The sequence below is a fragment of the Conger conger genome, chromosome 10 (genome assembly GCF_963514075.1).
Source record: "Conger conger chromosome 10, fConCon1.1, whole genome shotgun sequence".
Taxonomy (NCBI): domain Eukaryota; kingdom Metazoa; phylum Chordata; class Actinopteri; order Anguilliformes; family Congridae; genus Conger; species Conger conger.
In genome coordinates this window covers 18859272-18917525 of record NC_083769.1, presented here as the reverse complement: position 1 = coordinate 18917525, position 58254 = coordinate 18859272, and the positions used below count along the sequence as shown (strand labels likewise).

General features: G+C 43.3%; 3 protein-coding genes across 5 annotated transcripts; 1 reads left to right on the top strand and 2 right to left on the bottom strand.

Moving 5' to 3' along the window:
• Positions 1–1065: 1065 nt before the first annotated feature.
• c1qtnf12 (C1q and TNF related 12) lies at positions 1066–25896 on the bottom strand. Its single transcript, XM_061258548.1, has 8 exons — positions 25437–25896; positions 13294–13398; positions 13051–13162; positions 12397–12578; positions 8717–8825; positions 7568–7661; positions 3154–3232; positions 1066–2787 (listed from the first exon to the last, which is right to left on the bottom strand). Exons 1-8 carry the CDS (start codon positions 25605–25607, stop codon positions 2689–2691), a joined length of 951 nt encoding a protein of 316 aa, XP_061114532.1. The 5' UTR covers positions 25608–25896; the 3' UTR covers positions 1066–2688.
• A 3806-nt stretch (positions 25897–29702) lies between these two features.
• LOC133138955 (interferon alpha/beta receptor 2-like) lies at positions 29703–43496 on the bottom strand. Of its 2 annotated transcripts, XR_009709774.1 has the most exons (5): positions 43321–43496; positions 41580–41770; positions 40393–40547; positions 39882–40041; positions 29703–30383 (listed from the first exon to the last, which is right to left on the bottom strand). XR_009709774.1 is itself a non-coding variant. In XM_061258131.1 (3 exons), exons 1-3 carry the CDS (start codon positions 40558–40560, stop codon positions 30277–30279), a joined length of 435 nt encoding a protein of 144 aa, XP_061114115.1. In that variant the 5' UTR covers positions 40561–40596; the 3' UTR covers positions 29703–30276. The 2 variants fall into 2 exon arrangements, 1 of the variants encoding a protein (XP_061114115.1); XM_061258131.1 differs by lacking the exons at positions 41580–41770; positions 43321–43496 and having other exon boundaries at positions 40393–40596.
• On the top strand, positions 43255–52947 carry LOC133138954 (45 kDa calcium-binding protein-like). 2 transcript variants are annotated; one of them, XM_061258129.1, is made up of 7 exons: positions 43255–43661; positions 44132–44479; positions 46658–46794; positions 48662–48775; positions 49637–49795; positions 50129–50304; positions 51186–52947. In XM_061258129.1, exons 2-7 carry the CDS (start codon positions 44172–44174, stop codon positions 51360–51362), a joined length of 1071 nt encoding a protein of 356 aa, XP_061114113.1. In that variant the 5' UTR covers positions 43255–43661; positions 44132–44171; the 3' UTR covers positions 51363–52947. The 2 variants fall into 2 exon arrangements, with proteins under 2 accessions (XP_061114113.1, XP_061114114.1); XM_061258130.1 differs by lacking the exon at positions 43255–43661 and adding an exon at positions 43693–43839.
• The last annotated feature ends 5307 nt before the right edge of the window (positions 52948–58254 follow it).

Here is a 58254-nt window from a genome sequence, read left to right as displayed (position 1 = left end):
TTCCAGACGGACCTAATGTTTTGCTGTCAGGTTGGGTAACACTTTGGTGCCGAACAAAAAGGCTCTATCTTTTCATCCAAGCAGGTCTCATTGTTTGTACTCGTAGAGTGATTTACTTCAATGTCTGCCAACTATTGCCTGCATAAGTGAGCAAGAATAGAAAAAAAAACACACTAACAAAAAATGAGGACTTCAAACTATGGTGGTTTAAATGTCTCATGCGACTAGAAACCCACAAGTCTGGCAGCTGACAGCCAAGGAAATATTGTCTCATTTAAAAGCATTTGTGTGTTTTTTTTTTTTTTCTGCTCTTTTTTTCAAACATCTAACAGTAAATGACACTTAAAAGATTGGGTTTCAGAAATCTCACCCTGGTGTTTGAGGTAACACACCGCAGTCTGCTTGGCTTGCTGCTCCCGTGTACTGAGGTATTCAATGCATTTCACCACACTTTGTCCTCTGCAGATTAGAAATACAGAGAACTTTACTTTCACCCAAAGCTCATTTTCATAATATTGTTACAGGGAAAGAATAACTCTGTTGACCAAAAGTTTACACCAATAAAATAATACTGAATTTATGAGAAAGAAAATAGTCAGCTTTTGAGCTTGTGTGCCACAGCCATGCTTCATGAAATTTCCAGTGCAAATTAAAGATGTTTTTTGAACTTTAAATATAAAAATCCAAATGATGTTATTGTTTGAGGGTGCATTCTGAAATCTTTCAATGAGTAGTATAGTAATATATTCTCAGAGGCTGTACACGTGAGAAGATTCATTCGAATTTTTATAATAAAAAAAAAAAATGTCATGCTTGTACTTCTTCTGTCGAGTGAGTGACCTCTGGTTACAGCCACCATAAGAAAGAGTTACAAGTGAAAATAAATTTAAATGTTATATTTTTCGGAAGCGTAATCAAGTAACATGCACACACAGAAACCCTGGAGGCATAGCATCGCTGTACCTGGAGTGCATTTTATTGGTTTAGACCAAAAACTCCCAAAAAATATACCAATCACTGTAAATCTGCCAAATCTGTAAATATGTCAAATATTCTTTGTCCCACTCAAAAACTGGACCAAATGAAAACATACACCAGATAAATATTTGTGTTTTGAAAGCTTAACAGCAAAAAAAAAAAAAGGCTCGTGAACTGCCAAAAATGCCACTGAACAGCCAAAACTGGCCTCTGAAAAAGAATGAAAATGACTGAATTTCTGTCAATATTTTGATCAAGACAGAACTGATGTATTACAATATGATGCATCATGATTTTTGAAAAGCATATCAAAATCAAATGTAAGAGGTACCATTTTTATTTACTTGTTCCAATCAATTACATTGAGCTTTCCACTGAACTCATATGACCTTATTCATACATACGTAGCACGTTTTAAAGAAAATCTGAAACAAAAATACAGTCCACATGCCATCGATATTAAATTAATGTTAAAATTAGGCTATGTATATTTCGAAATATAAATACAATAAATGTCTTAAGTTGTACTGATAAAATGTATATATCTGAAATATTGAGCATAATTTATCACAACAGAAACAATTTAATTTATAAAACACAAAACATAGTACTGGTGAAAAAATACATATTAACAAAAATGGTCATTTGATCATTAAAAGGCAAGGTAATTCATTTTCACTGTTATTATTTTTCTTTATTTTAGATTGTATATTTAATTTGAAAAAGGTTAGAACTTTCCCTTTCATTGTATTGCCTGTGTTTTTTGGAAATATTGTTCACGCATGTGGTACCATTGAAAAAGACATCAGGCAATGGTATTTTAATTTGGCCACCATTTTGTCTTCCACGGGCAAAAATCACATTCACTTTCAAGTGAAGTCCCACAATATTGCTCCAGGTAGGAAGATCAGAAGATGCATTGAGCAAATCAGATATAAAATTCAGTTTTTAAATATGAACATCTAGTTGTCTTATCACTTTTGATTTGTCAAAACGTATATATACATATACATGCTTCGTGTGCTTAACCAGGTCCATGAGTAATCATGAATATGGACCCTCTTATATGAGGCTGATGCTTATCTGTGGCATTCTCACCAGCATACATATGAACACCAAAGCATGTGCACATAAAAATAGCAATGAATCAACAATCTGAATAAACTTAGAGAATGGAACTTACAAGCCCCAATACTGTTCGAAAAGTTGCATCAAGATATTGACAGCACTGCACACTGACACCCTGCAAGTATACAGTCTCTTTGGGGTTGGTAATATCATACCCTGGGACAATTATAGGGGTCAAACACCACTTTCTGCTGTATTTGTGTTTTAACAGGAAGCCAGTGGAGCTTCTCATTGTGCAAAATGGCTGCAGTTTGTGGTAAAAGGGAGGGGGAGGGGGAAAACAGCAGCTAAGGTGTCTTGTCTCCTGCTCAGACAGCGGGGGAAGTCAGTCAATGAGGTTTTCGGCTTCCTTGGTCCACAGACAGGCAGTGTGCGAGGGGAACGCATTCCTTCCTAAAGTTTATCATCTCCCCTTCGAGGAAGCAGCTGCTGTCTGCCGTGACGCCCGTTTCCTGTGTACCCCCTGCAATGAAGGGTGGCAGGGGGTGTAGAATCCATAGAAACAGAAGCAGACGCCATGCGTGTCAGGTGGCACAGTCCCATGTATGTACAGGAAGTGGGGTGGGGGAAGGGAGGATATGGCTATACGCCCAGCAGCATTCCCATGAAATCGGAACCATTCTGTATGGCGATGGACGCTCCGGCACCATTGTCCACGAATATGGAGGTGTACTGACCGACCTGGAGCGTGCATGGAGGGGGCGGGAGGGTTCAGACAAAACAAAACAGGAAATTAAACATTTGACAGATTTATCATATATCTAAATAAGTAGTATTTATCATACTAGACATACTGTATTCCTTTCATAGAACTCCTAATATAAAGATCTAAAAACAGTACACAACCCCAAAGTTTGCCTTTGTTCGAAATTTGCAAGGTGACATCACTTGTAACACAAGTCTGTTTGCATAAAGAGATGGTACACACAACATACAAGACCATTTCAGTGTACACCTAAGCTCTGAAAGACCATGGTCACTACTGGGGTTTCTGCTGTCTGAATACGGGTCTTTAGAGGTAAAAAATAAACCGTGCAATGAATTTACCTGCAGTTCCAGTAATCCGTGCACATACACAGTGAATATTTTGCTGTTACTTTCCAACCCAACAATCACTTCTAAGGACCTGCAATGAAAACAAGAGAAACAAAAAACAAGCAATTAGGGCTGGTTGTGGCTTGTTTTTGAGTTTTCAGTGTTGGCGATGATCATATTCAGATACATTTTTACAAATCTGCTTGTGAAGAATCAATATTTGTATAATCCGTTTAAAAATTTGTTTTAGAACAGATCTGAAACAGTACTTTCTGTAGTTAACCATGCATATTGGTCATTGTAGTGGATGGCAAGGATTCTACTCATTTTTGTCCTCTGTTACACATACAGTATGTTCCTTGTATCAACAGGTTCATACCCATTGTACTGTACATGTCCAAACAAAGTCTAACCCTGGGTTTACATATTTCAGTATATTGGTTTAGCATGTAATTCAGCCCTAAGTCAGGACTAACCAGAAATATCACCTGAAAGATCCAAGCTTTAGTTGCTGGAATTAGTACTTTGGGATGAAAAGTAAGAGCCCTCAGCAGCTAGGTATGTTTAATAGGCCACATGAGGTCAGCCTCACCACTTTAGCTACAGTAACCACTTCCTCATAGACCTCCCATAGCCGTTCTTCTCTGTTCTATTGCTCTTTGGAGGAGGAAGATATTTGCTCACCCCCCATGCGATGTAATCGTCCCGCATCTGGTTCCTGTTAACGAACACAGCAGCCCACTCTAGTTGTCTGCAGAAAGTCAATGGCACCCAGGTGTGACCTGGCCCATTAAGAGCACCCGTCCTTCACTGGTTTATTAAGTATTTCAAATTTATGACCTTTCGATTGAGTCCAAGACTCGGCTGTTTTGGCAAGCCATGTCCACCAACAAATGCCGGGAAGAGTGACATGGTTAACTTGGAAGGTCACTGTGGGTTTTCCAATGAGCATTTCCACAGTAACTTAAATGGCCTAATTATAATTAACTGAAGACCTTTGATTCTGTCCAGACCATAAGGGTGAGTAATCAGCTTAGCCTTCTGAGTTAATGATAGAGAATTATCTCTGAATAATATATGACATATTCTATTCCTAGAAGGTTAAAAGATGCATCAGTTGAAAGTTTTGATTACCAAACTCATTAAAAACCAAATCAATCCTCCAAAATCCTCCAGAAATGATAAATGTGAAAATGCAGAGACTGTAGATGATGCCACTCTTCATCTCAGAACTAGAGCACCCAGTAGCAACTGTAACACAATTTACATTAATCCAGGAGGAGCCAGGCTTGATTTTACACTGGAAATCTTGCTGTGTGGAAAAATGAAATCAGTGCATTCAGCAAGCACGCTGGGTTTGTAAATATTCATTATCCATTAGCACTACGTGTCCCATAGTGCCGACTGTGGCTGCTAACAATCAGTCACAGCCAGCCCAGTGAAACCATCGCTACATGACAGTAGATCAATAGCAGAGAAACCATGCAGGGAGCCTACAGCTTACGGCGTCGCAAGAAACATGAGCGTAGGGGATATTAAAAATGACCAGAACACCCGACGTCCCTTTCCTGGCAAAGGTCTGACCCAGATCAGGAGACCGCTTCACGGGGTCAAGCACCATCGCCATGGCAACCCGCCCGCTCTGCGACCCGTCAGCGCGGCGACCCGCTCTCCGTTCCCCACTGAGACCGCCGCCTCCCAATCGTGTTTGCCTTCTTTTTAACCACCAGCTCAAGCAAATTCATTTCACATTCTTGACATTTTAAAGTGTGGGAGAGTACGGCTGGCTTGGATCTCAGACAGGAAAGCTAAAATAAATGCTTTTCTTTTTCTGCGGTGTAAATCACTTCTCTTTTTGACCCCAGCTCTTAAGTGTGGAGTCGTTTGAAATACTCTTGCATATGTTGTCTTCAGAGAAATCACAGCTGGCCTGCTTTCACCGCAGATTAAAATGTCAGAACTCCGGATGTCTGGATGTCTATCACAGTTCTATCACATCTACCTACACTCAGTGAGCACTTTATTAGGTATTTATTAGACTTATTTATTAACTCTTCTGCAGCTATAGCCTATCCAATTAAAGGTTTGACGTGGTGTGTGTTCAGAGATGCTCTTCTGCATATCATGTTTGTAATGCATGGTTATTTGTGTTACTGTCACCTTCCTGTCAGCTTCGACCAGTCTGACCCCTCTCATTAACAACATATTTTTGCCTGCAAAACTGCTGCTCACTGGATGTTTTTTGTTTTTTGCACCATTCTTTGAAAACTCTAGACACTGCTGTGTGTGAAAATCCCAGGAGATCAGCAGTTTCTGAGATACTTAAAACACCAACAATCACAGATCACATTTCTTCCCCATTCTGACATTTGGTCTGAAAAACAGCTGAACCTCTTGACCATGTCTGCATGATTCTATGCATTTAGTTGCTGCCACATAATTGGCTGACTAAATATTTGCATTAACAAGTTGGTGTGCAGGTCTTCCTAGTGAAGTGGTCACATGAGTGTACATGCATGAAAGTAATAGTATACTGAGGTATGCTTGAAGTATACCATTTAAGCATACTTCCCATATAATTAAAGCTCTAACAATATTTTTTCTTCTTCACGTGGGTATAGCTGGGTGGGTTTAGGTGTCCCTGTCTTTGTGTGGGGTAATGAGCTGCAGGCCTTTGTGAAATGGATCAGTATTTAAACCGCTTTTGACTTTTACAAGAATTTATGAGCTGTAAAGACATTGTCTGTTATACCTTGTGTGGAAACAGTTTGGCATTTCCTGTGTAAAACTAAGAGCAGGTCTTTAAAAGGAAATATTCTCTCACCCCAGGATTTGTTTCTGTCGCCTCAGTAACCTTTACAGCCCCACCTTTAACCTGTGGGGAGTCACAAGCTACACCAGGGGCACAGGCCAGAGTGGCACAAACCATTTTCAAAATGGGGGGTGGGGGCGGTTATTTGTGGATTCCATTTATACATCGGCTTTGTATTATGTGTCAATTCAACACAACTCTTTGTGGATGTTCGGTTTTATGATTATTTCAATACATTCTTAGTTGCTAAAATAATTGCTAATTGGTTCCACATGACTGTAACTCATGGAGAGGCTGAAAGTATCATTCAATTTCTGAGTATTATCATAAGCAGCTTTTTTTTAAATGCCTGTCTTAGTCAATCACCGATTGACATGACAAAGTAAAGGATATGGGTATAGGGAAATGCTGCAATGCTCTGCTTTCATATTCTAAAGAAATGTGGAAAATTATTTAGGCTTCTGGCTTTCCTACCAAAATTACTGCCATCAGTTAAAATGCTCTTTGTGCGACCATAAAAACAAAACTAACGTAGAATGGAAAATTGTATGATCACTTTAAGGGATATGATTGTTTTCACAGCATTTTTGATACATTTTATTCTGATTATTAATAATTAATCTGTTTGGCAGAGCCCTTGACATTTAGCATTGTTAGCTGTGCTGGCATAAACATCTATTTCATAAATACAATTCATCATTCTTATCCTTTGACCACTGTCAAAACATTCCTTCAAAATGGGTCTATCCATACTATTAAGCCAGCTAACGTACACTCACCAACACCAAGTTAACTCATAATGTTCCGAACAGTGCAAATTTCATGACAAATAAATAAGAAATTACTTCCAGATCAGCATTGGTTTTTGTGTGTGAGTAATTTCCTTACGTTTTCATAAAAACTTGGGTCACGTATGCGATGCGTTTCAGCATACAGTGACATGGTAATGGTGCTCCCCCTCCCTCTGCTAACGAGAGACTACAAACCAAGCAGGCTTATACAGCTTAGCCAAAAGTGTACCTTGTAAAATTGTTCATGCACATACACACATCATTTTATAGCATATTTGCCTGCATAACGTGAATCAGGGTTTCTGCAAGGATAGGTCTAATCTCATCATCCTTTGGCCGGCTCAAGGACCGGGTGTTCTATAACAGCAACCTACACCTTACCACCAAGGCCACAGTGTGTCTGTCCAAACTTCTGTATGGGTGCAGGACATGGACGCTCTATAGCCACCACCTAAAACAACTTGAGTCTTTTCATATAAAATGCCTTCACCACATTTTGAAAGTAACCTATCAGGATTGTGTCCTCACACCTCAAGATCTTAAAGCGGACCAACAGCAGAAGCGAAGCTACCATCGCTCACCACCAGCTCAGATGGCTTGGCCTCACCATCAGAATGCCTCAGGACCGCCTCCCCTGGAGAATCCCATACAGACAATTCAGAGTTGGTCATCACTCTACTGGCGAACAAACGCTACAAAGACCAACTGAAGATCTCCCTCAAGCAGTGAGGACGAGAGACTGCAGATGGAGCTCCCCTCTGGTGTTTTGGGTCTCTGGGAAAAAAGACATACTGTAGTATGACATGCTGTATAAGATACTCACGTGTATCTGTGGCACTGCGACTCGATGCACACCAGAACCCGCACATTGTCCCGGGCCCTTAGAGGACTCTTGCTTTTCTTCACTTCACTATGGTCTGTTGCGAGCACACAGAACCACAATACAAATTAGTCCATTGCGCAAGGAAACACAGCACTCCACAGTTTACCCAGGCTTGCACCTCAGAGTTGCAGTCTGTTTGCCAACATATTCCAAAAAAATTCTGCTAGGTTATTTTGCTAACTCCACTAGCTGAATGGCACAATGCCATTAGCAGTAGTTCCATATTTCAAGCCACTTAATTGTCACATTTTTATTTTGGTTTTAGCCATCACAGTTCACCAAAATGTGTCCCATACAAAGATCTGACCAGTGTCAGAGCTGCCATGTTCATTGCATGACTATTGCTACTACAGTAAGGGCGGTTCCCAGGAGACAAAGACTGTCTTCAGATGTAGGCATGTTACAAAATATAAGATACCATCCAAATGAATGTATATAGTATATAAAATAGTGGTTGATTTAGAGTTAGTCTCACTTCCAGATGCTCTGTCTCTTAAACATGACAGGTAAGGCTCATTTACTGGTGGCATAGGTATACACCATACAAAACGAAACCAAGCAGCTCTCAGAACATATGAAATGCATACATGCAAATACATATTTGTAATACATGTTTTTCATACTGTTCATCCCTCAATGCATACATGGTGTTTGGGTGTGTTTGCCCATTGGAGAAGAGGCATCAAGGCATCAGATTGCTGTCTTTAGAAGCTCAGCTTTACAGAATTTTATCCTCTGGGTTTTACCAACTTGCGCCACAAAAATCATCACTTTTAAATGGCCTTATAAGACACTAAGCAGCTGTGTTTATTTTTTCAATTTTTTGAACTAACCCAAAACCAGTGAATCTGCCACACGCAAACAGTTTAGATTTCCACAGACTCCTATTTACCAAGTGCTGCCATAGCAACGGCACTGGACCATATTAATGATGTCCTAAGAACCATGCCACCTTGTATCTCCTAAATTCAAAAATCCCCTCCTCCTCCCAGTTTTAGAAATAGTTACAAACTTAACATTAAAAGTCACATTTTTGTTTTTTTCAGTATTATCACATCATTGTACATTTTGTGAAAAAAGCTATTTTACCAATATGGACGTTGGCAGAAAACTGGTAGATGCCGGTGACTGGCGCGGTGAATCGGCCGGTGGTCTGGTCCATTCCTGATCCTCGAAGAAAGGCACCCTTAGCTGGAGGCTAAAAATGACAGAATTCTGGTCATACACACTCATTCACTGCTAAGCTGCATTAGATTAAATATAAACAGTTTCGACACTCCATAACAGCCACATCAATTATTTCTTGAGAAAAACAAAGACTTTGAACAGCAGGGTAACATTTAGAAAGTCCTGCCATCCCTCAAGCAATGACAAGCAGTTTCTGTAAAACATTCTCGGTCGATGCCACAGACTCACACCCAAATGACCGCATGTGGTCCATCCAACCTTTCAGACAAACAGATGACAGACAATTTTCCAACCAAAATTATAAACTGTTGTGTGACATTAAATATAAAGCAAAGGGCCCAGTCAACGTTAAAAAGACATAAACAAAACAGCGATGATGAACAATTCTTGAAGTTTAACTCGACAGGAAGATTACAACATCGGAGGGAATGGGATAAAGCCGAACCCGTATGAAGATAAATAAGTTGCATGATTGCACTTTCATAAAAAGCTTCTGTGTTGATTCTGCTCCATCTGGTGTGATTTCTCTGCCATGCCCCCTCTCTCAAAGCAAAAATGCACGACCAAAGGCCAGCGACTGATTTATTGTAAATTAGCGGTCAGGTTGTGTATAAAGCAGCACATGTGGCAGCAGTGTGGTGAAGAGGGGAACCCAGAGGTTCCAGGTTCCAGTCGCAGGTGGGGCAATGCCTTCATGCCCATGAAAAATCTACTTGACCTCAAGTGATCTAATATGTCAAATGTGAGGTATCTACTCAGTAAAAAAGAAATGTATTGTAAATGTAAGCCGAGTCTAATTTAAATGTTTTGAGGTAAATCTTTGAAAGTAAGATGGGTAACACAGTGGCAATTTGTGTTTCGAAAGGCATATTTTAATCTAATTAAAGCTGCTTTGTGTACTTACAAAACAAAATACATACACAGTTCTCTGTTAGACCTGAAAGTATGAATGTATGATATGGAGTTATATCTGTATTGGCCAATACTGACAAGGTCATTGAAAAGCTTAAAACTTATCAGCTTCGATTGGTAACCTAAGATTATGGCCATATGATGACACATACATTTGTTGCACCACTGATGCTGAAACTAAGTGAATGTTCATAGAACTGTCTCTTCTCCCCCTCCCTCCTCCATGACTCCCTATGTCTCACACTGTTGTATACCTTGCTGAACCTTGCTCATGCCAGGTTTGACCAGCTCAAGCTATGTTTTGAAACTGCTGGTGGTTATTTCAAGGTGGTCATAGCCGGATTTTACACCAAGGTAGCCTATGTACTCTTTCACCTACTCTGCTACCCTTGTTGACTTCCTTTCATTCGATTGTGTGAAAGCAATCTTTTCCTTACCTCAAAATTTTTCTTTACCTCAAAATTTGTTGAACATAGAACTGAACCCACCTGGGAGGTAATATCAAGTCTATCAGTACTACATACAGTAAGTAACTCTGATCCTGAAGCTATTTCAGTTCTACCGAGCTCACTGAGGGCCAGATGTTCAGTCTCTGAGGATTTTTGTAGGGCACACAGTGTGTGTGTGTGTGTGTGTGTGTGTGTGTGTGTGTGTGGTGTGTCACATGACCTCTCATTAGTTAAACCCAGCTGTGCAAGGCCATCTGGGGCATGTCGATCATAATTACAGTAGAGCACCAGGGATTAAACACACACATGGATATATACACAAACAAATATATACACAAACATGAACATACACAAACATACAGATACTAGCACACACACACACTCAAACACATACACACAGTCAAACACAAAGATGAACACATTCAAAGATGAATTCACATACTGTAGACACACAAGGCTGAATACATACATGCACTCACCAACATACAAGGAGAAGTTGGGAGAGAAAGGGACTTATAAAACATTAAATTCATAACTGAATGTTCAGTTTTGTTATTTCTCTATTTCCCTTTGTGAAGGGAAAATAACTTTTTTCACTTTTAAACCACAGTAGCATCTGGATACATCTCTGAGAGAGAGATTACAAAATTAGCCAGACCCAATTATGAAATGGAGGTGAATGTGCCAAAAACAGATGGATGACTAAGAGTTTTACAGTAGAACTATGTTTGTCTAGCCTGACCTCAAGGCTGAGGCGGGTGTTTGTGTGAAACCCAGTCTGCTCATTACCGCAAATGATTTACGGCCCTGAGATAGCTCTGTCATCAGGGGTCACTTTCACTCAGTGCCTCAGAAGAACAGGCCAGGAGGGTTTCAGCAGCCCTCTATGTGGTGCTCCTCAGCGGGGGAAAGGAAGATCAACTCCTGGGACTGCTGTATTGAGTTAGCATGAATAAAGTTAGCCTCTGTGCTTCCCCGGCTCAAGGCTAAATCAGCTAACCAACGGATCCAAATGCCGCAAGGGTGCTGTGTTTTTCTGCGAATAGCAAAAGCGGTGGCAGCTTACACCCCTGTTTTAGAAATATTAATAACACTATTACAGTGTCCAATGCTGCAATGCCATGGTCTGGCCATAGAGGGATTTCTAAGGGTGGGGGGGGGCATAGGGGGATTTCTAAGTAAACAAAAATGTTTTTCTTCTCTGAGATACATGGAGCCAGAGAAGACTTTTTTATACAAAAACATGGAGTTACTGTATATGGTATCAGACCGTGGTGTTTGTCAGGAGTCTGGCTTCCAAGGGTTGAATCTATTGGATCAGCCACGGACGTCTTAGGGAAAGCCAAGTCCACATAATACAAAACACATCAAAGTGCAATTTTGGCTCAAGTGTAATATCAAGACAATAAGGGGTCAAGAATAATTCACACATACATACACACAGCACAGTTTTTTTCTTTGGTTAGTTCATATGCAAAACAAAACCCGAAACTCAAAATGGTATGGAATATCACGAAAACTTCACAAAAGTATAAAACAAAATTTTTTGTGTTCTTTTTATATTATATGCATTAATAAATATTACGATAAGCTGGGGCAACATCGTGGATAGCGTTCGTCTTTGGATGAGGGTCAAAACAAGACCTTTTGACAGCAGCACACAGCAGCTTTTTTCATACTGTACCGACGTTGATTGGAGACACATTATCCCATTCTCTGGCTCAAATTGACTTTTATTAAACTTTTGGTTTATGTAAGAGCCTTAGCACCCTATGCTGCCCTCCTCAGAATGTCACAGGACTGATTTGTTCCACTAGAGCATGCGGTTTCTCACTGCCTCTATTTTTACTGCTTTTTACTGAGCATTCCAGCTCAAAGACAGAGCACCTTTTGTGCAGCATGGGGGAAACTGGCGCTAAGTGTTCAGGAGTGGGATGCTTGTGAGGATGGAACTTGTGTAGGAGCCTACTGGGCCCTGCTTTTATTCAGCACTGGTCACTCTCCTGAAAAGAGAATAATATTTTTGACAGGCTTGCAGTCAGACAAGGACTCCTTGCCATTCGTGTCACAATGCGCAGAAGGGTGAAGTGAACGGCCATGTTTGGAAACAGCTCTAGCTTCTCATTTTGATTATTTATCATAGGAATCAGGGTGACCAGGGCTGTTTGCATCACCAGAGTCCTAGCTGATCACATGGAACATAGACGGGAGGAGACTCACGGTCTGAAAGTTCTGCAGCTCCATCAGGGTTTTCTTGTCCACAACGACAGGCCCCTTCAGTCTGCAGTGGAAGGCCTCCTCAATCCTCCGGTAGGAGGTCATGCTCTCCAGAGTGAGGAGAGCAGGGGCCAGGGCGCTGGGATTGGTCTGCTTATCCAATGCTGCTCTCCTCTCTGTTGCCTCTAGTGGAGAGGAGGACACAAAGCACTCAAAACTTCAATGACTCTACCAGAATACAAACCTGTCAACCACTTTACCAGAACACTTAACCCTTCAATCCTTTCCCAGAACACTCAACCCTTCAATCAAATCAAGCAGCATTGTGAAGTAGAGCAGTGATCTGGGTACTGGATTCATGAGCTCAGGGTCTTGGGATTGAATCCTGGTTGTTGTATCTTCAGCTCTATGTGCAGCTGTATAAATGTCCTCCATGCGTAAGCACTGTTTATAATGCCTGATACACCAGATGTACCGCAGTGCACTGTGTGATATACTACATGCAAATGTAGATATTAAATTTGGATATGAAAATAGGGACTCCTACTGTACAATATCTGATGAATTGTCTTCTCTTTACATTCAGTGACTGTAAGTTTTTTATCAAACAATTACTAGTTATGAGGCACTTGATGCTAAAGCGTGATGAAATCTTACCTTTGATCATTTCCTTGAATTCCTGGAGCAGGACCTCTTGGGTAATCTCTGCCCCGGGAGACCCAGGAGGCCCCTGCGGCCCTGGGGGCCCTGGGGGTCCAGGGGGGCCTGGCTAGAGAAACCCCAGCAGCAATCAATGGTGTACAGTATTCAATGACATAAATGAATGCACATAAATTAATGCATTAAAAAGGATTAGCTAAACTGTGAATTTCTACCTAAAAGTTGAATGGTGCCATTTACCAGTGGTCTTTTTCTCTTACGACACTTCCCGGGAAAGTTGCCCACGGGCCTCTTCACAAAATCCATCCATGATCCAAAGGGATCCACTCGTGTGTTCTCTGGAAGCTGCTCAGATACAGAAAACTAATCACATTATGCCTCAGAGGCAGCTGAGACTTACACTATCCCAGAAACATCCTGATTGTCAAAACCTCACACGTAGGATATTGAGGATACTACAGTACATGTTACAGAAGACTCTTCTTCCTAAATTAGTGTTCTAGGAAAGCATATGATAAACTGCGTTTTGAAATTTGAAACTATATATAACTTTCAAGTATAACTTTCCTCTTCATTTTTTAAACATACAAGTTCATGTGTGTCCTTTTAAAGTCCTCTTAAAAATTAAAGAACTGGTTTTCCAAGAAGGTTATTTTAAATACTGTATGTCAAAAATATTGAAGGTATGACAGCAGGCATTTATCTTCACATCTCAACACAGATTATGCAGAAATAGTCCATTATAAAGGCAGACCCATTGTACCCTTGTTTACGTGTGTCTCTATTACAATCAGCCTTTGAGAAAAAGTGCTAATTGAAAGATTCATCAGATATTTGAGTCTGAAGTCATCCGCCCACCCGCCCTCAATGCAAAGTATTGTAACTACGTAACCAAATACAGTGAGTCATAACCCCAGTTTACAAACCATCGCTGGAAAAACTTGCCTAAAGATACTATTAAATGGTGCCAGACACCGTGGCAGGTTACGCTATGTTCCCCCTCTCTGTCTCTCCTTCTCTCCTTCCCTCCCTCCCTCCCTCCACCCATAGAAAGGTAATGGGTTGATTCTGTGTTGCATGCCGTGCATTGCCAAACCCATGCTGTCACTTTTTAATGTCTCCCCGCCCCAAGATTTTTTTCCTCTTTCTCAAAACAGCGTGCTGAAAGATGTTTCTTGATAGTTCTCTGAGGTGCCATGTCAAAACTCATTTGCCCAATGGGGTAATTGGAAAATAAACATGCTTTCGCAAGTAACCGCATGTGAATTTTTTCCATTAACGCCATACATTTCAACTCCCAGAAGTGTGACTGCACTGTGTGAGTGCTAACATTCACCTAACGTCTCACTGGAGTCTGTAAATCACCACCGACCCTGGGTGCAAACTGGGATTTGGAGTTCCAGTTAACATACCCAACTACCTCCAGCCTGGTTAATCCACAAAGTAAAGACTACTTCCCAAAGTGCTTCATTGTTTATATATCTTTCCAGTCTCATCTCCCATTGCTCATCTGTCTTTTACCCTGACTACACAGTGACGTAAGCCTGTCTCTGACAGCACCTCATTGGTCCTTAGCAGCAAAGTCGTAAAATAGCAGTAATCAGTGTTCGTTTAAGAAAAAATTCTTTAGTAATTACAGACATGACATACTGTGATTTTAGGAAAATCACTCTCCGGCATCTGTCCAATCAAATTCATCACTGGGTAGTGAATTTAAGCAAGTATTGTGTTTTTCCATGTCTAAACTATTTTCTTGAATTTCATTGTCTGCCAAACTCAAATTGTTGCGTAAAGTCAGAAAGAATGCAGCACATGCCTACATTTGTAATGGATAGCTAAGGACAACAACACTGTGGTTCGACTTAACAGGGGCCTCAGTATTTTGTCTAGTCTTTCACCATAAGTGAGCAATTTTAATATTTTGAGTAATTGTTGAAGATGCAGTTCAAATGTCACTTAATGTCACAGTATTCATGGTGGTATCAAATTGTTTGTCTGCAGTGTCAACATGCCAATTGAACTAGATCATTTCACTATCACTGTAATATATCTCTTAGACCTGGGTGATATTTTTACTGCCCATAATGTTTAGATAACCTTTCATACATTTGCAGGAACACTGCATTGCTTGCTCACAAATTAGGGAAATAAGCATGTTAAATGTTTTAAATTAACTGCTTATGTACTCAGTAAATTCCGCAGATTGGTTGGACAATTGGCTTGAGTCAAGCCTTCTGGGAAAACACAATTAATGGTATGGCTGTCGAGTAAATACAGGTCAGAAAGTACGATGGTAAAATATGTACTTATGAATCAACCGAATTGTATTGTTTTGCAATTCCACACCCTTCACTTAAAAGTGAAAAGTCATAGGGTGCAAATTCCAACAACCGCAAAAATGGCTTGAATCGTGCCTGGTTCCGTCCCCATACGTCTAGTGACTGCGGTTCAGATACATGCACAGATAGGGTGGAGCCGGGGAGGTGAGCAGACTGAAATGGAATTTGTTTAGGTTTTGGCAGGGACACAAAGCTCACTTATCAGCTAAACTAACATGCCTCTTCCTTTTGCGGAGACTTACCGCTGTCAAAGGCAACAAAGTAACCCCTTGTTTGTCTTCTCAATTTAGCCGGGATAAAGGGACTCTGCGCTTGTGTCTCTAGTATCATTTCTGTTTTTTTCAGTGACTGAAGACACAATAAACAACTTAACTGATGCTCAGTGTCTTTCGTGCTGCATGTCTGTGTGTTTTCGCTTTGCTTGATAAAGCTTCAGGGCAGATAAAGGGCAGACGCGCAGGGTCTGGTCTGAGATATCGTTACTGCACAGCGTAATCCAGTACATCTCATCCACACGCTCCATACGACTTACATGTTTTTCCATATTTTATGGTGCACTGGAATTCCATCTAATCACAGCTCATGTTCTATAGTCCGCTAATTGGATGCAAGTAAACATTTTCTTATGGAACTTTAACTGTGAGAGTTTTGCGTTCCAAACTTAACATCTTGGCTGAAGCCAATGAATATCCACAAACAATTTGCAGTGATTTTGATCGACAACAATCTATGTTTCGTTGGCACAAACCCTGTAACCACAACTTGAAGCAGTCCCTTTTCAGCATTAAAGTGACTGTGAAAGGATAAATACCATATCTTACAAAACTCCCACAAGTATACAAAGTTTATTCCATGGCAGGGCAAATATTGTATATTTTTCCTAGGGGGAAAGACTGATCAACCTGACAGGGTCACCTGTAAAGCTATTTTCCTGTCTTGGGTTTCTATTGGTAGTTGGGCAGGCACAGAGCCAAATTTCGGCTATGCCCCACATCTATGAAAGAATGTGCTAGAAGGGCCTTTTCAGACTGCAACAGTCAACCCCTATGCAGGGCTCATCCTCGTCTTTCACAGTTCGGTCATACCTGTCTTCCCAGGAAATTGCCTACATCCATAAAAAAACCTATGTGCAATGTCTCTGCCAGGAAAGAGGTTATCCTTTGTTATTTTTTCATATTGTTAGTAGCACAGCATTGTAATTAAATGATTAGCAATCTGTCTCAGAGGATTTTCTTCGGCTTGACAGGGTTATGACGGGCTTTGCTCAAACAGTAAATAAAATGCAACAGCAACAATATTTTCCAACCTTTTCAAAGAAATTGCAATGATGAACTACCACACCTAAAAGTACCAAACCAAGGATTAAAATAGAACTTAGCAGGTCACTCATAAATCACATCAAGAATGGGTTCAAGGGAAAAAGAGTAGGCTATACTGATAAACACAAAAAGGTCATCGAAGCCCATTCTGTTTTTGAATAGAAAGTGTGTTTGAGAGGATATGTGTGCATGCGTCTGTGTGTGTGTGTGTGTGGGTGTTTGTGCAAGCGCAAACTCTTGGGTTTTGGATTGACAGTTTTCTGGAGTGGAAAACTGAAATTGGTGACTTCACAGAAAAAGAGTGTGCAAAAGGGGGCCAACTGTTGCTCTAAAATAAAACAGCCCAGCAAAGCTGTCACCATGACGCCCGCTACTTTGGTTCACCTGACAGCACACTGCAACATGCAGTCTGCCAGCCTGTCTGCCCGTTGAATGTCCAATGTGTGATCTACTTCATCACAAATCTCGTACCGCTCTGTCGCTCCAAACTTTCTCCTGTCCTTCGTTTCTTATGCAGGCACACAGGAATCAGTCACACAAATCAATAAACCTGACAAACTGAACAAACAGCTGTAGGTAACAGTGACACTGAATTCTGCAAGAGCTGCAATTTGAAGCAGATGTGAAACACCCACCAGATGACTACTATATTTAGTCTATGGCATTCATTTATGAATAATGTGTTGAATAAGTGGGAGTGGAGCTTCATACCCCACTTATTCATACCCCAGTGGCAGAATGTGGAAAAAAATCAAAAGGAAACTGGGGAAATTGGGGAAGGCGTTCAAAGATGTTAGTCCCCAGTGTCCCCTGTAAAGGCATTCTGGTGCTGGGGGAACAATTTGAACTAAAGGGTAGTGGAAAGAATATGGTTTGAATGTGAGTTCTTGACGTTTTCGACTATGTTCTTATTGTATTCCAATTACGAGACCACAAACTCTTTGCCAAGCTGTTATACAGCATTCTGCATCTGTATGAGACCCTTATATATGTGTTATTACAAGATAATTACTGTGCTACATATAGTGTAACTGTGGTGGTACTGATTATGAAACTTCAGCTGATCAGGATGAAGCCTGAGAACCAGTTTACAACCACGTAATTACAGGGAAGCAGGAAGGATTTATCAAAGGATAATTAACAAATGCTTCTTCAGTGAAATAATGAGCAAATGTCTCCAATAATACTAACAAATGGTAATAAATAATAATAAAAGAAACTGAAATATTCCCCCTTTCTCCCTTTGATTCCCCCAACAAAATTATTAATATGAATATTTGGGTTACTGGTCCTTAAATAAACAATAAATAAACTAAAACCTGCAGGACAATGCCATCATTTGGAGCAACAAATTCTCAAGAGGCTCCAAAGGCTTGGAGTTTCTAGCTCTCATGTTTTTCCTGCCATGAGGTCTAACTGCAAGAAGGTAGGATCATACAAACCAACCGGGTGTGCAGGTTACTGCTTCTCTCAAGACCAAAAGAACGGGTGTAGTCACACCCTGATTGGCCAAGAGGGAAATGCAACAAACTGTTCTCAATGACCAATTTAGAGCCAGTTCAGTCAGCCAGTTCAGTCAGCCAGAGATGCAATTGAATCAAATCCCCCTCCAAAAACCCAGTGGACCTGTTCTCTGCAGCAAACCTGAGGGTTTGAAATCGAGGAAGAAAACTTGAAATAGCAAAAAAGGTGTTGTTTAGCTCCTGTGTAATGAGTGGCCATGAATCTGAATTAGGTGAATTGAGTGTGATCTGGTGTTGTGGAAATTTTCCCCCATTATGTATTTTTTACCTTTGCAGCTAGCCATGCATGGGTGCATGCACCTAAAACAGGGATATTGTGTCCCTGCAGGCAGAACCCCAAGGCCCACTGGTACAGGGACCAACCCTGCCACCCACCCTTTGCCTGCTAAAGTAATGAAAAAGTGTAAAAACATGTCATGTCACCATGGCAACATTTCACATATCCATGTAGAGTGTGTCAACAGTGCAGTTCTGAACAATGCTACAATGTGAACTCACTGTTCCACTCAACAGTTACGTGATTTCAGGGCAAAACATACCCCGAGCTCTGGAAGAAATGACGTGGTTGAAAAAATAACTGTCTGGTATGTCTGAAGAAGAGCAGTCTAAGTGATGATGGTATGTGTCCACCAAGTAGGGCTTTTGAAGGCTCAAACAGAGAAGATTTTTATTTTCAGTTGCAAGCAGGCATTACAGTTCCCCCACCCAAAACATTTTCACTTAAGCTCTTTGTTTTTGCCAAGTCTTTAAAGCTAAAAAGATGAACATTGGCATTTTGACAGGGAACATAGACTTAGTGCCAGAAAGGCCAGCCCCAGAAACAGGCATGCATCATGTTGAGATTTTGATGCACTGGTAACCAATTTATTTTTTACTTGAGCATTGTTGACAAGGTGCTTTATGTGAACATTTTATATGGTATTTTTATGTTTGATGTGAACATTCATTCATTACATTCTTAACCATGTCCATCATGTTGATATCAGAGCTAAAATTTGGCAGAGTTGATCTGGTGTGGCCCCTGAGCCATTCTTAAAGGGATTCATCCAGTCAAGGAATTTGTGGTACCACTGCATACTACAGAATTAAATGTGTTCTGACCTGCATTCATCAATAAGAAAGTGAATGCACAAATATAAATCATAAGAGATGCACAGTGCTGTATATCAAATGCACTAAATCCACAGATCAATATCCTCACAATATTTCAGTATTTCTCTATGAGCTAGGATGCAGCCAGATAATTAGCATTGCTTGAATATTTATGTGTATGTGAAATGTACATTCTTTTCCAGTAAAGACATGCAGCGAGAGTAAGTCATAAACTATTATGAAATCTCTGGAGGATTATCCAGCCTTCCTCTCCTCATAAAAAGTAAAAAAGCTCAGAGAAAGCCAGACCGTCCTATCACACCTGCTTTGTGTACAAATTATAGTCTACAGATTGAGCGGGAGGTACTCTGTGGTAGGTGAGATCCATCGTTAAAAAGGACACCTAGAACTTCTTTCATTTTCAGATCAGGCCACAAGCTCAAAACATGTCTTTCTTGGGTCGAACACAAAAGCACACAATATGCAAGCCACATAGAAACAACATTAAAGGATTAAAACAATATACTGAATTTGAGACATTTTCAAGTGCTAGGTTTCTGAAGTTGTACTTTTCTCAATGCAATCTGGAAGAGCGAACCCAATTTACTGCAATGTGCATGTAAATTTGCCTTCATTTTCATTAATTATAAGGTACAACTGCAGGGAATTTGAACAGTGACGCAGAACTAAGCTAGCTTTCCTGTTAAAGTGCACTGCTATCTTAAATAAACAATAATTTTGAGATAGGTACCAGACATTTAATCTGGATGTGATTAATTCCCCACCCACTGTATTCTCCTTGCATTCAGATGGATTCCCTAGCCCTTTGACTCAATTATTCTGCTCTGCAGTGCAGTCTGAATATCAATCTTCGGGACATATTTTCCGGCCGGTGTCTGCCATGTTGTGAACTGATTCTGCATTTTACGGACGATCCAGATGCCTCTGGTAATTTCGGGAGGAGCGGCATGCCAAAGTGGGCGGAGAACTGCTGCTTGGGGTGTGCCAGTCAAGAGTGAGCAGCTCATTGCAAATTTGGTGAAGCTTATTGCAATTTTCCAGTCAAACAGGTCCACATTTCACCCTTTTGCCACACACCTGCTCAACTCAGGTCTAAGGCACAAGTTTCAGTCATTAAAAATCTTTGTTGATATTATGAAGTTCATGTAAATGGGTCAAATTCAAGTTCAAATAACCAAGGAGACGCAAGGTGTGCGAATCCCAAACCCACATTTTCCACTCGAAAAATAGCTCAGTTCAGTTTAGTTAGCCATATAATTCATATGAATTTAATTGTATGTTATTTTTTATTTTTTCGAGCAATAGTTAATACTGAGTAATTCACTTATGCGATTGGCTCAATAGCCTGTGTTGTAATCTTCCCTGGTTTATTTTGCTTAGTAAATACTTGAAAAATGTCAGTATTTCTTAGTTATAGGACACCATGTGTAAAATATTGAGTTACAGGTTTAATGGGGAATTAAAACTAGCCCATAATAAACGTTTAGGCAATGTTTTATTGAAATTCTGACTGAAGAAATATATATTGGATGGATTACTCATTACTTATGAGATTCGTTTGAAGTCCATTTTTGAAAAAAGTCTGTGGCTGCTGCAAAACATCTGGCTTATCCTCCTCTTCCATTGTTTTCATAGAGACTACGGAAATCAAAAATCTAACCTGCGCAATATCCATAGATTTTATTGGCAATTAAAATAGTTAATTTGATTGGATATGAATGAACCTGGGTGCACCACACTCACTGATAATATAGTGAGCACAATCCAGCCCATTGTCCATCTGCCCATGCACCACGAATCAACTTCGCACGGTGCATTGGCACAGTCACCTGGTGAGGTATGTGATGCACTAGGTGCGCCCTTCATTTGATTTTGGAAAATAGCAAGATTCAGTAGTCACGCCCAGTACGCCACCCACCTCGCCAGGTGACTGCACCAATGTGCCCTGTGAAGTTGATTCCAGAAAATATGGCCCATAGAAACCTATCAAGTATGACCAGCACAGGAAAAGTACTGGACAGCTTCGCTCCAATCCAAATGTCCCTCTGCCTTTGTCCATCGGCCTGGTAACAGGCATGCCTGTGACATCATCCTCCCACCAACACTATCGTCCCCATGCCCTCAGCAAACCCACAAGATGACGCAAAGCTGTCCTGTGTCCTGCAACACCTCAGATGGACAGCTCGGTGTATGGCCCAGTGCTCTAGGCCATTAGTCCTGGGGACTGGGGGGGGGGGAGTGTAATTCATCACTGCCCAGAGATTTAGTGAGACAGCCTTAAACACGGCATGTGGCAGTGCCTATTTTCAAAACAATTTGAAACTGAGAGCTCAAATAGCAATTTTTTTCCATCTTATGTCTGTTATAACCCTGGGGTTCAGTCAAGTAAATGTTATACGTATTTGACCGCATATTCAAACATCACACACAGCATGTCCCAATCCAAACCATCAAGGCCAGAAACTGTTTGAAAAGCCACTGGAAAAGCATACTTATGCAAACGCACTGGTACCAAGCCGAGTAGCATACCCACGTGAAAACTCTCCACCATGCCACATTAAATTAAGCAAATATTTTGTCCTTAAATTTGTTTAAAAAGGAGTGTCACACCTCAGAAGGCAACAGTCTGTAGGGAGAGGGAAGGACCGCTGACCAGCGTAGAGAACACAATGTGGTTTCAGTAAAATCACAAATGAGTTTATCTAATGCGTTTTAAGAGCTTGCTGTTATATCTAATACTCTATATTGATGTCTAATGTAGAGTTGTTTCTGTCGGGGTGGGCACATCCTTTGCCAAACCACACACCTCTGTCTTTCTACTCACTGTCCATGTGAGACTTGTTGCAGGAGTCTCAGTAGATGGATGGAAAAAAAAGCTTGTGTCCTTGCCAAAGCTCAATGAACTCATCATCTTCTGTTTCTGCCATGGAGTTTCCATCGTGCCTTTTGCAGTTCTATTATTGACTGTAAAATAATCTGCTGGAGCAGTACTGTGAGTCCCTCCTACCGGCTTGGCTAATGAAAGCAGACACCAAACACGATTCCGACAAACATTCAGCAGTCCGCTTTCTCGCATAGGTGCTCAAGATGCCAATTATCTGAGACACATAGGCACAATTTAAGATTTTAAGTCTCAAGCCAGCATATGACTTCACTGCACACACACGAAATGAATGAAAGAAATTCAGGTTTTTTTTTTTATAGGGAACCGGCACTGAGCTAACAGATTTTGCAGCGTGGAATGAAGCTCATAGACTGGGAGCAAAGCAGATAACCTTAACTCCTTGAATAAATATTCAGTATATAAATGTTTATAATTTGCACTATGGTGGTTAAAGGCACTATGGTGGCACTAAATTGCACTATGTTGGCCTGATAAAGGCCGCATCTGAGCACAGAAATGTTATAAAGTTACATATATGTAAATGCAATCCTTACCCCTCCATCCTCCCCAACTGTCAAAACGAAATCCCCCTGACCCAACCTAAAGATTAAGCACCGGGTCTTCAGCGGAGGTGACGATATTTGGCAGTGACACTGTGGAATAACACAGGGGCTTCAAAGCCATTATGTCATTACCTTCAGGCTGCAGGCGATGAGAAGAAAAGAAGAAAAGTGTGTATGTGTGTGGGAGGGGGGGGAAGGGGGGTTAATCCTCATCAAAGTGTCCTCTTTCAGGATCCCGGCTAAAAGGCTTTTGTGAAGGGTTCACCCTGCCTGTCGCCCCAGTTTTTTTCGGGGCCACACCGCCCCTATCGGATGTCCCAGACACGGCGGAGACAGGCTTGACCCCTGACTGACAGAATCAATGGGCTGGGAACCACATCGCCCCAAGTCCTAAATTTTCCCAGGAATGACATCATGGCAGGCTGCCTGCTCTGGTTTGTTGTTGAGGGATGGGAAGGCAGCCCCTGAGCATGGGGCAGAGAGGGGGTTGCTTTTTGGATTCTGCTCTGCGCCCCTGGTGGTGGAATGAGCTTACAACAATAATCAACACAGACTGAAAGCACATTCTGAAACTGCATCTTCATCAAACTCTGAACGTTTATTTTCGGCTGAATAACCCTATTTATGCTATATCTAACGCTAATAAAAGTCAAATTCATTTTTAAGCCTTATATTGTCACGCTGTATATTTGAGTAATGACTGTTCTATACAGTTGTGATGATTTGTTTCTGCTGTGAATGAGGAAAACAGTGGCATTGGGTGGGCTATGAGAAAAACAATGGTCAAATCGGAAGTCCAGACATGTATTATTAAGGGGGATGTTCTGGGATTCAATCAACATTGGTCCTTAACCTTTACAAAGTAATATTTGGTAAGGTTTGTAAGTTTGCTAAGTTCAGCCTTTGAAGTTTATGTAGTAAAACACTTCTTGCTTTTAATTGTCAACGTTAAGACCTTAAAAATGTGAATTAGAGTTGACAGTAACTCAAAGTTAAAGACAAATGTCAAATGAAATCAGGCCATACCTCACTCATCAAGTATCAGTTTTTTATTGATTAGCTGGAAATAAAATAAAATGAAATAAAATCTACTAGAGATAGATGAGCCAAATGAGACAAATGTTGAGTCTGTGGTCTATTTTGTTTTTTGAACCAATCTTAAACCACAAATGGTCAAATTCAAAGACTGGTTTTTAAACATAATTACTGGGGCACTTGGGGACACAGCACAATACCTGAAATGAGTGAAATCTTTCTTATAATTTCCAGTCAATTCTCCCGGTATGGAATTCCCATTTAAAATGCCCTGCCAATTCCCATTTGAAACTGCTGATAATGAGTTTCTGGGACTATGGCCGAAGAACAGCCACACAGATCCTTCCCCTTCAACCTGACACCCTCTCATTGGTGGAGGGCACCCGTTGTGGAGGATTAACTGCAGGCTTAATCAGCCAATGGGAATTCACATTCCATACATTCTACAAGCAGTGATCCATTCAACGGCCTGCGAGTTTGAGCCCTCGCCCCGCCCCCCACAGCTTGACCCAGTGACTCCCAGTGTGGTCAACCTCTCCCCACACTGATGCTGTCAGAGAAGGTCAGTGTGAGGATTTCAGACCCCCCAGGGATAAACATGCACACCGCAAACCAGAAACCAAAGAGATTTTCAACTGAAACCTGTTTCCCCCCATATCTCCGCACATCAGATTACAGTGGACAAACACTTCCACATGGCTATGATCCAATGCCAAATTCAAGCTTTTTCTTTTCAAATCCCAGTGCTAAAACTGCCAAGCCACTTAAAATTATGCACTGGCTCTAATTCTTTCATATTGACAAACAGCTCTTTTCATGTAAATGCATCAAAGGACTATAATGTCTATACTGTTTCTGTATTCAATAATGGAATACAAAAAGGACACACTTTTGATAAACTGAATGATACACACAAGTAAATAAAACGGCTCTACAGGGTCCATGAGACTCAACATTCAACCCCTGAAGCAGAAAAACGTGATTCACTGGAGGTCATGATTTAGCAACTGACCACAGCAGGTGCTTCTGAGGAGAACTGACCAGGCAGAGAAATGTGGTGTAGGCTGATGTTGAAGTGATGGCATGTCAGATTAAGTTCAAGAGGAAGTTTACTCTGCGATGTGGGATGCATGATTGTAAAGACCCACTTTAAAGATACTGCTCTAATGAAAAAACCTTACCAACATATCATTATTACTGAGTTCACACACATTTCACACTCTACGGAAGACACCTTACCAACACATCATTATTACTGAGTTCACACACATTTCACACTCTACAGAAGACACCTTACCAACACATAATTATTACTGAGTTCACACACATTTCACACTCTACGGAAGACACCTTACCAACACATAATTATTACGGAGTTCACACACATTTCACACTCTACAGAAGACACCTTACCAACACATCATTATTACTGAGTTCACACACATTTCACACTCTACCGAAGACACCTCACCAAAACATGACTATTACTGAGCGCACACACACATTTCACACATTCCCTCCGAATGAGGACCCTGTGTATGCAGTAGGACAGCAGTGAGGATTGGATGAATTACAGAGAGAGGGAAGGGCGATGGTGGCGCAGTTACCTTGGTGCTCCCGGTGACCTCCTCGCTATTGGAGGCGGTGGTGTTGTGCGCCTCCGTGCGCTGGGGGGGCACCTCCTTCGGCTTCTTCCTCTCCTTCCTGCTGTCCACCTCCTCCAGGAGGCACTGAGTCCAGAACACAGCGACCACCACGGCCAGCGGCCAGGCCCTCATCTTGAACCGTGAGAACGTGCCGGAAAAGTCTTTTAAAAAAGAGGAAAAGGCAAAGCTCCTGGTGTTTCCCGGTGTTGGGTGGACTGGCTGCTCCGCGGTGGGGTCCTGAGCCAGAGTCAGCAGGTTGAGGAGGAGAGATGGGAGCGTCAGAGTGCCCTGTCTGGGTCTTGCTGTTGCTGCTGCCCCTGATAGTGTCCAGACCGGCGGTTTCCCAGACCACTGAACTACAGCCAGCAAGCTGGGCGGTTTACTCAGCTATGAAATGTATCAAACGCAGCAGTCCTGGGGAATGACAGATCGGCACAGATCTGACAGCAAATAAACCCATTAGTGAGATTTTTCACGCTTCCTGCTCCGTGGGGGGGTTGGGGGGGCAGGAGGGAGGGAGAGAGGAAGGGGGAGGGGCCAAGTTTGGAGGAGCTGGTAGTTGGGGGTTGTGGGGTAGGAATAGGGGGTCCCTCTCCTCTCCTTTCTCTCTCACTAACCCTGGTGGCCGGATTCTCCCTGTAGCCGAATTCTCCCCAGTCTCCCTGTAGCCGTTTGGCGTGGCAGTATCAGGCCAAAATGTGCCCAGGTTTTTTGGGGAGCACAGCCCTCCTTCCCTCTCTGTGCAAGTCCTCAGCACGTGGGCGCCTGCAGGAGGAAAAAGAGAAACGTCCCGGGTTCGCCGGGGTGCGGTTAGGAGGGGCAGGGGGTCAGGACTTGGAGGCGGTCCAATTTTCTTAGCCTTTGGCCTTTCCTCTTAATTTCCTCCCGGAGGAAGTTGGTTCCCTGGGGCAGCTTCAAAACAGAACAGCTTCAAAGCAGGCAGAAGTGGAAAGGACAGGTATCTGCCATGCAGGTCTTCCATACACGTTTCTCCTAGCAGCCTCCGCTGGACCCTCGTCACTCCTTATCTGCTGAAGTGTATAACCGTGCCCCGGTCCACTCAAGGGTAGCAATAACAGAGGCACTATGCGCCTCAGAGAGTCGCGTCTGTATTTCTTTGGTGCGGTAGGTCCTTGTTAGTTTGCTCCGTCTCTCACTCTCTCTCTCTCTCTTTCACTTGTGCTCTGTTTAGTTCTGTCTGAGAATGAACTCACAGGCAGACTCTGCAGTTTTATCACCTCAGCTTCTCTCTCTCTCCCTCCCTCCCTCTCTCTCTCTCTTTCTCTCTGCTTTTTCCTGCCTATATTTTTCTCATCGTCAAATTGTCAGCCCAGCTTCTCTGTTTAGCTTTTAAATTGTGAGACAGTTGGGAAGTGCATGTGTGTCCGTGTGTGTGAATGTGCATGTGGGTGTCCATGTGTGTGTGAATGTGAATGTGCACGTGCGTTTGCATGTGTGTATCTGTGCGTGTGCATGAGTGAAAGGGAGCAAGGGAGGTAAAAAAAGGCATGTTTGTGTGCCTACATTATGTTGCCAATTATATATCATTTTAATATAAAGATGGGACAACAGAAGAACTGAAATACCTGTAAGAAAAAAAGACCCCAGGCAGTCTCATGCGTAATCTCTTGTTTGACAAATCGTCAAGGAGAGAATTCAAAACTCCCTTGTGGTTGGGTGAGTATCTGTTGTGATGTCTTAAGAGGTGTTGAAACCTGATGGGCTTTTATCAAACATGAGAAATACCAGACTAAACATTTACTTCATCAATCAAGGAAGACAAATAAATTCAGTAGGTATACACACAAACAAACACACTGTACCAAACCAAAGCAGAGGCAGAATGGTTATATGTAAAATGAACAGACATGAACACAAACAAAAAATGTAGAATATGTAATATGTACACTAAACACAAAGCTAGTTGTTATGGAAGATGTGTAAGTGGAAGTGATTGGTGTCTAGTTATTTAAAGATAACTAGAGCCATGATTCTGTTCATGTGATGTTCCCTTAACACTAATTTGTATCAGATAATTTATTTATTTGAAGTACTCAGTCCAGTAGGCTGCTATATTGAAAAGTGCTGATGTACCTTGAACTTGATGTTTCACATTTCTATGATGAGAGGCTTAATCCCGCCACATTAATTTAACTTCTGATGGGATTTCCTTTAGATTAGATTGCCTTTATTGCATGATTTCATTCACCTTCCTGTTAGAAAGCTTCATTTTCTTTTATTTCCCTGTGCACAGCTGTGCACCGCCGAGCTAATTTTACCTGCATTAATATCTGCCAATGTAGGATGCTTCAGATATCGGATGCAGGGTTGCATGTATTTGACTTGACAACAGAACTGAAATGTTTCATGATTAGGAAACAAATGCATTGCCAAGGCAATTGTAGTAATGAAAACAGACATCAAATTCTGCCAGCCATGACACAAAGGGCAACATTTTATGGGAAATGATTCAACTGGGATCAGAAATATCTTGCATCTTGCTTAATGACAAGAATGCACTTTGTCATTAAGCAAGATGCAAAATATTTCAGGTCCCAGTTGAATTAGTCTGTTGCTTCTGAACTGCTACTGAGTGTAGCAATGGCATCAGGTCAGGTGCAGTCCACCCTGCCTATATTGTTGTCCATAGCAGTGGACGCCATACTCATATGGTGGATCAGCAGATGTGTAGTCCATAGCATTGGACACCCTGCACACATAGTTGGTCAAGGGAATTGTAGTCCATAGCATTGGATACCCTGCACACATAGTTGGTCAAGGGAATTGTAGTCCATAGCAGTGGACGCCCTGCACACAAGGTTGATAAGGGAAGTGTAGTCCATAGCAGTGGACACCCTGCACACATAGTTGGTCAAGGGAAGTGTAGTCCATAGCAGTGAACACCCTGCACACATGGTTGGTCAAGGGAATTGTAGTCCATAGCAATGGACGCCCGCACACACGATTGGTCAAGGGAAGCGTAGTCCAAAGCATTGGCTGTGTGGTCCCCAGGTGTAAAGTGAGTTATCACTGTGGGAGTTTGACTTGATGCACCATGACATCCCCTTGATGAGGCTGGTGGTGATATCCGCTGACAGCACTGAAGAACACATATGGATGGGTCTGCAGAGCTTTGGATTGATACTGCATGCTGATCACATGACATGTATGAATAAACAACAATCTTACGAGTGGATTATGTGCAATAAATGGTGTGTGTGTGTTTGTGTGTGCAAATGCATACGTGCGTGCCTGTGTGCGTGTGTTATTTTCCACATGAATTGTTCAGTTGGGCTAGTTTCGTGTATTTAGTCAGTCAGTGAATTTGTTATTATTAATTAAGTAGAGCTAATTATGTATGGGGGTTTTTTACTTAATATTTTATTAAATAAGCTATAAGCTTTCAAATCCCCCAGAAATTTTATTTCACATTTGTGTAGACAGTGCCATCTAGTGTTAAAAACATCTGAATTGAGAGAGCATTGGTATCTTTACTTGCACCTCCACAAACACTATATTACTCATACTGAAATCTGGCCCTGAAGGCATGAGTGCTGCTGGTTTTCTTCTTCCCCTCTAATCAGTGGCACGTTCAATTGGAAAACGTTTTCCTGCATTTCCGGCTATGTTTTCTCCCAACGGTATGCAATGTTTTGCACTGGTCGTTTGGTGGGTATGTCGAGGGTGTAGCCCGAATTAATAATGACGTAGGCCAATACTTTAAAGCTCTGATTACGCCTTCGCAGACACCATGGGGGGGGCAAACCTGTACCAAAGTAAACACTCAGCCCTTGGCTGCCCAGGAGACTAGCACACCAATTTGAAATATATACAAACAGCAGTCTAAAGATGGAGGAAGTTGATGGAGAGAGGTAAGATATTACACATGTGGAATGCCTGTTTCAGCACTGATACTTAGAAGTGTTGCTTCAGGGAATAACAAGCCAAGATCACCCTCTGCTGGAACCTTCCTTAATTGTTACCAGCAATACAGCAATACATAGGCGATTCTGCATTCCTTCTGCACAGGCCTACTCAATTGTTGGGCACTGGCCAATGTTTATCTTTTAATTTGGTGAAATATTACCAGAAACACAAAATATACAGGTCTTTAGAATCCTTCAGGCAAAAAATATTTGTAAAGAATTATCCCATAGCTAATCATGCTATAAGGTGCTCTATAATGTGTCTGCCCCATTAAAGGCAAATATCCAGATTCATGTGCATTACAAATAAAGTTAATAACATTGAAATAAGATAACTGAATGACTTTCAATTAATGACACCATTACAGGAAGGAAGCTCTTGAAACTGTAACGTTTTTTTAGAGCTGTAACCTTTCCCAATTTTATAGCGTAGGCTTGAGCTCCGTGAAGTTGGCAAATGTTGCTGGCCACAATTGGAGACTTCCGGTTCGTATTTATCAAAATAAAAGTTTGGTGAATAAAATTATTTATGAACTGTAATTTTGTCAATTTTCATTGTTAAATGAATACAGTTGGATATGATTGTGATGTATTTGCAGAGAATATAAAATTGTGCACAAATTTCAATAAAAACTGTTTGCCACCTGTTGTTGCTGTCTGTCAGGTGTGGTATGGGCATGCATTGCCATAGACTGTCAATTGCCAACCAGCTCATTTGCATAGCTCATAACTCAAAAACTATGAATTGTTTCAAAATGAAAGGGGGTATACATTTGTTTGCTGGACCCATATCTTTAATATTCTACAGTCCTTTCTGTGAAATCATGTTCCCAGCAATTGTTCCTGTGTTTCCAGTGTGGGGTGGCCATACGTTGCTATCGACCCCACCATCTGCCGCATCGCCTGTGCCGGGCATCACCGAGACCTGGTCTGGCACTGTGGCATCCACAGTCAGGACGTACGACCGCGCCAGAGATATCCGCTGCACGCAAAGAGGAAGAGAGAGATGCATTGCTGTACGTATTAATGCCCAATATTAATGCTAATGAATGCTAATGAATGCTCATGGAAATTCTCTCTTCTCCCCCTCTCTGACCTGTCCATATCCACCTTTGAATTCCATTCTGTTGCAGTATCCTACCCTACTAACCTTTTTATTGCAGTTATCTATCCCCTGGGAAGCTTCCTTGATGAGCTAGACACCCTTCTCAGCTCCTTCCCTGAGGATGGCACCCCACTGATTCTCCTTGGAGACTTCAACATCCACCTTGAAACCTCCCAGGCTGCTGCCTTCTTACCGCTACTCCACTCCTTCGGCCTCTCCCGGCAACACTCTCCTCCAACCCACAAGGCAGGCAATGTCCTAGACCTTGTCTTTGTGAGGAACTGCTCATGCTCCGATTTCACGGTTACCCCTCTGCATACATCTGATCACCACTTCATCTCATTCTCCCTCCCTCTTCCTCCCCATCCTCCTCCCCCTCCTCCTACCCACACTTCCTCAGCCCGCCATAACCTCCACTCCCTCTCACTCTCTTCCTTTGCCACCACTGTCACCGCTTCACTCTCCCCTCTCGAATCCTTCTCCAAACTCCCCACTGACTCTGCATCTGCCACCCTCCTTTCATCTCTCTCCTCCGCCTTTGACTCTCTCTGTCCCCCCTGCCTCGCGCACCCCCCCCCACTCCTTGGATATCTGACACTCTCTGTACCTCCAGGGCCAGCCTCCGCGCAGCGGAGAGGAAGTGGGGAAAATCCAGAGACCCTGGAACACAAATTCAGAACTCTAACTTCTAACCCCCAGAAACTGTTCTCTATTTTCTCCTCTCTCCTCAACGCACCGCCTCCTCCACCTCAGTCCTCCTTCACTGCTGATGACTTTGCTGATTTTTTCGATGAGAAGGTCACAGACATCCGCAGATCCTTTACAACCACCGCCCCCCTCTCTGTGCCCTTCCCCCCCTCTAGGCCCATCCCTTCCTTTTCCAATTTCTCCCCCCTTACAGACTCTGATGTCTCTCAACTCCTGCTCTCCCACCGCCCTACAACCTGTGCCCTTGACCCTATCCCCTCTTCTCTTCTCCAGACTATCACATCTGACATTCTCCCATTTGTCACCTCCCTTGTCAACTCCTCCCTGTCTTCTGGCTGTTTTCCAGCATCCTCCAAGAGGGCCCACACCACTCCGCTGCTAAAAAAGCCTACTCTGGATCCCTCCATCATCCAGAACTACCGCCCGGTATCTCTTCTTCCTTTTCTTTCTAAAACCATAGAACGAGCCGCTTCTACTCAACTTTCTTCTTTCTTTTCTAACAACAACCTGCTAGACCCCCATCAGTCTGGCTTCAGATCGGGCCACTCGACAAAGACCGTGTCACGTTTCAGGTCTGTCTCGCCATGTTTTATGTTGATTTATGTTTATTTATGTTGTCTTAGTCACGTAGTGTCTTATCATGTATTATGTTGTCTAGGTTCGTCATGTTGTTTAGTTATGTTTCGTTACGATTTATTTTCTTGTCAGGTTTAGTTATGTCTCGTTACGATTTATTTTCTTGTCATGTCTAGTTATGTTTTCGTACGATTATATTCCTGGTTATGTTTAGTGGTTATCGTCTTAGTTTCGCGTTGTGTCATGTTTTGATTTATGTTTATTGTTACGTTAACTGGTCACGGTTTATGCATACACTTTTTCATGTTTTTCCGCAAACCTTGCGTTCCGCCTTTTCTCTCTCTCTCCTTCTGTCATTCACTTCCTAATTGTTTCTATTTGTCTATTTACTAAAACTACTAACGCTAGATCAGGATTGGGTAGAGACTAACAAACTAATCATGTGTTCATGTTACCTTACGTTTCTCGTGCATGTCATTTACTAATTTACTAATGCTAGGGCAGGATAGGTTTATTACTAACGATTACTAATCTCCTTGTTAAACTTGTCATCCATCGCACCTGTTTTCCATTTCCTTGCTACGCTCTAACTAATTGTCTACACCTGTCTACACCTGCATTTATAGCCCAGTCGCGCAACTGTTCACTGCGTAATTGTCTGCCTCTGTTTTCCACGCAACTCTTGAGCATTTACTGTTTTGATTACACGTTACGATCCAAGCCTGTTTACCGACCATAGTCTATTGATTTCTGTTTTGTGACCATCGTTTGTTTTTTGACTACGTCCTCGCCTACCGTTTTTGTACTTTTGCCCCGCTGATTGTTTCATGGTTTCGACTCCCGCTTCGCCCACGACTACGCCTCTGCCCGCCGTCCGCCTGTTCATCTGCCCCGCTGACAGCTCTCCTGCTACCGGACCTTCCTGCACGTCTACCGACTACGAGATTGCCTCTTCCCTCGGCACCGTGCTTTTTGTTTGTTTTATATTTGTTTGGCTGGATCTTCGTGTATGGACTTTGCTTGTGTTTACTACGCTCCTGGGACTCGTCCCGAATAAAGCCCTAACGGGACTTTATTTAACTATTGTTTCTGAGTCGTGCATTTTGGGTCCAACCCCCACGCACCCGTCTCAGAACAATTTCGCCAAAATGGACCCTGCTGACTCTACTGCCATGTTCTTCCAACACGCATCCAGCGACCAGGAGCCATCCCAGAGACTGATTGCTCTGCGCCAAGGACGGAAGACCGCGGCAGACCACTCCATCGACTTCCGCACCCTCGCGGCGGCTACTAGCTGGAACGATGCGGCGTTGGCAAATCTCTTCCTGGCCAGCCTGAGTGAGACGCTCCAGGACGAGTTGGCGCGACTGGACCCCATCACCCAGTTCGACCAGCTCGTGCGCACCACGATCCGCCTGGACAACCGTGCCAGACAACGTCGGTCGGAGAGACCGATCCTTCCTGGCAACCATTACCCCAGGCAGGGGCCAAGTCCTCGACTGGAGGAGCAGCAGTCTGAGGGATCCGAACCCATGGACCTGTCCCGGGCCGGTACAAGGATCTCTACCGAGGAACGAGCACGCCGCAGAACCACTGGTTCGTGCTTCTACTGTGGGAGGCCGGGTCACACCCAGGCTCGGTGCTCCTTCAAGACCAGGAGACCAGTGGAGGTGAGAGCTGTCGACAGACATGAGGGGTCTGACAGAGACAACCATCGTCCCACGCTCACGACTCTCTTAATTCTGCCCGACAGAACGACCCGGATTAACGCGTTGGTGGATTCTGGAGCGGACGCCAATCTCATTGACAAAGTTTTGGTGTCTGAACTGAACATCCCCACCCTCCCTCTACCCCACCCTGAGAACGCGTGGTCGCTGGATGGAAGGACCTTCTGCCGCATGACACAAATCACCATTCCCTTACAACTGATCATCTCTGGGAACCATCGGGAGATGATCCAGTTCCGCGTCATCCAGTCCCCTAATGACCAACTCATCTTGGGATTACCCTGGCTCCAGAAACACAACCCCACGATCAACTGGAGTTCTAACCAAGTGCAAGCATGGGATCCGAAGTGCCATCTGGCCTGCTTGCGTTCCGCCCCACCACCAGCAGAGGGAGTGCCAGCTCTACCACAGACTCCCAAACCCTCCCTGGAGAGGGTCCCCTCTCCTTACCATGACCTGGGCACAGTGTTCTCCAAGACACAAGCTCAGTCTTTGCCGCCTCATCGACCCTACGACTGCGCCATCGAGCTCCTCCCTGGTTCGTCACTTCCCTCAAGTCGCCTATACAACGTCTCCAGACCAGAGAGGGAGGCGATGGAGAAATACATCCGTGACTGCCTGGCTAACGGACTAATTCGCCCTTCTTCCTCTCCCGTCGGTGCGGGATTCTTCTTCGTTCAGAAGAAAGATGGCTCCCTACGCCCGTGCATCGACTACAGGGAGCTGAACAACATCACGGTGAGGAACAAGTATCCTCTGCCCCTGATGGACTCCGCGTTCCACCCACTTCACGAGGCCACCATCTTCACCAAGTTGGATCTCCGCAACGCTTACCACCTGGTCCGTATCCGCGAGGGCGATGAATGGAAGACCGCCTTCAACACCTCTCTCGGACACTTCGAATACCTGGTCATGCCATTCGGCCTCACCAATGCTCCTGCTGTGTTCCAGGCCCTGGTGAATGATGTTCTTCGGGACCTGTTGGGTCGCCATGTGTTCGTCTACCTGGATGACATCTTAATCTACTCCACCAATGCCAAGGATCATGAATACCACGTCAGGCAAGTCCTACAGAGACTCCTGGAGAACAGACTATTCGTCAAGGCGGAGAAGTGCGTCTTCCACTCCAACATAGTTGAGTTCCTGGGGTTTATCCTTGAGAGGGGACGGATCAGGGCGGATCCCAAGAAGATTCTGGCAGTTACCAACTGGCCCACACCCACCTCACGTAAGCAGCTCCAACGCTTCTTGGGATTCGCCAACTTCTACCGAAGGTTCATTAGATCCTATAGTCAAGTGGTCTCTTCTCTAACCAAACTCACGTCCCCTGCGGTGCCATTCCGGTGGAGCTCCGAAGCTGAGACGGCCTTCACCAAGGTCAAGAGACTGTTCTCTTCCGCTCCCATCCTGGTACACCCCGACCCCACCCGCCAGTTTGTGGTCAAGACGGATGCTTCCGACACAGGGGTGGGAGCAGTGCTCTCTCAGGTGGCGGCCGCTGACAACCGACAACACCCCTGCGCCTTCTTCTCCAAGAAGCTGTCCCCGGCCGAGAGGAACTATGACGTTGGGAACCGAGAGCTGCTAGCAGTCAAACTGGCGTTGGAGGAGTGGAGACATTGGCTGGAGGGGTCCGAGAAGCCGTTCATCGTTTGGACCGACCACAAGAACCTGGCATACCTCCAGACAGCCAAGAGGCTGAACTCCCGACAGGCCAGATGGGCACTGTTCTTCGGGAGGTTCAACTTCTCACTCACCTACCGCCCGGGTTCTAAGAACGTTAAGCCTGACACCCTTTCTCGCCAATTTAACACCTGTCCTGAGCGTGAGGTTCCAGAGAACATCCTTCCGGCCTCCTGCACCGTTGGGTCCGTCACCTGGAAGATCGAGTCGGTGATCCAGAGGGCTCTACGGGATGAACCCGATCCTAGGCCCAACCCCGGATTACGCCTATACGTTCCCGCAGCCGCTCGGACACAGGTGCTGCAATGGGCCCATTCATCCCTCCTTTCCTGCCACCCCGGCTTTACCCGCACCTTGGCGGTGCTGAAGAGGAGATTCTGGTGGAGCTCCATGATCCCTGACACCAGGCGCTTCATCAAGGCATGTACCACCTGTGCCAGAAGCAAGGCCTCCCACCAAGCCCCTGCTGGTCTACTCCAACCTCTGCCTGTGCCCAGCCGACCCTGGAGCCACATCGGCGTGGACTTCGTTACCGGACTTCCCCCTTCCGAAGGTAACACCACCATCCTCACTGTGGTGGACCGATTCAGCAAAGCGGCACACTTCATCCCCCTGGCTGGATTGCCCACCGCCCAAGAGACCGCAGAGGTTCTGGTGAGAGAAGTATTCCGCATTCACGGACTTCCCTCGGACATCGTTTCTGACCGCGGCCCCCAATTCATCTCCCAAGTTTGGAAGGCGTTCTGCGTGGCCCTCGGGGCCACAGCTAGCCTCTCTTCGGGCTACCACCCTCAGTCCAATGGCCAAACGGAGAGGGCCAATCAGGACCTGGGGGCCGCTCTACGCTGCGTATCGGCAAGAATCCAGCCGGCTGGAGCAAGATGCTAACCTGGGTGGAATACGCACACAACACCTTACCCTGCGCTGCCACCGGGAAATCTCCATTTGAGGTCTCCTTGGGCTACCAACCTCCACTGTTTCCCGACCAAGAAGCTGAGATCGCTGTTCCCTCCCTCGCCACCCACATGAAACGATGTGCCAAGATTTGGAGGGACGCCAAGGCCGCGCTCTTACGCACGGCAGATCGTAATCGGCGTGTTGCTGATCGCCACCGCACTCCAGCTCCGGCCTACAAACCAGGTGACTCCGTCTGGTTGTCCACTAAGGACATTCCCCTCCAAGCCACTTCCCACAAACTGCAACCCCGCTTTATTGGTCCCTTTAAGATCCACAGTATCATCAACCCTTCCTCTGTTAAACTGTCACTCCCTGCTTCCCTTAAGATTCACCCCACATTCCATGTCTCCTGTATTAAGCCTGTATCCTCTCACCCCATGTGTCCCCCGGATCCCCCACCACCTCCCCCCCGCATTATTGACAACCACCCTGCATTTACTGTTAACAAACTCTTGAACATTCGTAAGAGGGGCCGTGGGGTGCAATACTTGGTAGACTGCGAGGGCTATGGCCCTGAGGAGCGTTCCTGGGTCGCTCCCAGTCTCATTCTGGACAAATCACTCATCAGAGACTTCCATCGTGACCACCCTGATAAATTCCAAGGACCGCCAGGAGTCGGTCGTTAAGGGGGGGGTCCTGTCACGTTTCAGGTCTGTCTCGCCATGTTTTATGTTGATTTATGTTTATTTATGTTGTCTTAGTCACGTAGTGTCTTATCATGTATTATGTTGTCTAGGTTCGTCATGTTGTTTAGTTATGTTTCGTTACGATTTATTTTCTTGTCAGGTTTAGTTATGTCTCGTTACGATTTATTTTCTTGTCATGTCTAGTTATGTTTTCGTACGATTATATTCCTGGTTATGTTTAGTGGTTATCGTCTTAGTTTCGCGTTGTGTCATGTTTTGATTTATGTTTATTGTTACGTTAACTGGTCACGGTTTATGCATACACTTTTTCATGTTTTTCCGCAAACCTTGCGTTCCGCCTTTTCTCTCTCTCTCCTTCTGTCATTCACTTCCTAATTGTTTCTATTTGTCTATTTACTAAAACTACTAACGCTAGATCAGGATTGGGTAGAGACTAACAAACTAATCATGTGTTCATGTTACCTTACGTTTCTCGTGCATGTCATTTACTAATTTACTAATGCTAGGGCAGGATAGGTTTATTACTAACGATTACTAATCTCCTTGTTAAACTTGTCATCCATCGCACCTGTTTTCCATTTCCTTGCTACGCTCTAACTAATTGTCTACACCTGTCTACACCTGCATTTATAGCCCAGTCGCGCAACTGTTCACTGCGAAATTGTCTGCCTCTGTTTTCCACGCAACTCTTGAGCATTTACTGTTTTGATTACACGTTACGATCCCAGCCTGTTTACCGACCATAGTCTATTGATTTCTGTTTTGTGACCATCGTTTGTTTTTTGACTACGTCCTCGCCTACCGTTTTTGTACTTTTGCCCCGCTGATTGTTTCATGGTTTCGACTCCCGCTTCGCCCACGACTACGCCTCTGCCCGCCGTCCGCCTGTTCATCTGCCCCGCTGACAGCTCTCTTGCTACCGGACCTTCCTGCACGTCTACCGACTACGAGATTGCCTCTTCCCTCGGCACCGTGCTTTTTGTTTGTTTTATATTTGTCTGGCTGGATCTTCGTGTATGGACTTTGCTTGTGCTTACTACGCTCCTGGGACTCGTCCCGAATAAAGCCCTAATGGGACTTTATTTAACTATTGTTTCTGAGTCGTGCATTTTGGGTCCAACCCCCACGCACCCGTCTCAGACCGTGCTCCTCTCCGTCAGTGAATCACTCCATGCTGCATGAGCAGCCTCCTCTGTCTTCATTCTTCTAGATCTCTCTGCTGCCTTCGACACTGTGGATCACTCCATCCTCCTGTCCGCCCTGTCAGCAACGGGCATCTGTGGCACAGCCCTGGACTGGATTGAGTCCTACCTCTCTGATCGCTCCTTCCAGGTTGCCTGGGCTGGTACGGTATCAACACCTCGGCCCCTTGCCACAGGAGTTCCCCAGGGCTCAGTCCTAGGCTGCTTCTTTTTTCTCTTTACACTCGTTCCCTTGGCCCTGTGATCACTGCACATGGGCTATCCTACCACTGTTATGCGGATGATACCCAACTCTTCATCTCGTTCCCACCATCTGATACACAGGTTTCAGCCCGTATCTCTGCTTGCCTGAGTGACATCCAGAGCTAGATGGACAACCACCATATAAAGCTCAACCCAGGTAAGACTGAAATGATATTCATCCCTGCTAATACCTCTCCCCATCTGGATCTCTCCATTTCCCTCGGGGATACCACACTCACGCCATCACCCAGTGCAAGGAACCTCGACGTGGTGATGGACAGCAGACTGTCCCTCTCCGAGAACATTGCGGCAGTGACCCAGTCATGCAGGTTCTTCCTATACAACATACAGAGAATTTGCCCCTTTCTCACCCCCTACTCGACCCAGCTCCTGGTCCAAGCGATGGTTCCGTCCCGCCTGGACTACTGCAATTCCCTCTTGGCTGGCCTCCCAGCATCCGCCATCAGACCCCTCCAACTTATCCAGAATGCAGCAGCTCGTCTGGTCTTCAACCTTCCCAAATACTCACATGTCACCCCCCTGCTTACTTCCCTCCACTGGCTGCCTGTCATGGCTCGCATCAAATTCAAAAAATTGGTGCTAGCCTTCCAAGCAGTTAAGGGGTCTTTCCCAGCTTACCTCCAAAAACTCATCAGACCCTACACCCCTGCCAGACCTCTTCGTTCAGCCTCCACAGGCCGCTTGGCACCTCCCCCTCTCCGAACCTCCACCTCACGCTCACGACTACTGTCTGTTCTGGCTCCACGGTGGTGGAATTAACTCCCCATTGAGGTTAGAACTGTAGAATCTCTCCCCACCTTCAAGCGCAAACTGAAGATGCACCTCTTCAAGCAGCACCTCTCCCCGTCCCTCCCTACCTCCCTGTGAACCTTAATTGTTATCTTTCTGTGATTTACTTTGTGTATCGGTATTTTTAGTTGGCTAGGTAAGCAGTGTTTGGATAGTTAAATTTGGTCACTTTTGCTTTGTTGTTTGTTTGTTTGTTTATTTGTTTGTTCAATTTTTTTTTTTTAATTCAAATAGGCCCTGGTCCTTATCTTTGTTGTACAGGTAGCAGTTGAAATTGTACTTCCCTCTAGGGTCTTTCAGCGCACTTATCCCTGGTTATGTGTATGCACTTTGTTGTACGTCGCTCTGGATAAGAGCGTCTGCCAAATGCCATGAATGTAATGTAACGTAATGTAATGTAACTGGTCCATAGCACGGACTCCACACTTGAGACAGGGCATTTGGTACTCTGTTGTTCAGCTTGCAGAGGAAACCTGTGTAGATTAGGCCTAGAAGAGCTGTACCTCCCAAGATCAGAATGACTGACACACATGCCAGAGTAATGGGGACTAGGCAGAGGAACCACACACAGCCAGGCATTCAGAAAAAACTGGCCAGAGACTGGGACTACACAACCCATAAATCAACACTGCATGTGTACACACATACCATTCAGTACAACTCTGGACCTGCACCAGATATAAAGTTGTTTGAAGTTCAGTTTAGAAATGTGAAATGACTAGATTCAGTGAGAATAATAGACAGTATGGTGTGACCTCCGTCCAGCCTTTGTTGGGGAGCTGGTTTGCGGGTGGGGGGTTTCGGAAGTGGAAAGCAACATACCTGGGTTGAGGGGCAAAGGGCTGGTGAAACGGCAGGTCCAGTCAGAGGACAGTAAATTTGGATTTTCGATTATTTCTGGCTGCACCATCACACAGTACTCTACCCCTTGGTGGAGGTTGTTGATGACATGTTCGCTCTGTGTTGTGGTCTCCTTATGCTCCTGTGAAAGAGCAGAATGTGAACACAGTGGGTAGATGTGCTTAAAAAGTCAGACTGACTCACTTATGTTTGGACTAATTAATAACTATGAGCAGAGGCTGGCATTAATCCTAAACAGCGGTTTACCACAGGCAGAAATGTCAGCTCATGTCAGTCCCAGTTTAAATTATATCTCATGGCTTTAATCCACTACTTCAGTGATGTCATTCTCATGGACCCAAATCACCTGAATCTATCACTTAAAGATCAAAAAGTAGCAATATATTGCAATATATAGACCATGTAAAGATGGAAGCCATGATAAAAAGTTTGTATTTTAACAAAAAACCCTAACACAAGCCTTTGTTCTTACCTTGCTCTCACCAGCTTTCTTCCAGAAGATGGAAAAGGAAACTTTATGATAGGTTTTCTCGATGGATTCATCTGCTCTGCCACTGGGAAGCGTAACGTTGAGCAGCAGACGGTCTCCGTGGCCTGTCGCAGATACCCGAGGAGGGCCAAGGACAGCTAGACCAAACATGTGAATATGATCACTTTATTCTCATCTTGACACACATAGAAACACACACGCACACCTACAGTGCATTGAGTTATTAAATAGCATATTCCATCATAATAATAATAATAATAATAATAATAATAATAATAATAATAATAATAATGGGATAATATGATAATGTGATAATTGACATGTATACACAAAGTATATGGTCAGGTATTCATTAGACATATTTTTATAGACTTATTGAGTCTTCTGCTGCTGTAGCCTATCCACTGGTTTGATGCGTTGTGTGCTCAGAGATGGTCTTCTGCACACCACTGTTGGAATGTGTCTGTAACCAGTCTGGCCCTCCTATCTCCCATGAACAACGTGTTTCTGCCTGCAGGACGTTTTTTATTTTTTGCACCATTTTCTGCAAACTCTAGAGGCTGTTGTGTGTGAAGATCACAGGAGATCAGCAGTTTCTGAGATACTCAAAACACCCTGTCTGGCACCAACCATCATTCCACAGTCAAAGTCACTTAGATCACATTTCTTCCCCATTCTGACATTTTGTATGAAAAACTGCTGAACCTCTTGACCACATCTGCATGCTTCTATACATGTAGTTGCTGTCACATGATTGGCTGAGTAAATATTTTGCATTAACAAGCTGGTGTACAGGTCTATCTAATAAAGTGCTCATTGACTGTGTATATACACTCACCGAGCACTTTAGTAGGTACTTTATTACACCTACTTATTCATGCGATTATCTAATCAGCCAGTTGTGTGGCAGCAGTGCAATGCATACAATCATGTAGATACGGGTAAGGAACTTCAGTTAATGTTCACATCAACCATCAGAATGGGGAAAAAATGTGATCTAAGTGACTTTGAGCGTGGAATGATTGTTGGTGGCAGACAGGGTGGTTTGAGTATCTCAGAAACTGCTGATTTCCTGGGAGGCTTTACACTAGTAAATAAAAAATACAACATTTGAAGTTGAGAGGTGCTGTTAAAACTACATTAAAATCTGAATTTCCTAAAAAAATTACATAAAATGTGGTTGGTGGTCTTATTGTCGCTATAGGGGCGGCTGCTCCAGAGTGACTTCGAGCCAGCGTTCAGGGCCTGCACGTGGATGGCTTAGGGATTCTTTGGCTCCTTGAAGGTGCCCGTCAGGTTTAGCATGGTGACAGAGGAGTTCAAACAGCTGGGCTCCAGCCACAAGCGCCTCCCGTGGCAACTGCAATATACAACCCAAGCGGCAGAGCAGGTGCCTGCCGTTTAACTACATGCAACAAAGTCAAGTAAAACATCAAAGCTAAAAGGATACAGTGTGGAGAAGAGGGGAGGGGGTGCCGCTATGAGATGCATTCTGAAATTCCTCATATTTCATTGAAGAAACTGCAGCGTGAAAAACCACATCTGAATATATGAATTTGTCTCGAGATGTTCTTAGACCTTGGTGTCTCGGCGGCGCAGCCTGTAGAGCACTGACCGCATGCTCATTGCGAGCCGCGATGTTGGCGGTTCGAATCCAACTGTCCGACATTTGTCGCATGTCTTCCCCTCTCTCTGGCTCCCATTCTTCCTGTCTCTCTATACTATATACTGTCTAATAAAGCTGAAAAAGGCCTAAAAAATATCTTTAAAAAAAAGATGTTCTTAGACCAGCTTTTTTGACAGGCTTTGGTTGCTCAGGAGAGGTAGAGTGGTGTGTGCATGACAACATAATCATGTTTTTAATCCCGAAATGCTTAAGGCTCTTCACTTTGACCTTTTTGACCAACTGCCAGATGCTCTGGTTTTTTAACGATGTGACATTTGTATGAAGTATCCACCCGTTTCTGCATATGCGCCAATTTAATGTAAAATTAGTGGTGGATGTAGATTCTAAGATTTCTCTGAATTATTTTTAACAATGGAAGTCGTTCACACTTAATTATGCACATTGAAAATATGTTTGTATGGCGCTTGTATGGAACATGCATAGCTCTGAAACAGGCCCTTGTCTCATAGGTCCTGAGAGGAAGTGGTTAGTTCTCGGAAAATAAGCATTTGACTGACATTCAAAGTTCCACCCGCAGAAGGCCCGCAGACCTAAAACACAGCAACAATTGCTGGGAACATTATTTCACAGAAAGGACTGTAGAATATTATATTAATTTGGTAACAATTTATAGTTTTTGAGTTATGGGCTATGCAAATGAATTGACAGTCAATGGAATTGCATGCCCTTACCTCATTGTAAATACAGCAACAATTGCTGGGAACATGATTTTAGATAATAAATGTATAATTCTATAGATCTTATACATAGATTTAATGTATGCCCCTTCATATTTGGCAACATTTTTTTCAAACAGTAAGCAGGTATGCAAATGAGCTGTTATAGAACCGACAGTGTCAAGCAATTTATGCTTGGCCTACATTATAGTAACTAGTCAAATAGCAAGCTAGTTGCTTGTTGACTGTTATAAGTTGTATCAGCAATTAATTTAAACAATGGTAATTTTGTGAGGAAGCCCAGAAAACGCGATAACTATGTTCTCATTATTTAACGTTACTCAGCAGCTCTTATTTTGACGGAAAATCACAGGAATTTGAGACCGGAACTTCTGTACAGGAAGTCTAATTGTTGCCAACTTCACGGAGCTGGAGGCTTTTATGGAGGTTGGGAGTGGCTTTTACGCGTTTATAGTTACGCGGCGCGGCCGGCAGGCGGCAATGTGATAGCTTGGCACTCTTCCGTGGTAGGCTAAAACAAACGCTGACATAGGGGGTGTAACTTACGCGAGAGAAGTGTCCAGGAAGTAGGGGCCGGGAACGACGTTGCAAGGAGGCCGTAAGCCCTTTCCTGAAACCTATCAGGTCGTATCTGCCAGATTTGTGGACGTGGTTTCAAAGAAGCAGAGGGGAGTGACTGCTCATACCATCCGTGATCTAAGGAATAGCCACGTGTACAGGAACTGAAAAGACAACCCCGAATCTCTCGGAGCTAGCTAGCCAGGCTACCTACCAATCAAAGCTCAGGGTGCGTTTGACGCAGGCGATGCATCCCATCCTCCGCTAGCTAACTAGCTAGCTCTTAGGTGTTTCATCAGATCGCGTTAATCATTTGCTGCGCAGTGCGGGTAAGTCGTCTGCAGTTTGAAAAGTGTTTTCTGCTTTCAGTACGTTAGCTTCGAGATAGCTATGTCTGTTGTTAACTAGATAGCCAACTAACGTTAGCTGGCCGAGTGCTGAACTGTTCTGTCGGAACCGATCTGTTTTGTGTCTCATCCTTAGCGTTAGTCAAAAAGGCGTGCGGAGGTATTTTCATTTTCTGCTTTTAATTCATTAATAGTCTACCGCATATAGCGGTAACTTACAGTTGGCATTCACCCTGGGCTCTATTTTAACTTGTTGGATCGTTACTGTCGTGTATTTTTAACATTAGCTACTGTTAATACTGCGTTATTTGGCCAACATTACAATGTTGCTAGTTATTTGCGCTTAATTTTCTACGCGTCGAAATGGGGATTTGAATCAACTAGATACAAGCTTAAAGTGGGAGTTTAATTACAGTGGTTGTAAGTACATATTTCTCGTCTGTATTTGGTAGTTCCTTCAGTGTTCCCATTGGAGAGTTCTGTGTGACGGCGATGGCGAGGAGGAGAGTTTGGTCCGGGTGCGTGGGGCCAGTGTACCTGGCCCTAGTGGCTGTGCTGCTCAGAGCGGACGTCCAGGCCCGGCCCGCTAACATGTCGGCCCACAAAGACAAAAATCCCAACAGCAAGGAGGAGAACGAGATCCTGCCCCCGGACCACCTGAATGGTGTCAAACTGGAGATGGACGGACACATCAACAAGGACTTCCACCAAGAGGTCTTCCTGGGTAAAGATATGGAGGAGTTCGAGGAGGACTCCGAGCCCCGGAGAAATAGGAGGAAGCTGATGGAGATTTTCAACAAGTAAGTTGATTCGGTTGCATTTTTTGGTCTGTAATTTGTCGAGGAGCCCTAGCTCATTTGACGCAGTTCTTCAATAATAGAAGAGCCAGGATTTTACTGATGCCGCAGGTAGTCTTTTGGAAAATTATCGCTTGATGCAGTAGTGCATAGCAAGGGCAGATTCAGTTTTGGGATTTCATGCCAACTTCTGCTCTAAATGTTTTAATTAACCCCAGAACTGATTGGATATGAAGTAAAAGCTGCACACAGAAGCTTTAGGGGTTTTATGGTGGTCTGTTATAGGAGTGAACCATCATTTCTGCATATAGCTGTTAGTAAAATAAATAAATAAATTGTTCTGAACAAAAACTATAGCCTACAGGCTGACCCTCCTGGCCTTGTGTTGTGCACCCCTGGTGGTATGCGTAAAACTGAGATACTCCAATCTGGTCTTTGAGACCTGGACTTTCCGTTAGAACTAAATTTGTGCGGTGCAACACGCAAACCTCACAGGTGCTCTGCAAGTGAGAGACGATGAACAAATCAAAATGAAACTGAACCACCATCAAAACCTGTATTGGAAGTAACCTTGGCTCCATGCGCAAGTATTTTATTTCCGTCAGATGACTTTGGAATGTTGATGAATAATTCATAACCAAAGTAGCTTATTTTTAGTGATAATGATGCCCTGGTATCTGACCTTGAGAGTAACAGTAAAACAAAAAGAGGCAGATTCAGTTTGTCGATCAAAGCGTTTGTCTAGATAACTGTATTATTCTGACGAGCACAACCATTGGGGTTTTCTGTACAGCAAACTGATCACGAACTGAAAACTGAAGCTTGCCAATGGGGGCAGTGGTATACTATGGAAGGAAATGCCTTGAGCTTGGTTACTAAACATTACATTGATGCATTTAGCAGGAGCTCTTGTCTGGAGCAACATGCACAGCTAATATTTAGACAGACTTTCCTGTTAGACAGTTGCATATTTACTGTGGCATGTCAGGTTAAGTAATTTCCTCAAATGTAACAGCAGTGCCCCACCTAGAAATCAAGCATACAGCCTCTGAGCTGCAAGCCCTATTTCCTTACCCGATTTTCTATAGTGCCACCTTTCAGAAGAAATACGATCTGGGATTTACAGGGATGTTTCTGATATCCTATACCTTTATTGTGACTCATACGCATTTTGTGTACAATTATCACCTAGGTGATGGACACATGCCACAATTAGTTTGGACACACACACACGCATGCGTACGTACATGCAGACCGCTTATCTCAGTTACCCCAGTTGTGTGGGAGGACTGGCCAGTGAAGCTGGTTTCTATTTCACAGACTAATAACTGCAGGCCTGTTGATTCAGATTTTCAGATATTGACCAGTGGTCACAAAGTGCAGACCAGGGATATAAAAAGAGCGTAGACTTTTTGCCTTTCAATTCTCGAATGTTACATTACATTACAGGCATAGTCCTTGCAGGGAATAGTACGAAAGTGTTCTGTGTTGAATATTTCACATACCAAAGCTGAGAGTTTTGGTATGTTCCAAAGGGTGCAGTGTGAATTCTTTGCAGAAGCCTTGTATAAACAGCCTGAAAATGATTAGAAATGATACATAACAGGTGCTCAGAGCAGAAGGTGGTTTGGGGACAAGAATGCACATTTTCTGAAGAGGGGCAGTTTTGTAGTAAATATGCTTTGAATTCTAAACCAATTGCAGCAACTATACTTGCCAACCAGTCTTGCAAAGCATGTCGAATAGTAGTTCAGTTGATTAGATGGCTTTTCAGTGTGTTTTTTATTTATTTATTTATTTATTTTTGTTTAGAATTGTATTATACATAGAATTCACAATAATAATCTTAAATAAAAAAAGACAAAACAAAAACAAGGAAAGATAACAATAACTGCCAGTATATAGGCTATCCTTTATGGGGAAAACACACATTCTAGTCAGACAACCATGCTATAGATCTTACCGGTAGGGACACATTCTCGTAAGACAATCGTGCTGTAGAGCTGACTGGTAGCAGCTAAAGCCATCAGTTAGCAACTGTAAACTGTAAAACAAAATGCTCTTTGTGTAATAGACAAGCCTAAAGCACTTGGCCTGTATAGACCTTTTGACCACAGAACGCCTCCCCCTCCTGAGAAAGAGCACAGAGTTTTGAATGTCATGCTTCCTCTTTGTCTCCAGGGTGGACTTTAACCGTGACAAAAGCGTGAGTGCCAAGGAGATGCAGCGTTGGATCATGGAGAAAACCGAGGAGCACTTCCAGGAGGCCGTCAAGGAGAACAAGCTCAGCTTCCGGGCTGTGGACCCAGACGGAGACGGTAAGTCTGCGATGCTATTCCTGTGAAAAAGATTGGATATATGTTTATGGTTCAAATGTGCTTTTTATTATTGGTGAGGACGTCCCTTATCGGCTAACCTTTAAAACAATCTCTACGTGGTTCAACATGGTCCAAGATTGCATAGGACCTAATAAGATCATTCATCTTATCATTCAGTGAATTAAGTCAGCACTGAATAACATTAATGGGCACCAGTGGTGTTACTTTTGTTGGGCTTATTGCAAATTTCTTGCGAGAGCTTATTTTTGGTGTGATTTAGTGTAGTTATGTTACTGCTGTACAAACATCCCTTGCTGACTTATCACCCAATGTTCTTAAAGGCAAAGTCTTTTTAGCTTCAAGGGTGTTCCTTGTCATTTCACATTTGCTTCCTTTGTAGGATTAACCTCAAATCAACATAGGGGCTGTTACCATGGACTGGTATCAAAGACTGCACACAGCGGTAGTGGAATAGTGAGGTCTGGTTGATGTGTGACGTCCGATCTTCTGAAGATATGGCGGGTTCTCCTTCAACTTCCCGATAGGGTGGCACCAAGGTTTTCACTCTGATGTGAGCTGGTTTTGGGCCTGCCAGAGGGATATGTGAAGGGGAGTGACATGGTTGAGTATGAGGAGGTTGTAGATCAAGCTAGCAGCTGCATTCTGGATGAACTGCAGAGGGCTGATTCCTGAAGGAGGGAGGTCAGCAAGGGGGGAGTTGCAGCAGTCCGTATGGGAAATGACCAGCTCTGGGCTATGAACTGGCTTGAGTAGATTGTAAGGACCGTATTCTCTAGATATAGTTCTGGATTAATCTGTATCACTACTGTGATGTTCCCAGAGAGGGGAACTTTGTTTTCCAGAACCACTCCCATGATTTCTGGCTGATGAATATGGTGACTTTGTGGTGCCATCCAGGGTGACGGATAGGCCCAGCTAGGAAGTAGAGTATCTGTTTCTCAGTTTTAGCCAAGATGAGCTTTTGGCGATGATTAGTCATCCGGTGTAAGATCTCTTGTAGGCAAGTTGCAATGCATGCTGAAGCTGTTTTGGGAGTAGAGAAAGTATTGTGTATCATTAGTGTAACAATAGCACGGGCCCTGGGAAGAGAACCAAGAGACTTGGGGGCTTTTTCTCCTTTTATTATTATTTTTCTCCTTTTTTCTTTTGTTTGCTTTTTCTACTCCTGACTCCACCCATCTGCAGAAAAGGAAGCAGGGCCATGGAGAATGTGAATTAGGCTAATGGAATGTCCTTGCTCCTTCAAACATCAGTTTGGATCCACGTCAGTTACAGATGTGGCACATGCTTGGCAGATGGGGAGATGCAGAGCCACAAGTCGCCCATTTATACATCACGCCTTCAGGAAAAATAGTTGCACAATCGATTTCCGGGTCAGGATTAAGGAAAGGAAAAAAGAGGAGAACTAAGTGCTTGGAATTGGTATAGAGAGAGAGAAAAAGACGGGACCAGATATTCATTGGGCATTCAAAATTGTGGAGAGAATTTACTAACGCATGGTTTTAGTCCTTTAGAAATGAGTCTGATTGTGACTAGCTTCTTGTCAGTTTTGATGTATAAGCCTGTTGCATGTGTGTTTTTCTGTTTGCTTTAAATGCAGCAAACTTCTAGTGGAGAGGCTATATTTCATCAGGACTTCCCCTATTACCTAACACTGCAGAGTGGTAACAGGAACACTGTGTGTAAATAGGTTGTAAATGCATGGACAGTTGGGGCCATTTGCTGCCTTTTTCTCCACGTTGTGCCTGAGCACCTGGTCGTCCTCAGGTGTGTGTTTCTCAGGAAGCCTCATTAGTCCCAATGAATGGCATCCTGCAGCTGAGGCTGTGCTTCCTGTGTATTCCAGCTCACGTGACCTGGGATGAGTACCGGGTGAAGTTCTTGGCCAGCAAGGGCTTCAATGACAAGGAGATGGCCGAAAAGATAAAGAACAACGAAGATCTGAAGCTGGATGAGGAGAGTAAGTCCCTCATCATGCATCCTTTGCTGCCATATTGCATTGTTTCTGTGCTTAGAACACATCTATAGGTGAAGTAGTAGTTCTCACTATTGGCTCAGAAGTAATGTTGGCTGAACAGAGGTGGAAAGTCCAGGGGTCAGAAAGTACCGAATGTTCTGCCATGCGTTTCCTCTACCCATGACCCCCACCAGCTGTCTCCTCTGATTAGGCTACTTCTATGTCCTGGCTGAACAATTTGGCTAATGGGTGAATCCTGGTGACTGGAACAAAATAACGGGGAGGCCTTTTTTCTTTTTCTGAACCTGGGCTCCCACCTCTAGCTGAAGTAATGTAGGTGACATTACCAGTGGCCAACTGGTAATCTTGACCCGTTTTGTTCTAAATAGTGGTTGGTGTGAAAATGCCAACGCGCATTCAGGGATAGAAAATGGCTCTCCTTGTTTGTATGCTCTCAGTGATGCATGGAACTTGGCATCCTGGCTTTGTTTTGTACTTCTCAGGCCTACTGTGCCACCATGCCAGCATAGCACACCGGCACTGAACCAGAGCAGTAGAGCTGTCAGCCCTCAGAATTAGTTAGTTCTGGCTCTGGGTCTCTTTCCTCAGTATCTGCAAATCACCATTTGAAGTGATGTTATTGTGATCGCATGAAGGGTAATGTTTTTTGGATTGTGTAATTTGGATTAAATAATACTTTTTGTGTGTAGTTCCCCTCTTATTAGCGTGGATGAGGTCTGTACAGCCCAGAAGGTTCTACTGAAGCCGTAGGCCATAGCCATAGTGGTTAGCCCAGGCTGCCGGGCTTGACGTAACGCAGCTCCGGAGGACTAATGTGTGGGTGTTTCTCTGTGGTGTCCACAGCCCAGGAGGTTCTGGAGAGCCTGAAGGACCGCTGGTTCCAGGCAGACAACCCTCCAGGTGACCAGCTGCTGAACGAGGAGGAGTTCCTCTCCTTCCTCCACCCGGAGCACAGCCGCGGCATGCTCAAGTACATGGTCAAGGAGATCGTCCGTGATCTGGGTATGGCGGCCGCTCTCCGCACACGATCCAGGCCTCACCATCACTGCAAAACATTTTTTTTTATGTTGCTTGACAAGTGGAATTGTTTTGCTGTTACTTATGATGCACCTCAGACGCATCGCAATGCCAATAGTGTACTGGCATCTAGCGCAAAGTTAAGTTAAGTGAGGTGAGGAAATTAGCCTTAGCCTATGACATGGGGCTTTGTCTCTGTGTTTGTATTACCCATGGAATCCATACTAAAGATATAATTGTGGATAGATTTTCTTTAATTGCACATTCATGAATCAATGTTGCATCCTGTAACCTGCTACTCTGGGGATGTGTGTTCAGATCAAGATGGGGACCAGAGACTGACCCTGCCCGAATTCATCTCCCTGCCAATGGGAACGGTGGAGAATCAACAGGCCCAGGACATTGATGACGACTGGGTGCGCGAACGCAAGAAGGAGTTCCAGGAGGTCATTGATGCCAACCACGACAACTTCATCACAATGGAGGAGCTGGAGGTGGGGGTGCCTGTTTGTACACGTAACTAGAGGCCAGGGACTGTATTCCACAGTATGTCTATGTCTCTCGGATCTTCAGGTGCCAAAAGCCTCAAATTTCCATCAGTTTTGATCGGTTGCCAGTTGGGAATGCATAACATGAGCAGGCTGGTGTGCTTGTGATGCTCATGGCTTGAGTGGACTATACATTTCAACTGCCAATCCTCAAGCCAAAGGCAGCCATTTTATAATCCTGTAATACAATCAGGAGTACTCTATCAGACACATTTCTTGAAATTGGAGCAATTCTCTAGACTTAGGTTTCCAGTTACCTGCCACATTTACAATGAAATCAAGTGACCACAGTAAGACTGGACCTCCTGGGACTGGTCTTGTTGCAGTCTTATCAGTATCATGTGACTGCGTGTGGCTGTTTGCTCCTGTTTCCAGAGAAGGTCAGGAAATGGCCGCCAGAGTCGAATGGGGAAAACAGGGTGGTTTGCATACAGTCTGAAGTTTCACAAATGCTTGGCATATGAATTTGACTAAACAGGAGAGGGATACTGGCAAATTCTATAAAATGGCAGCATTTCTACCTGGACCTGCCAATGCAGATAAACCCTTTTAGTTCATTTGGATATGTGCATTTGTTTCAATGCTAGAATGTTAATGAAATGCATGATAACATTCACAGGTATAGCTATGCTTATGAAGCCAATACCTATGCTGACTGCTATAGCGGAAGAACCTTTACTGCTCAGAAATGTTGTTTACTCCTACGCCTGTTTGGGGCATGCCCTGTGTGCAGGTGTCCCTTCCTTATTTAGAATGAAATGGGTACTAGCTTTTCAAATCTCTGAAAAAAACTCACCACACTTCCTCGCCCTCCGCTTGGCTTGCAGGAGTACATGGACCCGATGAATGAGTACAACGCCCTGAACGAGGCCAAGCAGATGATCGCCGTCGCCGACGAGAACCAGAACCGCAGCCTGGAGCTGGAGGAGATCCTGAAGTACAGCGAGTACTTCACGGGCAGCAAGCTGATGGACTACGCCCGCAACGTGCACGAGGAGTTCTGAGCAGGCGCCAGGACCGCCTCGCACGCACACGCCCCGCCCAAAACCACCCCCAAATCGCGCCTTCGTCCCTCCGCCCCTGGTCTCGATCGACGACATCGCTGATTTGATTTGGGAGCGCCCAGAAACAAATCGCCTATTTGGCTCCCTAATTTACCCCAGAAATGTCTGATGTGGTTTACCTGCACACGGAAGTCTTGTGGACTTCTCCGTGTCACGTGTTTTCTTTGGATTCGAGTGCATTTTTACGCCCTGCACAACCTTCAGAATTAATTTTGTACAGTGTAGAGTGGTGTGTGTGTGTGTACAGTATAAATCTATATATATGTTTAAGTTCAGAAGTGATTATAATTGCCATGCCTGAGAGCCTGAATGGTGTTTCTGTATGAAGAGCTGAAGAGGTGAAAGCACATACAAGTTAGCAATAGCAGCCTATAGCTGACTGCCCATTTCCAGACAAGTATTTGGACCTTTTGGACCAGTGTGATTTAAGGCCATTTCCATCATTCATTAATCCCCCCCACTCAAATCTTTTCTGTTGGGACATACACAGGCACTCGTATTTTGGTCTCCTTATTTTAAATGTAAGTGGAGATGCAGGATTATTTTGGAGACATTCAAACGCATTGGCACACAAATGCTTATCGGTGATGTGGTCTTCTCTTTAGTCCCATAAAGCACTCAGTTCTGTCTTTGAGGCCTTAAAGGACTCAGTCCCATGTAAATCCATAAGCATTTACATTTCTGTCTTTGAAGAAATGTCTTGTCATTATTTGCTCACTGTTTTGTCTTCAGTTCCGTTGCCGGTGGTCTTTCAGGCCACGAGTGCTCAATTGTAATATCTGGTGGCTGCCCTTATCAGTCTGTCCATATCTCTGTTTCATTACAGAATTTGAGAGCTTATTTATTTTTCAGTGCTCATGTGTCACAGTATCAGTATAATAATAACATACAGATATCACTGACTGCTCTCCCAGAATTAACATCTGAAAAATGTTTTTCCAGTTTAGAAGTCGGGGAAGCTGCAATGTCCAAGATTGTGCTGCAGGGAAATGAAATTGTATATGTAAATAGAGATTTGGAATGAAAGTATATACAACCCACAGTCTTAACGATTCGAGCCTTGTTAATATCAGAATTAAGCAATGAGTTAATTATGTTTATTATGTGCAAATGGCATTTCTAGTGCAAGTTGATGCAGCAAAGGGTGCTGGTAACATGTACAGTATATTTTTTTGGTTGCTATTTTTGCATCAGTGATTTTGTAATCATTTTAATTTTTCAGACTTTTTATTTGTGATTTGGTGCAGTAGCAAACGTCCTTCCAACTTGCTTATCTGTATATTTTAGATTTTGTTGGCGCCATTAAAGGTTGGCTTAGTTTTACCTACTTGCAAAATGACGGCTTGTTTCAGTATATCGCTTTTGTTTTAATCTTGTGTCAAGGACTCACAACTTATCCTGTGGAATTGCATTAATTGGAAATCGCAAATACATTTCCTTCAACCGTCCTTAACCCTTGTGATGCAGCTTTCCCATTACGCTGTTTTGCAGATTTACCAAGAACAATAAAAACATTTCTCCCGTACCAACCTGTGTAATTTCATGTTTACCAGTCAAGTTTAAACTTCATTGTGTAATTATATGAACATATTTTTTCAAAGAGATGAAGTACAGTTTTGTAATATATTGAAAGGAGTCTTTCTGTGATGTCACCTGCTTGAGCATTGATTAACATGTGTGCTAGGGGGTGGGAGAGCAGGATGGAACAGGCAAACTCATGAGCCAGAGATGTGTGCCTTCCAGGCTGTATACTCTTATCTCAACAAATAGATATTATATAAACTTTCCTCCCAACAAAGTAAACCGTAGCTGTTCCCATAGGCCTGTCATACCTTTTTGCTATTTAACTTCATTACTGTTGTGAACAAATTAATGTACATGCTTTGTAGTTGAAATGTGATTTAAAAACAATAGGCCATAGGCTATTATTGCCGAAAAACAAATGCTTTCAGTTGTATGGGCAGGTTGTTGTCCAGCATAGCAGATGAGTCAAGGTCACATGCTTTGTGACATGTATAAAGAAGCTAGGAATACAGGAATCGCCTACATATTTGAACATGTCAAACCTTCACTAAGTTGCATGTTATCAATAACATGTTATCCCAACAAAGTCATTTCAATAATTGTTGCTTTTTAATCAATCTTCTTATCCTGGGAAAGAACGTATGTCTGCGCTCCCTTGACTCTACCATGCAGGATAAGCAAAAATGAACCCTTACATTTTATGTTGGTTTATGTGGGTTATTTTATTTGTTGTGTTACTCGTCATGTGATTAAGTCGTGATACGATGAACATCATGATATGAACACATTTTTATATGGATGTATACTTGCCGACCCATTCAAACATCTCAAAATGTTTTCTAGCAAAAATGTAGGCCTACACCAGAAAGCAAGGCCATGCAGGAGATGGAACAGGACACATTAAGATTAAATACATTTTCCTGATCGTGGCTTCAAAATGGAGAGAGACTGAGCCAAACAGAACTGTTAAAAGTAGGGAATTTTTGTTTCCCCTCCTGCCCTGTAGAGGGCACCAACAGACCTAGCTTGTGTCAGAAAGCTGCAAAGTAATGATGATGGTGCTTTACTGAAGAATCATGTTTGTCCTTTCTTAATCCCTGGGGGCCATTCTGATTTTCATTGTATAGTGTCCAAAGAAAATTACCCAATGAGAGGGCAAAGACTGTTTACATTTACTGCAAGGAGTGCTAAAAGCCACAACTGGCATGATACAGACACACACACAACCAGAATGTTCCATCTATTTAAGATGAAGTCCAAAGTTCAGCTAGATATGTACATTAACTGTAATTAAGTCCTGTAAATACATATATTCACTAAAGCCATCAACCTAAAAATGTAGTTTTTATCCAACATGTATATGCATTAAAGTGAACATAATACACCATATATCAGAATAAAAAAAGTATATTTTGAGGTTAGATACTCTTTGGAAAAGGCTGAACATTATAAAGTATAGCCAGAACTGCAGTATAGTCTCCCACTAGTCACATGCCTGACATTCCTTTTGAATTATGCTTTTATTTCATTTCCTTGGACATGATCCCAAAGAGAAGAAAAATACAGAGACAAAGAAATGACTTGAGTCAGAGGAATCTCTCCCACCGGGGTTTCTTCTGCACTGTTCCAAGGGATGTGGCCTATTTTTGGAATGAATCCACTGTCAAATAATACTTTTAATAACAGAGATTAAGAACATATTTTATTTAAAAACATTTATTTTGTATTATATTCAGATGTGAAAATGTATGTATCCCAGGTCATTGTGCAGGGTTATAGTTCACTTGCTTCATACTTTATAGTACTCTTCAGGTTCTCAGATGACCTGGATCACTGCTTCTCAGAAAACATTAAAACAGTGATGACTTTATTTGGTAAATTCGGCAAATATCTAATCAGCCAATCATGTGGCAGCAACTGAATGTTTATATATATATATATATATATACAAACACACTCACTTAACACTTTATTAGGAACACCTGTGCACCTACTTATTAATGTGATTATCTAATCAGCCAATGTGGCAGCAGTGCAATGCATAAAATCATGCAGATACAGGTCAGGAGCTTTTTCTCCTAGAATTCTCTAGAGTTTACTCAGAATGGTGCAAAAAAAAAAAAAACATCCATCCAACAGTTCTGTGGACAGAATGGCTTGTTATTGAGTCAGAGGAGAATGGCCACACTGGTCAAAGCTGACAGGAAAGTGACAGTAACGCAAGTAACCACACATTACAACAGTGGTATGCAGAGGAGCATCTCTGAACACACAACACATCATATAAGTGAATAGACTTACTTAATAAGTCAAAAAAATAAGTCTAATAAATACCTAATAAAGTGCTCACTGAGTGTATATATAACATTATTATATTATTTACTATTTATTAGGTCAACCAGAGCCCCGTTAGCCCCATTAGCCAGCACAATTACAGCTTTATATCTATAGTAAGTCCAAATCCTGTAATGACATCTCTAAAGTTTACAGAGAATGGTGAGGAAAAGAAAACCCAGTGAGTGGCAGTTCTGTGGGGAAAATGCCTTGTTAATGAGGTCAGAGGAGAATGGCCAGACTCATTCAGGCTGCCAGGAAGGTGACAGTAACTCAAATAACCATGCTTTACAACAATGGCATGCAACACATCAAACCTTTAAGTGCATTGGCTACAGCAGCAGAAGACCATGATCCAAGTCCGAAAGATAAGTCTATATAAATAAGGCACAAACGATGCAATCTGATGTATTTCTGATCTTATAAAGGAAGCTAGCAAACGAATCTGGTGTGAATAATGCCCACATCCCCCATTTTGCATAATGGAGTTGGTAAACTGGATTAGCATTACAATGCCTAACCCATTCTGTCCCAGGCCGCACTTTGGCAGATGATTGATCAGAAGGCAGTGTAGGGTCTCAGAACTCTGCCCTGCTTGCATTTTGATAATTGTTTTCAGCTGTAGCCTTGGTGTCAAGATTACTATTACAATTACAATCATTGAACTCTGTGATAATTGTTATAAATAAATACACAATGTGCCTTGTAGCCTATGTCATTTTTGACAGCATTACCAGTCCAAAGCAAAACATGTAAAAATAGAATTCCCAGCTGAGTTCAGCTTGTGATGTATTCATATTTAATAATTCAGAACATATATTACTGTAACCCAGGGCAATAAACCATTTTCGGTTAACCGTGTCAGTACAAATCTTTAATAATGAAAACAGCCCATGAGTAATTTATTCTCTTTTAACAGATTTGAGGCGACAGACGTGGCTCTGGTCATTTTCCTGGTAGAAAACACTTAGGTTGTGGAACTGGTCCCCCTGAGACTCCATACCAAGCCAGATACCTGCCTTTCCTCTTCAGAACAGAGAGAGAGAGGGGATTCATCTGTTTACTCTTCACTTGAACCCGCTGACACCCCTGCTGAAGGAGAATGGTCTCCGGCCCTGTTGTGGTTCAGCCCTGGCCGGATGGCGGTAATTAGCCTTGCCCTCATCAAAGGGGTGGGAGTGCAGGGACCTGAACAGACTGGCTGTGCCTGACAAGGCTCCCACGCTACAGAATGCGTCCCCTATTACCGAGACCCGGCAAGAAGCGGGAGGAACAAGCCCGCTCTTTCAGGGCTACAGGGGGCCCAGAGACTGCTGGACCCCAGGGGGGCTAACACGATTACCCACCTCTCCCCCATCCCCTCTCTTTATGCTCAAGCTGGTATTCTGGATTAAGCCCAATTACTGGCAATGTCCAAACTGCATTCATTGAGGTGCGCCCCACCACCCCCAATCTCAAAGCGTTCTCTGTTGACGTACAGGGGCTTATCGGAAATGAAAAAAACAAAAACATTTGGGAACAGAAATAGATGCGTGTGCACGCCCACACAACAATGCGCATCCATACTGTTAGCTAATGTACATAGAACTACGCAGAAAAGAGAGGTCACATTTACATGCATTCCCAACAAATTACAAAGGCAGCAAACCGCCAGATGTCGTTAGGTTCAATGTCATTAGGGAGGATACATTTAGCAAGGCTGTAATTCTCAATAACCTGTTGCCTGGTGGTCACTTCAGCCATGGTTTCTTGGGAAGAGTGTTATTTCATAGCACTCTAATGACTCACCCAGGTGTGCAGAAGTGATTTCGGTACAAAATGCATGCTAAACAGACCCTCAGAAAGCTGTATTGGGGCTCTGTTGACACTGGCTCATTGCTCCTCCACATGTTGCATAGTCAGCATGGGATGGTATTCCTTCACTTTGTAGGTAGATTATCCAGCAGGACAAAACATTCCAAACATACATCAAAATCCACACAGAAACAGGTGAAAACAACAGCCATGTCTTCAAGCTTAAATCCCATCAAAAACATGTGGTCTGAACTAAAGAGGCGGTTCCATTAGTACACACACAGGGATATTGATGATCTGAAAAGTTGTGCATGGAGGAATGGTTCAAAATCCCTCCAAATGTGTTCTCTAACCTTATCACAAATTAGGAAAGGACTCATGGCTTTCATATTTGCCAGAGGTGTTTGTACAAAGTATTAAACCAGGGGTGCCAATGATTTTGTAAATATGTATTTAATGCCAAGCACTGGGGAATATAGTAATACGGAATGCACACAAGAAAACGCTACTAAACAAAGGAAGCCAAGAAGCTAAGAAACATAAATAAAAAACATTGAACCTGACATAATGCAATGAACAATAATGGAAGGAAAGAACCACTAAAAACTGGCAATGGCAGGACAAAGGCCGTCTTCGAAACCGCATACTAACATAGTACTCGTACTAAAGATTTTAATTGACATGTACTATGTTAAGTATGCGGTTTTAAACACAGCCAAAACATAGAAGACTCAATACATAAGACACAGGTGCAGAACATGAAACAATGAGACAGGTGAGAACAATGAGAAGCCAATAACGGACTAATGACCCGGCCATCAGTGATGGAAATAGCAGCCTCTAGTGGCTGCTGCCTGGAACTGTGACAGAATTTGGTCTAGGACTACTTTTTTTTATATAATTCTACAGATTTCCAGGAGAGTTTTACACTTCTAGAAGCAAGCTTGGTGAATAGGGTTAAGACATTTGCGATGTCACGCTGGGGAAACAGGGGAGCTACACCAATCATTGAGTACATTGGTAACGCCCAATAAAACCATGTGACGCAAAATATAAGTAAGAAAAAAGGTGCAAACTGTGTGCAGTGCTTGCTGGTTAATTAAAACACTGCTCTCTAAAGCCTTATAGAAGATAGCATAAAACTGGTAAGCACTCTCTTTAAATAAAAATGGTACGCACA

Bases quoted from the DNA above. Each gene is read 5' to 3' on its own strand.
- c1qtnf12 (XM_061258548.1), bottom strand. From the start codon at position 25,607: ATGAGGGCCTGGCCGCTGGCCGTGGTGGTCGCTGTGTTCTGGACTCAG. The intron at 12,579-13,050 runs GTAAGATTTCAT...CCTCTCCACTAG, and splicing joins ATTCAAGGAAATGATCAAAG to AGGCAACAGAGAGGAGAGCA. The intron at 2,788-3,153 runs GTAAATTCATTG...TGCACGCTCCAG, and splicing joins ACGGATTACTGGAACTGCAG to GTCGGTCAGTACACCTCCAT.
- LOC133138955 (XM_061258131.1), bottom strand. From the start codon at position 40,560: ATGTTTGGTCTAGCTGTCCTTGGCCCTCCTCGGGTATCTGCGACAGGC. The intron at 40,042-40,392 runs GTAAGAACAAAG...GCTCTTTCACAG, and splicing joins AGAAAGCTGGTGAGAGCAAG to GAGCATAAGGAGACCACAAC. The intron at 30,384-39,881 runs GTATGTTGCTTT...CTTTGCGTGCAG, and splicing joins CCCTTTGCCCCTCAACCCAG to CGGATATCTCTGGCGCGGTC.
- LOC133138954 (XM_061258129.1), top strand. From the start codon at position 44,172: ATGGCGAGGAGGAGAGTTTGGTCCGGGTGCGTGGGGCCAGTGTACCTG. The intron at 44,480-46,657 runs GTAAGTTGATTC...CTTTGTCTCCAG, and splicing joins CTGATGGAGATTTTCAACAA to GGTGGACTTTAACCGTGACA. The intron at 48,776-49,636 runs GTAAGTCCCTCA...TGGTGTCCACAG, and splicing joins TCTGAAGCTGGATGAGGAGA to CCCAGGAGGTTCTGGAGAGC.